Source organism: Bombus huntii, unplaced genomic scaffold (assembly GCF_024542735.1).
Source record: "Bombus huntii isolate Logan2020A unplaced genomic scaffold, iyBomHunt1.1 ctg00000061.1, whole genome shotgun sequence".
NCBI classification, from domain to species: Eukaryota; Metazoa; Arthropoda; class Insecta; order Hymenoptera; family Apidae; genus Bombus; species Bombus huntii.
In genome coordinates this window covers 1-62,833 of record NW_026099322.1, presented here as the reverse complement: position 1 = coordinate 62,833, position 62,833 = coordinate 1, and the positions used below count along the sequence as shown (strand labels likewise).

General features: G+C 37.2%; 1 protein-coding gene and 1 pseudogene across 1 annotated transcript; one reads left to right on the top strand and one right to left on the bottom strand.

The window, feature by feature from the left end:
* Window positions 1-20,768: 20,768 nt before the first annotated feature.
* LOC126875966 (carcinine transporter-like) lies at window positions 20,769-47,537 on the top strand (annotated as a pseudogene).
* A 2,781-nt stretch (window positions 47,538-50,318) lies between these two features.
* Window positions 50,319-60,835, bottom strand: LOC126875965 (carcinine transporter-like). Its single transcript, XM_050638871.1, has 11 exons — window positions 60,701-60,835; window positions 55,826-56,086; window positions 55,329-55,524; window positions 54,725-54,999; window positions 54,407-54,532; window positions 53,815-53,955; window positions 53,603-53,708; window positions 52,767-52,870; window positions 52,487-52,701; window positions 51,916-52,091; window positions 50,319-51,457 (listed from the first exon to the last, which is right to left on the bottom strand). The coding sequence occupies exons 1-11, from the start codon at window positions 60,754-60,756 to the stop codon at window positions 51,239-51,241; spliced, it is 1,875 nt and encodes a 624-aa protein (XP_050494828.1). The 5' UTR covers window positions 60,757-60,835; the 3' UTR covers window positions 50,319-51,238.
* Window positions 60,836-62,833: the final 1,998 nt, after the last annotated feature.

Below are 62,833 nucleotides of genomic sequence, written 5' to 3'. Positions count from 1 at the left end.
AAGGCGAAAGCTCAAGAGATCGTTTTAAGCGTCTTAAGAAAATTATAGCCCGTAAGCATGGAACGTTGAAAAAGTAAATTCGAAGAACAGAATATTATTTGGAGATTGTTTTATTGGGCATGCGCATAAAGGAGCGCAACCACCTCTCTATAAACGCTTTCTACATACGAAACGGTTGTGTGCTGAACAAACATCGGACCAATCTCGGTTCACTTCTTCCCTCGCGGCCTGCTTTCACGAATCTCCATCCCTGAAACCATCCTTTCATCCCTCGTGGTCGTGGGTTTTTCGACGCTTCTCTCGTGCGATTGAAAGTAAAGGGAGAGAAAAGAATTAGAGCGATGTTCATCGATCAGGGACGAAGGGTGAGAAAGCATACAACAGTGAAATAGCAAACAGAGAACTTTTTAGGCCTTTAGGCTTTTAATCATTTTTGATAACGTTAGAATCCCAAGGAGAAGTGTAACTGGAAGTCCGCTTTACTGCGGAAGGCAGAATTATGAAATGTAAATAAATAAATAAAGTAACTTTAGAATCTTCAATTTTTAATGATTTAAAAATCTCTGATTTTTAATAATTTTAGGATCTTTAAGAGAAGATTAATCTTAATAATTTTGGAATCTCTGGACAATTTTCATAATTTCATTGATCGATTAAAATGATTTTTGATTCCAAAAATTAAAGTTCCGCGTGAAATTTATTTTTATCAATATCCATAGTTTTTAACAACAAAACACGAGATTCAGTATAAAATAATTTTTTTACCATCGCGCCGGTGTGAAATTTTAAGCATGGACACTGTGTACCTGGAAAATAAGTCGAATACAGAACGTAAAAACGCGTAAAATAGGTTTGAAGTAGAAAAAATGAGGTTTGTAGAATTGTAAAGTGCTGTACCGAGCAGGATTTTTTATTCAAACGAAGTACTTTGTGGTCGAAAGTTTTACGGATTCTAAAGCGATGAGAGCAACAGGTCCCCTACTAAATGTTTCATATTTTTAACTAATTGTTAAGAATTTCAAACGGATGAGATAACCTCGTTAAAGACCGTAGAGAATTTTAAAGTTTGTCGTTTTGTATATAAAATCTGGTTATAGACGGTCTCTACTGATACCATCTTTCGGTTTAAATCTTCTTCTTTGCAAATCAATTAAAAATTCTTTCAAATAAAAACTATTTATACTTATGTAAATTATTATGAATTTATAAATATATTTAAATTTGTTGTGGCCAGACACGAAGGCCTAATGTAAAATAAACTGCCTTGCATAACTTACGTGTAATAACAGCTGGACAAATCTTTAATTCTGTGGTTGACGAGGAAAAAAACAAAAAATGTTTATCACGGAAAACGTATAAATATAAACTCGTTGATTCGATAAACGCAACAACGATGAGCCTTTGCGTCATTCTTATGCCAATACTATTGATCGAACTGAAAGAAGCTTTCAACACGTTGAATGCTAGCTTTACAGGGATTACCCGTGGCGCCATAATGAATTTTTTTATTATGCGATAAATGTAACGGTGAAATATTATAGGTCTATATTTCATGTATAAATAAATTTATTTTTATATGTTTTATACTGTATTAATTTCGTCACGCCGTTGTAGTAACGATGGTGATAATGAACAATCGACATTTGTTCAAATTTTTTGATTTTATTTTTACCAATCTTGGTACTCCGGTTACCGGTGACCTTCATGGCGGCACCGACAAGTTGAGTGTCGGTGACCGATGACCCCCGTGGCATGTGACATGCTAAAATGAACGCGGTTCCGATCAGTCCTTGAAAAACTGCGTGATTCTCGTTTACAATAACATCATGACAGAAAAGTAATTTCAGATATAAAATATCTCAAGTTTTACAGTTTAGGTGTTAGATGCTGTGAAAAATTGAAATAGAATAAAATTATCTAAAATATAATAACATAAGTCCAAACGAAACGTTTATGAGTCATTCGCGATTCGATGACGTTAACTAAGCATTACATGCTATTTCCAATGAAATTAAGACAAAGTACTGTATAATTAATTTTATCGTAAATTATGTATCCCATGAAACAATGGAACGAACTGTGAAACGCGAAAACTGGAAAATTTCAATCTTCTCCTTCCATCGTTTTTGAAAGCAGCAAAATCGTAATTCAGAATGGAAACATTGTAAACACGATATTATGTTCATAGAATTATCAATTCGAGTAGGTACATGATTTATTGTAACGTAAAACCGGACACTAACGATGATCGAGCATAATTCCCTTTCGCATAATTACTCGAGTTCTCTAATAAACGTTCACTAAATCAACCAAGGTTGCTCGTTCGATTGAAACGAAAAACCATTCGAATAAATAGTCTGAACGTTTAAAAAGCGGATCGAGAGGCAAGTTATATCAAGGTTTCCACGAAAAGAACCTACAAACGTCGCTAATAATCGCTGAGAACGAATCACCAACCAAAGCTAACGCGTTTGCCGATCGTGTTACGATAATGACGCGCTACGTCAAACCATTTCGATCTTAGATTTAAGCGAAGTTTTTTCTTCCTCATCTTACATTCATCTATCGGTATATTGATTCTGGATAATGGAAAAAGTCACGGAACTGCGACCAATAGAAACTTGTTAACACGTTGCGAGAATTCTTTTTGTTCTTTCCTCCTATTAGAAGTGGATCAGCGAGTATTGATCGATGAAATAAAGTAATAGATGCAGATGGAGTTTCACTGAAAGATCGTATAACACTGTCGTCTAGTTGATACTTCCATGGACCCAGTTTCGATGGATATACTTTGACGTAAAACGCGACTAATTACTTCCATCGAACCACGTTTACCGTATCGTGCAACTATTTCCCTGGAACTGTTCCATTTATCGCCGGTACTCGTTAAGGAAACACTTCCTGTCCTTGGCTAACCCGGTCGTAGAATGCCTCCTGAATGCTCCGTGATATTTTCAGAAATTCTAGGGAATTTGAGGTCACTTGTAATCGTTGTTCGTGACGTTACACGTCTAATACGTGATTCTTGTTTAGACACGGATTGATATAATGCAGCGATTTTCAATTTTTGTTCAACCTACCGCGCGTCTAAACTAATTATCCAGCAAAATTCTGCTAAAATTCTATTGAAATTCTGGTACGTTAAAAAATATATTATATTTGATTTAACATATGCCATATGCTGTATAGCTATCGTTATGTTTATTTTCTTGAACGCGTTCAATGTTTATATATTTTGCTTTAAAAGATAGATTGAGATGTACGAGGTAATGTTTATTCTTTGTAATGTGTTATTTTGTATTGGCACTGTTGGAGGAAAACACTCCACTCTTCCAGGAAAATTCTACCTCTGCTCTACTGTTTAGTTTTCCTGATTTTCGAACCTATTAAGCATTATCTATTACTAAATTAATTTGAAGGGCCTTCCAGACCAATAGCCTTTTCTGGAATATGCCTTGTGTAGATGGTGCAGCGAGATGTAAACAAACTGGATTTTTGGAATTATAAATACCATAGGCCCATGGCTTCGGGGCTCTATTGTAATGTCACGCTGTCAGCGTGCAGATCTGGATTAGCATACACTGAACTTATACCGTTATACTCGAATATATTTCTGTTACACATTAACAGAATACAGATAACCCCAACAGGTACAATTTTTCTCCAACGATGTTATTTAAATGGTTCATGTTGTTGACAATTTTTTAATCCGTGAAATTCCTGTTTTAACCATTTTAAAAGATTCAATTTATTTTACCTAGTTGGTCACCGATAACCACCGTGGCAACTAACGTGTTAACGGCGTGAAAAATTAAATTAAAGCAGAATCGTGAAAACACTGTAAATTCCCACCGATAAAAATTCAAAAATAAATGTACCAAACAAGTATCGGTCTTTTAAAATCAACGTCTAAAATACATGTACAAATCTCAAAAAGTAGTTTCCACGATTTTCTCCAGGAACTAATAGAAACAGCATCACTACTTCCCTTACAAAATCCAATCGATTCGAAACTCGTCAACTTTCAAAATCCACCTTAGATTCCCTTGGAAAACAAAAGCAAAAAAAAAAAAATCATTTGTTTGAAGCAATTCAGCAAGGTTAGCCTGCGAAGGGAAACTCAAGATAAAGTGTTTCTCCCTAGTGGGAAGGTAAATTGTGACGACGGGCCTCCGGCCGCGTTAACGATGACACGTTCACATTTCCGGCACGCAACGTTTGCCTCTCACCTGATTACAACACTTCATCGTTCATCTTTGTTGATGTCTCCAGAGAAATTTTTAATCGATTAATATTATTATTATTGTTGTTATTATTATTGTTGTTGTTATTATTATTATTGTTGTTATTATTATTATTGTTGTCGTTGTTGTTGTCGTTGTTGTCGTTGTTGTCGTTGTTGCCGTTGTTGCCGTTGTTGCCGTTGTTGCCGTTGTTGTCGTTGTTACTAGTATTGATATAATTTTGTAACGTCTCATGGAGAATCTTTTCGAGTGCCATGAAACATTACAGACGATGCACAGGACCCGAGCCTAAGATTTGTAGCCTTGATAACCGGCCTCATGAATTATTGATGAGACATTTGAATTCATTTGAATGGCACGGCACGAAATCGCGAAGAAATCTCCCAGTATCGACGAGAGGATATCATCGCCTGACCTATCGTCATCCTCGTGCGATTCGTGAACCTGCATCTCATTTTTCTCTGCTTCTTTATGCCAGTTAATGCCACTAAAACTGCCGCGTGATCGATTCTCTGCTAATTTTGGGGAAGAGTTTGCTTTTTCTTTGACTTTGGTCTTCGCTGAACTTGTTAGCGAATCTGTTTCGCTTTTAGTGGGCGTAAGAAATAATTTAAGTATGGAATTATTTGAATAATCCTTCAGTTGGGTATTATTTTAATAATTCTTCAGATAAGATTATTTTAATGATTTTTTCAAGGGTTGGAATAATTTCAATAGTTTCGCAAAAGACATTTTTCTATTTTAAGATCGTTGAACGTTATATAGAATATTTTATACGATCGCTGGCGATTCCTGAACTTGCACGCTATTTCCTTCTTCTTCTTTCTCTCGCGGATTACATCATTGGAACTTTCGTGAGATCGATTCTTCGCTATATGTTGACTCGTGTGTAACTTTTTCTTTATTCTTTCTAAACTTCGTTATTGAATCTTTTCCTGTCTTAATGAATATAAGAAGGAAGTTAAGTAATGTCAATAGAATTCTTGTACGAGAGATACCAATACATCCTGTTATTAGACTTTCATTATTTAGAAGAATGAAAAAAGAAAAAAATAATGTTAACTCAGAAAGAAGATATATCGATGTCTCAAGTCGTGTCATGTGCGATGATTCGAGAAATGAACAAATGTTATATAAATTACTTGAGCTAAGGAGGGCTGTATAATTCCAAAGATATTAAAAATCGTGATTTTCCTCAAACCGCCCTGCAATTATTATTTCACTTAAAAGCTAATTAAATTATACACGATAGTTATTACTAATACACGCGATCGCTCATGGTAATTATATCTTTTAAGTTACGACGAGATAAAAAATTGCTTCAACCTGATAGACTCTATTTAACCATTCGCAAGTTAATTAAAATATTTCCGCCAGGACTTGTTTACAATATCGATTGCAATAATTCCCCATGATCATGAAAAGGAAAAATCGCGTCTCTGTCTCTCCTCCTGTTCCACGTGCGCGATCGTTTTCTTCACGACGTACCTGGAAAAAATCGTCGATACTACAAATAACTGATTTTTTTCCTCTTTCGTGTAATATCAATCCATGAGCCAGCTGAGCGTATCCAACTCGATATTTCCAAGGATACCTGGCTGAAAACGCATAGCAGTAGGGAATAAATGGAATTACAGTTATCGAAAATCGTAGAAAACAAGCCCGAAGAGCTATCTGACGTCCATCGGTGGAACCCACCGAGGAACGGTCGACAAACTTCGGAAATGTGGTCAGTCGAAGCTTGCTTGGTCAACAATAAGGGACAGGGCATGTCCTGAAAATTGATCATGGACGAAGGGGAAATAATTAATGTACAATATATCCAGTCCATATACAATGTATTAAAATTACATACGTCATGATTAACGTCTAACTATTAAAAATGTGATGGCAATATGGGGAAATATTTTTCGTAATTGACAGAAAAGCTTTAACCATTTAATCATCGTTTATATAGATTTCATAAAAAATTCAAATGTTCTATAATTAAGTAAATAAATTGCGATTAATACACGTTTAACATGATATCAACGTACATTTCGATCGAATAAAAGCAAACTTAATTTTACTAGCTAAAAATGTGCTTAAGGTAAAGTTAGTCCTACTAAAAGTTAGTCACAGATTAAGATCATCGAATTTTATTGCATTCTAAATCACCTTATTTTGACGATTCGATATGCGTACGAAGAAACATGAATATAAACATACATACAAAGAGACATATGCTTATGTGCATGCATGTATGTACGTGTAAGTACCGTACATGTATGCACGTGTACCGTTCAACGGTACAGTCACCTGTTTTTATGCCGCAGATACAAGTAATTAACACCGTATGAGTTGTTATTCGCCTTCAAGACAGATTAATTACAATGCAACTTGTTCAGAACAATTTGAAGCAGTTATAGAATGTTGACATTTCGACTTTGACACATGCACGCTGCTGTACAAGGAATTGCTTCATACGCGAGGAATTGCACTGTCCTCCTCGCGCGCACGGCTTCTCCGAATCTCTTTCATCCACAATAAATTATTTCCTTTTACAAACAAACCATCCATTTTAAAATCGTATTTAGCGTCGATGAAATTTTAATTACTCGCCGTGAAAACGTCGCGATTGTTTTCGACACCCCTCTTTGCCGGGACAAGAAACGATACAATCAAGAATTCCTTCGTATACGGAAAAGAGGGTCATACGCGCACGCCATAGCTGTACATTTCTACGTCTTCCCTTTTTTACCGACGACTCACGTAATTGTTGCGTTCTAACGTTCTAAAATTGGACCAATCAACGATCCTTTAATTACTCGTCACGGAGACTTGGCAATTGTCTTCGACACGTGACTTTGCCAGGACAAAAATTATTCCATCAGAAATTCCAGATTCTACGGATAAGAAGGACACGCGTAAGAACGTCGTTTCCGTCATCCTGGTAACTAATTACTGATTCTACCTTGTTCGTTAATTGCACGATTTCTCGAGATTTTCGAGAAAAAAAGAAGAAGAAAGAAAGGAACAAGAAGTAAAGGAAAACGATTCATACGCATACTACATAAAACTGATCGAATCATTTGAAAAATCCAAGCTGGCTCGAGGGGATTTTTTATCGAGAACGCCGGTGTAGTATCAACGTAGCGTCGCAGTAACGCAACGTTCAGCCATGCGACAGAAAAATGTATCACCATGAACACGAGCTTCTTTGCGTTTATCGACGAGATTCGTCTGACTGGCATTGAAGATGATCGATGCAACTCAATTACGGACCGAAGATACCTTCGCTTATTATTACTACTCTTGCTTGTTATTACTTCTTACTTCGTAGCAAACGTTTCCTGAATTTGTTTCGCAATTATCAAGTTACCATCGCAGTACGGTGTGCGATGGACAAAAATAGAAATAGTCGCTGTTCGATTTTGATCTCATTACGCCGATATGATATCGTCAGCGCGTAAGTAAGTAATATTATAATTGTAAACAATAATCGTCCGCGGAAGCAATGGAGGATTGGTAAAAAGGGAGGATTAGTAAAATCGTTAGCACATCAAAGTCTAATCACTTGAAAATTAGCTCATTCACTGTACGTTCTTGTTTATTAGCTCTTGTTAAATAGCGTTTGTTACGACTTAAATATGAAGAATTTGAGCAAAGATACGTGCAATTTTAATTTCTAATTAGAAAATTTCTTCCCCCCTTCAAAGAGCAATTTGAAAAATATCGTTCAAACCACCTTACATTAATTTTGATCGTTCTGTGTCAAGAAGGTATCGTATCACAAAGTTACATGCTATATAACTTTCGTTACAAACTGCTACATTCGATGTTCATTATTTTTTTAGTTGGATCTTTAGTTAAAATTAAAGTTACACGAAAAGTCTGTTCTTCGCCGAATGTCAGCGCAATATCTGAAGGCACGGAAGGGAAGATAAATGATTTCTGCATGACGCTCACGATAAAGTGGTAGGATTTATTTACTTAAGCAACACTTCTCACACTGATGTGTGATGATAAACAAAAAAGCAAATATTCAAAATGTTTCGAGTCAGGGAGATACCAACAAAAATTTTATAAACAGGCTTTTACTCGTCAGATCTCCTGATATCAAGCTGCAGAGAAACTGCACGTTATATGCGTCTTTTATCTTCGTCGCGAGTGCTCGCCCAAATGCCGTACTGCGATGACATGGCGAATTTTTTTCTCGTTTAACATGTTCAAGTCGGGAGGATTTCTACGATTCCTGCTTTCCGCTCAGGAGAAAAAAAGAAAAAGGTGGAAACAATTTTCTCGCTTGATTTTTATTTCACAAATATTAATTCGTTATTGTTGAGAAGTATTGAAAAAAAGGTAAATAAATGATGTTGATACGTGCATCGATTTCGCACTGAAACGTGTTAATTTGTCAGTACATATATATTTACTGCTGAAGTTTATTTGTTTTTATATCTTCATAAATATAATTGAAAAACAATATCACAAATTATTTACAAATGTCAATGATCGCGTGGGAAAAACAGAACGTTCGTGATAAAATTGTCACCTGGTAGACCAAATGTATATTCTAGAATTATGGACATTTTTATGAATATGGAATATTTAGCAAAGCGCGAAGATAAATGTTTATCAATAGCAGATAACGCGAGAATAATCCGGGAATAATATGTTAAGAGAGAACACAATACAATTATTGTTCGAGTGGAGTATTTCATTTTATAGTTTCCAGAAGATTGATTTTCTCGGACAGGTGTTCGCGTTCGAATAAAAAATCCAGCAAATGGAGGTCGAAAATAGTATTTCTTACGCCATGGTGAAGGAATCGGTCAAATCAACTGATGGTATTATAATATATATCGTATCTACATTTCTAACGTGTTGCTAACGATGTTCTGGTGTTCTATCGTTCATATCTTTAATTCATGTTTATAACGCTATGAACACTGATCGTTTATATGATAATATCCTAGAAACTGAAACGGAATTATCTTTCTAAGAGACGTAGTTCCTTCCGTCGATTTTATTTATAAATTAGTAATACTGACTAATCAAGATTATGGGAAATATTGCGATTGATTTAAGAACAATATAAGAGAATTGTAGTTTGTATAACATAGGCCATGAAAAGCAACAGGAGATTATGAAACTTGTCTTTAAGGGAGGAATGTTTCACTTTGTTAAAATGCCATTCTTCAAAGTATGATTTTACTCGACGAATGAAAGAATAATGGTAAATTAGATAATATAGATTTAGAATAATTGAATAAAAGCTGTGTGGCATTTTATATTCTCCAAATAAACGAGAACAGAATTATAAAATAGAAAGGAATAAAAAGAATAGAGAGTCGGATCCAGGAAAAGTACTACAAATAAAATTAGGGTAGAGAAGTATCAAAATTAATGCAAGAGTGTATTAAAATTTTATCAAAGTAGGATATATTTTCCCCAAAGGGAAGCAACATACCTCCGAACCGATTTGATTAAGAAGCCACTAACCAAAGTTCCCTCAACGAAAAGGTGGTGAACATCAAAGGAAAAGTTGGCAAAAACATGATGGCAGTTTCCGGTAAAGCACAATCTCGCAAGATCATTTTTTCGTCACGCACTAGCCCTTTCGTCGAACCCATTAGACTCCCTGTGGCCATGGAGCTAAATGGAAGGTCGAATTATAGAAAAAAAGGTCTCGGTTCCTTGTCGGAAATCGAAGAAAAATATACTGTAACTCGATCGAAAAAAAAGGAATGTACTTGCTAGAAAATACAAGAGACATGTTTAAAAGAAAATTGCAATTTTCAAATATTTTCCTTTATAAACTGTTGGTACTTTTTTACAGGATTGAAACGATCGATAGGGAAACTGTGTCAATTTGGTGCATAATTTATAAACGATAAAACGGAAGTATCAAGGATATATCGATTCAAGAACTCTGTCTCTTCCTATTATTTCTCTGACGTAGAGAGATGTCCTTAATTAAAATATTCCAAGTCGAACGATTCTGCGCATTGCTTCGTAAATGGACAATATTTATCATTTTTAACGTGCACGCTGCAATGACTTGAAAAGGGAGTTCTGAGCTCTGTTTGCTCTTAACGGTGTATTAATATTCGATTGAAATGAGAATCTAGAAACAAAGGGAGAGAATATTTTTATCGCAATAAATGTAACGATAAACGAAAGGACACGCGTGCATGTGAGAGGAAAGAAAATGGATGAAAGCGTGCTTCAAAGAAACGATAAATCCCCTTGAAAACAAAGCCGATACGGATAAACTAAAAAGTTTTTTGAAAAATTCTATTAATGAAAAGGTCATAATGAATATATAAATATACATAAGTGGCAAGTGTATTCTCCAGTCAAATAATTATTAAAATTGTTAAAATTGTTAGAAATTGAAACAAAGTTCTTTAAAGCCATTATAATTACCAACTTACACGTAATTTATATTTAAAAAATTAAAACTTCCAATATAATTAACTTGTTTCGACCTTTTGCCTTACACGATTTTTTTCTTTTTTCTAAAAACATTCCACGGTCGGCGCATCAAACATAAAAAGAAGATTAAAAAGGAAACACCAAACAGATTTCACAAAGGACGTAACCTAACATACAAACACTCACCACCCTAAAGAAATAAATCAATCAAATTCGAAGATGGTATCCCACTGGTGGTAGCCATCCACATGCTATATTGCTATATCACTAAACTATAATATTTTACCAAATGTCCTACTGGACAAATTGTAAGATATAAATAAATAAATAATAGAAAAAAAACATTCCGATTGTTCCCTATTTAGATGATTGAACTATTTAACCATAAGCTATACACGCAATACTGTATAGTTACTAAACAATATAACTAAAGTGTAATTAAAGGAAGCATAGCTAGCAAAATGGCGTTAAATGAAAGTGGCCGTTAAAAAGCAAAAGATACAGAGCGCGATATAAGTAAAACAACCTAAGGTTTATTACACATCTCGAAATGGAAAAAGTCTGTTGAAAAAATTGTTTAATCAGCTAGTTAAGTAAGAGTTAAGTAAGGAAGTTACTTAAGAAAATGATATACCTGCCAAGTAGGACCGAAGCGAAATTGAAGGACGATTAGATAACATTTAACCGTGTCTTTTCGTCGAACTCGTTCAAGATCGTTTACGCCGGTGAACTTGAACTTAAATGTGTATTCGTAAAAAGCGAATGGAACCAGGCAGCCAGGATGGCCTTGCTTGCGGTAGTTTCATCCATTCATGGGAGTCACTTCTCTCGTCTTTATACAAAGAAACGATCGTACAAATTGCTTTTCGGCTCTTACCTTGATATACAGTTAACCGTCTCGCATCTAAACCTTCGAAATTGCACGTTTCTTCGCTCCATCCTGGAGAACACGACGTTGAAATAATTCTATGAAAATTTGTCAATATTTTTCGAGTCAAGGAAATCGCTAATATCTTGAAATTTAACAATTCAGAAAGACGAACAAAGAGAAGAAAATTATAAAGTTACTTCGAAAGAGGGAAAGTTACCATTTTTCTATTAATTTACAATTTCTCTCAAGTCACAGTTTTTAGCGTGAGCTCGCGAACCAAAGAGAAATTGTAAATTATCGATTTACGAAAGTCAAGATATTTTATATTTCCCAAATAAGCAAACTCGATATCGTAAAATACTACGAACAAGGAAGATTGAAAAGAATGGAAAGATGTCGTAGAACCGATCGAATAATACTACGTGTAAATGAAGAACGAATGACCAAAAAACAGGAGAAAATATAGAAGCGGCAGTAGAAATCAGATGGATACGAAACTCGAAGGAAGAAGGACACGCTGAGAGGCAAATATTACGCGCAGCTGTAAGAGCTGACACATATTATGCAAGCCAATCGGAATATCTGTTTCGTAGTGACGGTCATGTCTGTTTCAAAAGCGAACAATTCGATAACGACCAGCATAAACATTATCTCTAACATTAACGACAGATTACGAAACCGCAACATAGGAACTGAACGGTGTCCCTCGTATATTTCCTTCTTTTCTGGCCATTCTAAAGGCTGCTACAGCTTCCAGTTTACTAATATGGTATTCTTCTGCTTACGTCTATGCGTTTCTTTAAATATAGAAATCGAGCCTATCATCGTGTAGAGAAGGACATCAGGAAGTAGAACGAATGATCTATCGCGCTGATAATCACCGTCATCGTTACATTTTTGCTTGCTGTCTTTCTTTCTGATTTTTATTTTATTAGCAATCATGCGTAATACCACGATTTGCGTCACAAGAGAAGGGCGAATGACGCGATACAGAAATTTCTCAACCGATAAGCAAAGTAATTGCATTGTGCTTGATTTCCTGCAGATAATCCGAGATCTTGTTTGAAATTGGAACTCCAGACAATTTTAATACCGTTCTTTTATTCGTGCTTCGGGATAATATTAACGCTGTATCGTTTGATCTTCTCCGATGCATTCTACTTCTCATTGATCTTTTAATTCTTCTGATTTTACACGTCGTTCGTTTTTAATTTCTCCAACATTGTTCTCTCGTTAATCTTCAAGCATGAAATTACCCTTTTTTTAAATAGATGTCTGTATAGTCTCATCCTCTTCGTTGATGCTGCATCTATTAATTCTTCGTTAGTTGGTCATATTATTCGTATAACTATATAGTTAGTTATTCGCGTTTAACTTTCTCAACATTGTTCTTTCAGCCATGTTCATAGCCACTAATTTTTCTATTTTTAGGCGTTAACCGGTTGAAATTTTGTTTTTTTCAAATTACAGTCAATTCTATTTACGCGCTGTTTCAAATTACTCCAGAAATAACATTTCAGTTCTTATAGCTGACTTATCTAAAATTCCTTAATTGCCGAGAAATGTAACGGAAAAGGTCTTACGTATTTTCGTTGGGTTATTCCAAGGCGTAACAAAAAATTGGAATTTTAAGTAGAAAACATTATCCATACCATTTATCCGTTTATAGAAGAGTGTAAATGGCAGGTAATAACATTATTTTCCTCTAAAGTCAACTGGGAAAGAATGGTCGCTATTTAGGCTATAATTTATTAATAACATACTTTACGCTTACATACGTAAAGCAAATATCTTATTTTTCCTAGAAAGTTCAATTTTCCTTGTCATTAGCCAGAACTCTCTTGTAGTTTACACATGTTTATGTATGTAGTTTACACATGTGTGTTTATTTCTTTGCATGATGTCTGCATTAAGATTCTGATCTATGGAAACATCTATCCACGGAAGATTACCGAATGATGTCCATGTTTCGAAAATTTGTCGCAGATTTTTACACGTGAGTAATGTTTTATGAAATTAAATAATTTTAAATAATTTTTTTTAGTAAGCTTTATCTAGAATGTATTATTATCTACAAAAAAAAACAAATCAAGGAATTTGTCAGGATATCGTTTATATTAGGACTTTCTAATAATCTGCAACAAAAATTGGTCGGCGATATTATCGTGCGATATTACAGCGTGTCGCGTAACACGACGACGAAAAGAAGGATTTATGTTCAGAAATAACGGAAATGCGATAAAAAAAGAGATGAAGTATTTCGAAAATGTAAAGAGACTGCAATTTTTGTAGACATAAAAGATAGATAAATAACAGTGTTGCCTGAAGACATAAAGAAAATGGATAGATAATGGTGTTGCCAGAAAAATCGCTGAAAACTGAACATACCTAAAACTGACAATGAGTAAGTTCTGTGTGTTCAAGTTGAAACATCGAATTATTGAGAACACCTTTAATTTATACACGAACGAATGTTAATTTAATGTTGCTTTTTAAACCTAAAGTCAAGTCGATTCTGCTTTTCCAATAAAATAATGTCTCATATCACGCAATGAGAAAGCATAGCTTCATAGCTATCGGTAATTCGTGGTAATTGTAAAAAATTAATCTGAGAGTTCTAAATATTTAAATAATTTTATAATTGATATGTAAAATGATAGCTATTTCCTTTTAAAATTCTGATTCAACTAATAGTCAAAATTTCATTTTTCGTATTTACCGTGTTGATTATCGAACCCTCGACGCTATATGGTTGCTCTCATAAAACGTTAACACCTAAATTCGCTAACTCAGATGTCAAATAAAACGATTCGCTTTTATTAAACGCAAGTGCCTTAAAAATCTCAAGGTCCTCCGAATTGAACTCCACAATAGATCCAACCTTTCTACTCATTTCGACATTAATGGGCCTTGGTAAATAAAAATTCTGCCACAACTTGGGACGAAAGTTGGACTTTGAAACATTGGTTTGATAGTGGTGCAAGGTTTAGGAAGTTCCGCGTAACATCGATCATTGTAATTGACACTTATTGGACAAGAGAAAAATAGATATTTTCGTAAATAAACTAAACTCATAAAATGAGACACGCAAAGTAAAATCGAGTTCTCAAACACAAGGAATTCGTAAAAATATAAAACATTTTACAAAGTTATTATCTTTCTAAATGCTCGTGAAAATGGACAATTAACAACTTCTAATCTATAGATAAAATATAACGATGCTAATAGAGCAATAATTTTCAAAATGCAACGATATCAATAAAATACAAATTTCCAAAATACGACTATGCAAGGATAAACGATGTTTACTAGAGCCTAGAAATAGTAAAGAATATAAATTTGAAGAATTTGATTTAAGAATTACAAATAAAATCGCCTTTTCCATTATACGATTGTTTGATTTTCTACTCTTTAAAAACGAACGCCGAATGGTATTTAAACATACGGAATACAAACACGTGTTACAAGCATGTTGCATTCATCCGTGGGAATGTAGTAACGCTTTACGCACTTCCAGATATCTTGCTTCCTTTATTCATAAATTAATTCACGCGGCCGAAGGCCGCCGCGTTTCAGAAGAAATCGATTCAAAATTGCAAAACTTATGTGCACGTGCTATCTTTCGCTCTTTTTCCACAGACGCATGCTGCTGTAGCTTCATCGTAGTCCTTTATTGTGTAGCGCTTAAGCTGTTACCACACATTATTCTCTCATTAATCTCAATGATATTGCTATCCCAAATTTGTGTCTTGCAATTCAATCTCGTCTTCGTATTCGTCTTTGCTTTGATCGATATTGATATTTGAGAAATGATCTCCAACACGTTAGAGACGAAACTACAATAAAATATATCACACATAGAGAATTATAATTAATTTGAAATTTTAATCTAAATTATAAACGAATAGGCCTACACACAAAAACAGACTTACAAAAAAGTATTCGAATTTTTTTTACGAATATATTATCTGTACTATTGAAGATATTTTGAAATTTCATTAAATTATATCGCTAATGTTTGTGACGTATCTGGAAATGTATCTAAGAGCTGACAGAGAGAGAACAATATTAAATATTGAATATTGAATTATGAAAATTATTAATATTAGATTATACTGTTGATAGCGTTGATATAAGCTGTTTTTTTTTTCTTTCTTAAAAATCATCGAGTTTCGCTCTTGCATTTATAAAAATCTTCGAAGAAAGAGATCCCGAAATAGAAATTAATACACATGATGAAATAATTTGCAGGAATGGCAAATTGTGCAATCGTCTACACGAAATAGTAATTTCGTGTTTTGCAGGCATAATTGCTTTCCAAACAGCTATTAGACAATAAAACTTTATCTTCCGCAATCAACATCAAACATACATTTTAACGTCGGAAAATTCGCCTGAACTATATTTTATTTACTCGAAGATCATTAAACATTAATTGAATCTAATCTAATTTTAAATATTATCGCTTTTCCTCGAGGTGCTCCTCCTAGCTGGCAAGCAACATGTTCTCTTAATAACTTCTCTATCTAAAATCAATCTTTCATATCATGGATCGTTAATTTATGCATCATCGCGATGTCTAACCAGTTTCTGATTTCCACGAATATTACCTATGAAAATTATAGGGAAAAAGCAGGATAAATTACGTTTTATATTTTTTACGGAGCAGTTTTAAAATTGAATACTGTACAGTAAGACTGTAATAAGTCACAATTTTTGTTTTTTTTCTTTTTTTTTTTTCATTATACACGATAGAAATTATTTGATTTTGGAATTGAATATGTGTTCTTGCCATACTTTTGGATATTTTGAAAATATTAATACGCTTATATTATATAAAATCCATAAAACTAATCTTATCTTTCTAGCCGCGGTGTTCGATTTAATAACATCACACCAAAGTTGTTGTTTTATTTGATTTTAGGAATCTTTTCGTATATTATTGTAACTTCAAAAATATCAAAGTATTATTCATTTTAACAGATATGCACATTTTACTTCGACAAAATTTCCTCAGTTACACGTATCTTCGTATTTAACAGAATTCTTTCCACTTTTAACTGAAGCGTTTATTTTAAAAGTGATGTAAGTATATTTTTCGACAAAAATTGATAAAACGAGAGACTTACGTGTACTTTAACGTAAAACTTTTATTTATAAACGAATTATAATTTCACTCTTATATTTCGTTCGTTTGAATCAATCGAAACATCGTTAATAAATGGAATAGCATAATCGCGTAATCATAATAATTTTGAAAGCGGTATAAGTCTATTTCTTAATGATCTGTAGCTTGTCCAAATAGTCGAGGCAGCAATAATTAAAAAGAAATGATATCGAAATTAAACAGCAGTATTTTACGTGTTTCAATTCTTCAACGACAAGCTTTCGACTTAAACTTTATATTTATCGTGAATCATCAAATCTTCTTTTCGATTTTATTCAGAGGAGCTGATAAGGAAGTTTGCGATATGTGTGAAGCACCGTTTATAGCTGCGATTACGAATGCAAATGTTGTCGTCCTATGTGTGGACATACGACATGTAGACGAATCCCCGGGCATGTTGCGTTGTCATGTCGCAACGTTATCGGTGCTATCATGCACGCAAATTTTATAAGAACGATCAACGACGATGTATCTTTCCGTGATGCACCTTTTGGATTTTGTTAAATAACAAAACGCACTAGAGTTGCTGAAATAATTTATTCATCGTGCAGCATCAGAACAGAATATTTTTCTTCCGAGTTGGATTAAAATATTTACAAAATAATTATTTATTTACAAAATAATAAATATTTACAAAATTAAATAAAGAATGACTGTACTTCGATAAAAATTTGAAATCAATATCAAGCAATTACAGAAGATAATCTGTAGATATGCATAGTAATTATAAACAAACTGTACATAACGAGGAAATAATGAAACGAAAATTGGATACAAATCATAACGAGTATAACGAGTAATTGATATCAGAAATACCTATATATTCGCAACGTAGAATTGACGACCCTGAATAACAATATGCTAATAATCACCTTGTCGATCGAGTAATTAAAGGAACGTTATTGTCTTCTGTGAAAATCACAGTGCGTACTTTCATAACGTCTTTATAAAGTTAGGCAAAAGCTATTGTATGCATAAAAATGGATTTATTAAAAGTATTAATTATGCACTATCCTGCAACAGAAAAGAGAAACCTCCTTCCTAAAAAAAAAAAAAAAAGAAAAAGAAAAAAAAAGGCGAAAGAAAAAAGATACTATATGCCTTCTAACGTTAATTTATGATACAGACGAACAAAAATGACAAGATCAATCAGCGTGATATACCGATTGTTCCAATCTTCTATGCTCTACAAGATGACGTAATTTTGAAAAAATATCAGCAAAAATCGTTATCTGTTTATGGTAATAATAACATCTCGCGACACACGTTGAACAGACCTATCAAACGGAATGATACAGGTATATTACTTATAAGTAATCCCGATGATTTAGCGCTTTTATCGACAAATCTTAGAAACAACATATACTGCAGCAACCGAGACAATCTTCGAATTTGCAGAAGATCGTTGTAACCAACGAAAAAGAACGTTTTATGAACGTTGTTCAAACCGCTCGCAGGAAGATACCTCTGTTTTAGATTTCCTCTTAGATCAACGCAAGACGATGACTTATAATTCTTATAAATATCGATAAAACGTCTTTCTTCACGCGTCTATTACGAAATCTATCCTCCACTGCGATAAAATATAATTAATATTTATCAACGAATTTCGAGAATTAAAACGACGAATAATTCGAATAGCTTTTCGCGTTCACGAAATCTTTCACGTTCGATTTCTATTGGCGAATTTTCAAGGAGGAACCCTTTACTGGAATACGCGCGAAATTCAAACTTCGTTTTCAAACTGTTCCGTTGCGTAAGAAAGATCGTAAGAGCGATCTTGCATCTCGCGTATATAACATGTAATTCTCTTCTTTTTTTTCTTTTTCAAGGGTATCGGGTTTCTGAAGCAAATATCTTTGACGGTTAAGTCCCTGCGTCTCCGTGTTTCGCGAGTAGATTTCATTACTCAGCGAATTTTCCTGAAGCTATCAATGGGGCTATTTTGTTTCGGGAATCAGAAAAACTACCGTGTTCTTTCGTGACAATTGATTTAATTAACTGCGGCTCGAGGAAGATAAAAACGGAAAATATCGCGCTCATTTATTTTCGGTGTCGAAGGTCGCACGAATAGAAAATTTGTAATCCTCGATTGGCATAATCGACACTATCCGATCATAATTTTTTTATCTCTCGGGTAAACATAGAAGGTCAAAAAATTAGAACTCCGGCGATATCGAAGTTTGGAAATTTGGAACTTGGACGATTTGAAAATATTTCAAAATTAGGATATTTAGAACTTCGAGCGCATCGAAACTGGAATATTTGGAAATTCGGAAATTTAGAAGTTCGACAATTTGAAAATTTGAAAGTTATTATTAGAAAGTTAAAATTGAGTGTTAAAAAATTTGAAAATGTCGATGCGATTAACCTCGATATTTTTCTATATATCTGTTGATTTTTTCGTTCACAATGTAACAAACCGAAGAACCGTAGAATTTTAATTTGAAAAATATATCAAAAAACATTTACCATGTGAAGAAACATAGTGAAACAAAGTATGGTTCACTGAACGGTTGATTCGCTTTTACTCGAGTGCTATGCGAGAAAATGATGGATAAAAAAGAGAATTGCGTAAAACACAGAGAATTGTACAAGTCGAAGATAAGTAAATGATGTGATGTTGGAACAATAAAATTGCCGATTGAATGATCATTGCGAGTACCGTGTGAATTACGATGAAACCAACTTTATCATGATTCACACACGGTATACGATATACTTTTCAATTAATCCTATTAAATTTAATCACGCAAGACAAGCTGTTAATCAATTCACGTGTCAAGTATCATCGAGAACTAAAGTTTGTCTCTGTTTCTTTGTTTCTAAAGTCCTTTAAATTTAAATTCGTTAAGTCGTTAGTATATTTCCATATAGCTTTTACCCCATCAAATTCATTTTTTCTTAAATAGTAACATTGATTTTGTAAAATCTGTAAAACTAAAGCTACATATTACTCATTTTCCAACGTTTCTTTTCTACCATCGATTAATTAATGGTAAATCAATTTATATCAAATTTGTTAAATCAATTTCTATAACAATTAGTAATTAATATTAAAAGTCGAATAAATTAACGAGCCCCATTAGATAAATTCGTTCATTTCGTCGATAATGGAACGATTATTTCAAATTGTTTCATCGTTCGACTTTGAAACCACTCAAGGAACTATCAGTTACACGATATCTGACTAACGCTTCGACGGATGGATAATCAACGTTTGATTCACATGATCATTGTTTTTCCAGTTCACATATCATTAGCCGAATTCAATACCACGGTAAACCTGCGATACTAAAAATTACGTAATAATTTCTATTTTATAATCATTCTTTCCTACCTGAAAGAAATCGATCTTTCGTATATCATAAATCCCAATGTACGCAGCAAAGCAACTTAGAATTATACCTTTTTCTCTTTCTTGCTAAACAATTCATACTCAATTAATATTCCTGATCAATTAACCAGCCTAGCTGTCTGCTTATTATTGTATCTCTTCCAATCTGTACTATACTATACAAACAACACTGTAAATTACCATACGTAACATGGTGAAACACAGGAAATTCACAAATTCTCACTCCAAATACTCCGCAACTTCACCTCGTAATATCACTCAAATTTCCATGAGTCACCAACAGGCGAATTAAGTTAGTTAACCAAACACAGTTTGAGGAAACATATCAAACCATGCAACAACGTCGCAACGTTCTCGGAAGGTACACTCACCTGCGCGTCACCAGTTTATGTTTCTCGCTTTCCGGTCGCGTATACGTGTCGCGACAAAGCGACGAGAGAGAAAGAAGATTGCGGTGGTAGTGAGAAGAGCGAGAAGGGAAAAAAGCGTGCAAACGAGTCACGAGAAAACCCAACGGTCGCGGTGCAACAGGAGAAGCGGCTCTTTGGAATCGTAAAATCCCCGCAGTTCTCCAGTGACGTCTTCGACTTCGGCGTTGCTGTCGACAGGACGATCCACGGGGACCAAAGTCATCGTCCAATAGCCGCACACACGACGCTGGTGGGGCTCCGCTTTCGTTTGCACGCGCTATAAAGCCCCGCTAATTGTCCACGCGGCGAACAGTCGGTGCGTGCCCCCTTTTAAACGACGATGTAGCGCGGCGTCCGAAAAATCGAGGATCCGTGCACCCAAGATCATTGTGACGATCGAGATCGAGCACGTGTCCTGGACTTGGATCACAGGATCACGAGAGTCGTTGCGATCCGCGATTTCTTTCGTTATTTTTCCCATTTCCGTTTTATCCTGTTGAAACAGTGAAAAGACATCCGGAAGAAGAAGAAGAAGAAAAGAGTAAAGTTTGTTCGAAATCGACTTATCGAGTCGGACAAAAGTGAAGAAGCTAGATTTCATTTTATTTCTGTGACTTCTGCAGAGAGTTTCTCGTTTTAGAAACAAAACCACGACGAGATTTGTGATACGCCTAGTGAAGTTTCGCGTTGCTCTCGGACGATCGTGGAAAAGGTAAACGTTTGTTTGCACCGATCATTCGTATCGATGTGTCGCGTGAGACTTGAATTTTGGTACAGTGGTTCGTCGTGAAAGTATTTGAACGCTGGTCGTAAAAGGCTTTGGTGTATAATGTATGTTATCTGTTACACGGAACATTATGAAGTATATCGGGAAAAACTTGTTCGATATAACCGTACCTGTGTTATCTTAGCCGTGTCTCATTACGGTGATAATTAAACTTCAAAATGTTTCGCCTAACACACATATTATAATATCTACTATATCCATAAAGGACTTCTATAAGTATTTCAGCATTTAGCATAGATAACTTACGTATCTTTATTGTATGCGTTACATAAAATATTTAAAAATTTCTTTAGTATCGGAATGAGACATGACTATTGTAGGTCAGTCAAATTTTTAGTCAATCTGAAAACTCATATAGGAGCTACTGCGATATTCATTGATCGCGAACATAATACACATGATATATTTACAAAATGTTTGCACAAATATTCAGATATTTTCATGTGAGCTACTGTATATTTGCTATTTTGCGAAGAAGGAAGAAAATGAAGTTCTTTCATTGCTCCAATCGTGTTTTATCTCTCATTAACACTTGCGTCGATAACCTACTTAGATGACCAAATTTCCATCGTTGAAGATAACAACTAAAAGTTTGGTATTTGCTTCGATCAAGTTACATACATACCTTTTCTTCGTGATTACTCGGTCTCTTTACTTCTTCTCACTTTTACGACCAATTTAATTAAAATCCGAGCCAATGACTGCTATAACACTGCTATAATATAATAATATATGGCTCTTAAGATTGGAAGTTTCGTTAAATATCACGATATAATGGTGGTCCGTTAATTGATCGAGATTTTGACTTGTTAAATAAACAATTTTGTCCTTATTAGTTCTTTAAAATGTCTTCGTGATGTGACAGTCAGTGTATTTGTGTTGACCTTTAATATACTGATGTGCAGTGACTTTCACGTCTACATTTATTTAGTTCAGATATTTTACTAATTATTAGAAACATACTGCAGACAATGTAGTAGAGCCTCTCTTTTCTGAAATAATAGGAAGACGAAATTTCATTTATCCAAATACAGTTTAAGAGTAATCGACAGATTCTTTAAATATTTATGAATCCATAATCAGATAATTTTTTCAACGTAAATAACTACACAGAGTTACGTTCTTTATCGTACTTCGAATTATCGGAGTTCTTCTACGAGTGCCACGAGTGCTTCGGCATGAGAAGATATCTTTTTATTAGAGTTTTCGTCTGCTGTTTTCATTTATATAAAATCGCCATTATTATCGTCTACGTGAAACATTTCATTACATCAGAATACTTGCGGCTTTCTACCGTTGCCAACATTCGAGGAATCTACGTGCTTTGAAGAATTTTCAATTATGTTTTTCTTCCTTTAATGTCTGTGACTCTGGCTTCTCCAATATCGTGTATTTTTGCTAATTTTGTTGCGCTTACATCACTTTCCAGTTTTCTCGTTTACATCGTATTTTCCTGCGATAGTTAGACCGCTTCCTAGTTTCATACCAAATTCGTATAATCACAATTCAATGAATCAAATCAAGGAAAGAGTACATTGTGTATGAACACTGACGACATACGTATGTACATATTTGAAACGGAAAAGGGCATTCGTTACGAAGAAATATTGTGTTTGGATAATAGAACGTTCGGATATTAGGCTATTTGGATAATACCGTGATATACATTTGCTACATCCATTTCGGTGTACCAATTAGGAATAAAAACATTAAAAAAACAAGTTGAAATGATTTACACAAGAAATAGAAAAATTACCACGGTATCTTAGAATGTTTTAGTATATTACGTACATCATTTTGCTTTTTTTGTTTATTTTTTCAGTAAGTGAAACACAGCGTCTGTGCCAGAATAACTAAGAGTAAGTTAGACGTTTGTGAGAAACTGTGACTAACTCCGAGTACAACATACGACAGAATGGTAATAATAGTGAAACTTATATACTAGGTAAACATTTCTAGTAGGCACTATTATGACAAAAAAATAACAGTACAAAGTAACTTAGGAGTAACAGAATCATAAAGTTCTTTAAGGACCCTTTGTGAAGAAACGTCGATGATGGCATAAACATTGGTATGCTGAGAGTTGAAGGATAGACGTCTATAGAATTTTGATAGTATCTGTCAGATATCTGTATCTCGTTGAAGATCAACAGCATCAGAGATTTCCTAGAACTCTGGCTCATTTAACAGCTAATTATTTTAAAGAAGGTTAGACAGAAGAAATATGATAAATCCATTTATGTTGATTTTCTAATTATAGCGTTACTTTATGATTAAGTATAAGGTTGAAGAGGAATAAACTTACTAGATCAAAGTCCTTTAAAGCTTGCTTATTCTTTCGAAGATAACTAACAAATCCGCAAAACTTTGTAGAAAGCTGTTTAATCACAAAGTTAAATAGATCTTTGAAATAGAAAATTTGCCAGCTGTGTATTCAATCTTAACGCTAGAAACTAGCAAATCAGACAAAATCACTGACATCGGATTTGTTGTTTTTGGAATTTCTAAAAATATACAAGTGTTTTCGATAGCATCAGTGTTCACTTTTATTGGAACAGAAATGCGACTATATATACTTATCCATTATCGTGATATTTATCGAGACTATGTATAACATATTTAGATGGGTATCAAAAGGTCGGACGTTTTAATGATAAAATTATGTTTTTCTAAAGAACGTAAACTTAGAAAACTGCCTTCTTCTCCATGAACTTGGTATGTTTAAATGCCACGATCGACTAACAAAGTACTGTACTACAAAATACCAATCGATGCCGATCAGTGAGAGGTAAACTCACTATTCTAGAACAGGTGGTCAAACACTGCAATTAAGCAACAAGAATAGGACAACCGTGACTCATATAGTCTTTCAGAAGCCAAAATGATTAACTCTTTGTACACTAGTTCTTGCACATTATCTTGGCACACGGCGTTAGCGTTCAATTTTTCTAGAAGAGAAATTACTTCCATAAGCTCAATTTGTCGCAAAAAAGAACGCCGTAAACAATCATAAATTCCAAGATGAATAAGAAAAAAATAATTCCAATGTTGTCGCTGGACCATGGACTTTTATCATATAAAGCGATAATTAATCTAACTTACTCATTGTGTATTACAACAAATTTTTATTTCATTCGTTGCTTATTACGCAAAAGCTTATTCGCGTTAAATATGGTAGAACTCGATTAATTAATCGAACTTTTACCGATTTGAAGCACTCACTTGAACGTGAGCTCGTATCACGCGAACGAAAAATGATGAATAGCGAAGAAAATTGGTGAACTCTTGTTATATGAATTCCAATCGATCCATATAAATTGTCCGTCAGGAAAATCAGATAATTGGGATTGCAATCTTAAATAAAATTTCTGTTTCTATCGACTACAATAAGTGTTTTAATGTATCATATTAAGAAACAATTAACTCGATAACGCCATTATAAATAAATAAATAGAACGATAATTCCTCGAAAACGATGGTATTCCAATATTAATAACAGATTTCGTTCCTTTCTTTTCTTCGTTTTCCCTTACGACCAAGAAGAACACCAATCAATAGGAAGACTTACGGTTGGAAGTGAAACCAAACGATCGTTCCACTTTGTATTGTTACGAGTCTGTAAGTTTGACTTTGTAGTTTGTGCGAGTTCCGCGAGATCAAAACGCTATGCTGTATCTCGTGTGCATCGAATGAATTTCAATGGCTCGATCGCGATCACGATCGCCTTCCCTGATCGATTCGAAGGCGAGAAAACTGGCCCCGCAGGGAAAAATCACGTATGCAAACTATATGTATCCATGCTAGCCATGATCGCTCTTATTAATTAGTTCTGGGATGTAATAGTTGTTCAAGGTGCGCACTTTTGTGTAACCGGTTACCGAGAACGTTTGACACACGCTTGTCCTCGTTGTTAAACGTCCAGGCCGGAACGGAAGCGATCGGTCGATAACGATCGTCCTGAGATCGTTAAGTCACTCGAGTTATGACGATCGTTACGAGCCTCCATTTTCATTGGTGCGTCGGTGGACGAGTTATTGCTACTCTGCTATGCGTTTTCAATCGGAAAAGGTCGGTTTTGAAGCTGTGTTCAATATTCGCGCGTAGCTTTTGCTGGAGCATACGTTTCTCATTAATTTCACGGATCGATTACTTTGGGGAGGTTTCTTACATTTTTTAATCGTAAAATTATTGGTTGTAAGATTTTTTTGATATACCATATTCTAAGGGATCTCGCTTTTTTAATGTTGTAACAATTTTCTAGAAATTGCAATGTAATTCTTAATCGAATTTTTGAGCCAGAATTATTTAAAATCATTATATCTAGCAATGTACGAGAAATATCGCAATACTTGTTTCATATAAGTTATTATATATACACACAGACAAATTATTTACATGCACAAATATCGCTTGCATTTTTTTGTCAGAATAAGGACGGTACCTGATGGGAAAATTCGTATTAATTTAGGTGGTCCTGGCTTAACGTTAGGGATAAACACGTGTTCGTTTTATTGCACGCTTTACGCACAATCCGGAAATCAATGCTAACTTAGTCGATCGTTGTTCAAAGCGAACAATTTATCACAGCTGACTAGTTGCTACGTAGGAATGTGTTTATTCAGTATTTTTGTTAAGGAAAATGTATTTTTAGTGTTGTATACTTCATGTATATACAGATGCAGCTACGACTCGGATAATTACTGATTAATGATAGCAATCTGCTATAATTGACTAATACTTACTATAATACGTTTACCTATTTTGCATACAATTTCTTTTATCTTTTTTTTTTTTTTTTTACTATGAGCAAATGGTGTTGGATCGAACGCATTATGTATCTTTTTCAAATTTTCTTATTTTATATTTTATATTTTTATTTTATAGCTTCCTTGAAAATTCTATGAAAATTAGGATTTTTAATGATTCGAAGATTAGAAAATTCGAAGATCGTGAGATTAGAAGATTCGAAAATTCAGACTGAACAATTTGGAGATTTGCAACCTTGTGAATTAAAAGATCCAGAATTTGTTAGACTTATTAAAAAATGGTGTATTCAAAAATAGCATATTCTCTTTCGAAGACATTTTTCTCAATGTATCCTATTGGAAAGTACAAACTTCATATATCACTTGAATCTCGATTAGAATCTCAATTAAAGTAATCATCCACACAATCATTATCGCCAAAAATGCCATTCAATTTGTGGCAGAAAAATTCTTTTCTCGTGTCCATCGGCATACCGTTGTAACGTAAAGTGCGTTACAGTATACGCGAAATAATTTATGCAAATGTTACCAAGCCCCTAGAAAATAACAGTTATGTCACGGACTGGTCACTTCCGGTTCTCTCGTCATTAATACTCTTTTTTTTATCTAAGTTCGTGGTAATCGCAACGAACATTAATTACACAGAACCGTAATAAATAATCATCTACACTTATGAAACATCTATGTATGGACTGTTTTAAATGTTTTACATATGCGCTACATCGGTGATTAATCGAACGCGATCATCTCGTAGATTTCGTGAAAGATCAAATCTAACCGCAATTATCTTACAAAAAATGTCATTAAATTAATAATATTTTAAACGAACTTAATTCTACGAGAAATTTCATTGAACGCCAGTAAATTAACGATATTTAAATAATAAATAATATTTCATCAAATAAAGAAATAATTAATCAATTAAAACTTGCAGGGACGATTTTATAATCGATTTAATCATCGATCTATTTTCGAAATGATTTGCAAGATTGAGATCTGAATCGTGTAAATTGCACGGTGTAAATATCATATCGTGTTGTGCGATGGTTGAAAAAAAGCGAGTTTGTGCAAAAGGGGATTTCTCTTTGGGGTATAAAAGGTTTCTTAGAAGACGAAGGTGGTTGGGAAAGAGTTTAATTGGCGGCAAATTAAGGATTCAATTATCAAAGGGAGCAAAAGCTTTCGCGCGTATATTTTATATTGAAAATGATTGCTCTTGATTCAACGTTTATAACGTTGGCCTTCGTGAAGTAAAAGTAAAATGGCGTTCGCTAACGGTGTCGAATTTTTTCTTAACGATTCTAGTTGAATAATATCACGAATTTGTCGGGATTATTGTAACAATAATTTTACTTACTTGTTTTAATTATCCAGTAATTAACTGTAGTAATCGTTCACTGATAGAATCAAATTTTTATCGAAAATTTTATTTAAACAAGATTCAAAGATTCATACAAATTACTATGGCGCTACAATAATTTCGTTTACTTCTTTCATAAGCACACAATCTTTACGATAAATATCTTCCTTGATAATTTTATTTATGTAATACCTACTTGGATTTTTTAATAATTAACTATAATTGCTTTTTTATTGGTGCTTGCTTCTTAACTGAATAATCTTTAAAAAAAAAAGGCAACAATCGTGTGACATTCTGCACAGTGTCAAAATAAGCAGGAACTGGAGGTATGGTGCTCTATTATTTAAAATTTTTATTAATTGTCTTTAGAATTAATTATTATTTACACATTACGCACGATACATTTTGTGTATTTCATGATCATTTCTTCTAAACAAACTCTTCTATTCCAATGACAATTTACATCTGATTACATTACATTTTTATTTAACAATCCTCACGTCCCAAAAATATTATCTTCCTATTTGCAAAAAGGATCTAATAAGAAGCAAATTATTTAAAGGACACTCCAGTTAGAACGTACAAGTGACAGCAATAAGCCTTCGATAGTATCCTCCATTTTGCAATAACCTTGCAAAAATGTTCAAGGATCTTTCCTTTTCTCTTCCTCTCTAGCAAATTCAAATCACTTTTTCCAGTACACTCTGTATCACCTTGAATTAGCCTTTACCTAAGATTATATCGTGTCAAAAAGTAGCATGGCAATATATCTAGACAATACAAACATCTACTTCCTTTCATCTCGACTTTAGATTTCATCTTCTTCATCTTGATTTCAACAATGTGGTTCACCTCACCTTGAACCCGTTTAAGAAAATTTAGCGAAGAAGAGATTCCTCCGCTTAATAAGAGAAAGATCATAACACGTTGATAAACATGAGAAATTATCCGGCTAAATGTAACGAAGAGATAGACATAAGAGAACTTGCTACTAAAACAACAGTCGCTCACGTGAAAGTACTCGGGCACTTAAACAAACCTTTGGTGATTTTTATACGAGACACTTTGAGATTTCATTGACACTGAAGTGAGACACGATCGTCGTAATTACATTGAGAAAATTTGAAACAGATCTAAACGTGTATATAGAAATTTCATATATTTATTGGAAACATATATTATTGTTATTTTATATATAAAAATTACCAGAGTATTTGAGCAGTCAATTATTCGCTAAATTAATAAGAATAATAAGCCACGATGTACGTAGTAAAATCATCATCATGTGTTATATACATATTAATTTTTCATTTAACATATATATTTGCGAAATATATATACATTGTCTCATGTATATATATCTTCAATATACAATCTCAGATTGATTCCAAATTTTACTATTATAATCTCGATAATCGTATCTCGTTAGAGTGCTAACGAAATTATAGAACGTTTCGTGATATGAAAGTGTTCGAGTACTTCCGTGAGCCACTGTATATCATAAGATCGATCACCTTGATCGTTTATCGATCTGTATTCGTAAAACACATAAAAAGGTATGAACGCATTGCAACACGAATTTATTCGACGACCTAATAATACCCCATTCACCTTGAACTTAGTTTCCTCGTAACGTGTAATTCGAGTTAAGTAGGTGATCGAGGATCATTGATTCGCAGATATCGAGATAATGACAGTCATGACGGAGTCCGTAAAAGCCGAGGAGGGCGAACGTCCGAAGATCGAAACCTTCGACGACATACTACCGTACGTTGGCAAGGCCAGCCGCTACCAATGGTTCCTTTTCATCATGCTCCTTCACCTTCGTCTACGCGTTCCTCTACTTCACGCAGTTCTTCATCACGCTATTGCCAGCTGAACACTGGTGTACCGTTCCGGAACTCGAACGATGGAACCTCACAGACAAACAAAAGTAAGTGACACTTTATGTGCAATTTGTCTTATTTGAATTATTGAGTTATACGTAACGAACGATCCTACATAGTTTCTTTATGTTCGAATTTACCCTGTTACGCGATAGACATTTTCAGCTCCGGCAGATCGAAATGGTCAATAATCATGTTGATCGTATAACAAATCAATACATGTTTTCATTAAAGACGTTCCTTTCGATGTCTAGAATTAACCACCTTCTATAAGAGACAATTTATATGCATATGTACTGTTAGAATTTAATCTTGGAATTAGGATTAATATTCTGTGGAAGACACAATGTTTATGTTGAAATAATACAATGTGATATTTATTAAACAATTATTTCGAGAGTTATAAATGTGCGTTCTGGAATGTAGACAGTTGGCTAGTTATTCACAGACTGGCTTAGTGACCCATGGCCCTTGAAAAGGTTTAGAGCCCCACTCTCTATGCAGTAATGAGTGTGACCTGTGTGGGTGTCTGTGTGGCGTCACATGTGGCACAGAACCTTCTAGTAGCTTCTCGACGTGCCCGTCCAGAATGTTCCATTCATATCCTCACGCTTCTTCCGGCGTCTTTTTGAAAAAGCATGCACGTGCTAACTGCCGTGGTGCATCTCACGAACGCACGCTGGTGGGGATGGCGCTGGCAACGAATGGAAGAATCTGTACGATCAAACACTCTATCCGCATGCGACTGATATCGTTGTATTCCAGCACCCTTCCTCAACGATATTAGTCGCTTGATCATTGATTCTGCAAATTGCACTTCTGTAACAGAAAATTCAATTTAGTTGCACTTAAACCTTTCGCTCTTTAGGTGGAATCATGAGGTCCCAAGTCTTGTTATTCTTCAGAGAATCCATTTCCTCATCCATCGCCTTTATCCACAGTTCTGCATCTGGCCTTGATAGTGCCTCCTTTCGATCCTTTGGCTCTTCTAGGCTAACTGTCATGTTTAGTGCTCCCATGTACCTATCAGGAGGAATTCCTTTATTTAGTCTTTTTGATCGCCTTGGCTCTGAACCTTGAATATCTTCGGATTCATCTTTGGGTCCTTTTTCTTCAATAATTTCCTTATTGTTATCTCCTGTTTTATTTGCTGTACCTTCAGTAACGGTCTGTTCTTCAAAAATAATTTCTTCTGTCCCGGGTTCCTTATGAGTTTCAAGAAAGATCACATTACGGCTTATCTTTACTCTATCTGTAGCTGTATCGAGTAGTCTGTATGCCTTTGATTCTTCCGGATATCCGGCAAACCTTAATTTTTCTGCTTTCTCGTCTAATTTTCTTCGACACTCTTGAGGTATATGTGCATATGCCATAGTACCAAAAGGACGAAGATTTTTGACGTCAGGTAGTTTAGAATACCATAATTCATACGGCGTCTTACCTGTGTGTTTTGTGGGTAGGACATTTTGCAGGTAGTTGGCTGTGTGTATTGCCTCACCCCAGTACTTCTTGTCCATGTCGGCGTCAATAAGCATACATTTAGCCATTTCTATTAGAGAGCGATTCTTCCTTTCAGCGACTCCATTTTGCTGCGGTGAGTATCCTGCTGTATATTGAATCTTTATACCTTCATTATGCAAGTAATTCCTCAGGTTGTTGTTGACGTATTCCCTTCCTCGATCTGATCTTATTGCTTTAGGTACCTTATTTAATTGATTTTTCATTGATTGCACAAATTCTTTAATATATTTCGTGGTTTCATGTTTTGTTTCCATCAGATATATTTTTGTGAATCTACTGAAATCATCAATTATGGTTAAAGCATACCGTTTCTTACCTGGAGTTTCAGTCTGCATTGGGCCACAAACATCTGTATGTATGAGATCCAGAATGCTACTCGTCCTTGTCGTTGATTCTTTAGGGAAAGGTTTTTTCGTCATTTTCCCTTTTATACAGTACTCGCAAATTTCCCTTATTCCGCAGTCCTTTATCTTTATCCCGGTCGCAAGGCCGTTTTCTAATTGCTTTATCGCGTTTATATTTCTATGCCCGAAACGCTTGTGCCAGGTATGTTGACAGCTTTCGTTGTGTTGCTTTTCTTTCGTTGTACATGCGCTTTCGATGGTCGGCAGTAGGTATGAATTGCTTGAGGCTTTAGCGAATATTTCTACTACTCCATCTTTTACAATACGACAACCGTCATTCTCGAAGCTTACTTTATAGCCGTCACTCGTTAGTTTTTTCACCGAGAGTAGGTTTGAGCTTAGCTCAGGTATGTACAACACATTGTCAACATGCATGTTTGTTATCTTACCGTTACTTGGGTGCTTTATGATACCTGATCCTTTGCCCTTTATTTGGACTGCCTTGACTTCGTCTGCTAGTAGTACAAAACCCTTTTCATATGGATTGAAGCTGCTGAAAAAGTTTCTGTCTGCCGTCATGTGGCTCGTGGCCCCTGAGTCAATAATCCATACATGCGTACGTCTTGTATCTTTATCACTCATTCCGAGGCAAAGTTCTTAGGAAATTTTCTCAGATGCTCTATGTTCTGTACTCACGAAAGCTTGCTGTTCTTCATCGGATCTATATTCCATTACCTTATTTACTTTATCCTTCTTTGTTTTCCATGTGGCGTATTTACGGCAATCCTTCTTCATGTGCCCGGGTTTTTTACAAAAGAAACATTTCGTATTATTATTTCTACCATCACTTGCTTTCATTACCGTTTCATTTTGGTCTGTTGTCCATCCTGAACCTCTGCGCCGCTTATATTCGTCGATGAGCTTTCCTTTGATGAATTCCATAGTGAGATCTGATTCCGGTCTACTTTCCAGGCTGCTAATTAGGGGACTGTATGACTCTGGTAGACTACGTAGAATCATTGCTACCGATATCTCCTCATCCAAGGGTTTTCCTAATGCTGTTAGCCGATCGAACATGTTCAACATTTCTGTTAAGTGTTCTTCCAAATTTCCGCCTTCAGCTAAGTTCATTCGACATATATCCTTGAGCAGAAATACTTTATTCGATAATGATGCTTTCTGATGATAGTTCTTCAGGGCCTCCCATGCTTGCTTCGCCGATCTTGCGCCCCGAATGTGAATAAGCTGACTATCCTCGACAAGTAACCCTATTGTCGCACGAGCCTGATCGTCTTTATCTAGCCAATTTTGATCCATCTTGTCGGGCGCTGGAGTTGGATCTCTGATCACTGTCCAAACTTTATCTTTAATTAATAACAATTCGAGTTTATCTCTCCACGTCTCGTAATTGCTGCCGTTAAGTCTTTGAATCTCGAAACGTGCACTACCTGCCATTGTTATTTTGCTTTAGTCCGCACTTATACACTTATACACTTATATCTCACTGTAATACTTTATGTTAATTGTTTAATATTAACTTTAGTCACGAACTTATTTCAACACTAGTACATTGGGTCTGGGCCCATAACCTGTTAGAATTTAATCTTGGAATTAGGATTAATATTCTGTGGAAGACACAATGTTTATGTTGAAATAATACAATGTGATATTTATTAAACAATTATTTCGAGAGTTATAAATGTGCGTTCTGGAATGTAGACAGTTGGCTAGTTATTCACAGACTGGCTTAGTGACCCATGGCCCTTGAAAAGGTTTAGAGCCCCACTCTCTATGCAGTAATGAGTGTGACCTGTGTGGGTGTCTGTGTGGCGTCACATGTGGCACAGAACCTTCTAGTAGCTTCTCGACGTGCCCGTCCAGAATGTTCCATTCATATCCTCACGCTTCTTCCGGCGTCTTTTTGAAAAAGCATGCACGTGCTAACTGCCGTGGTGCATCTCACGAACGCACGCTGGTGGGGATGGCGCTGGCAACGAATGGAAGAATCTGTACGATCAAACACTCTATCCGCATGCGACTGATATCGTTGTATTCCAACATGTACATATCTGTTCAAGTCACGTGCACGTAGTTTAAACCAGGCTTCTCGAAAGCCTGTTTGTTTTCCATGCAGGTCGCAATAAATATTCTCGACGACAGAATCTTCCACTTGCACGGAGATTTCCATTTTCTCAGCTGTGATAAAGTATCGCATTGCGACAATTTGTTTCTTTAAAACCACAATATAATATCTGATAACTTGCACGAAACAACTGTGTTTATTGAATCAGGAAAACCCAGGTATTGCGTTGTATATGTAAATGCATATGTAAATATCGTGTCGTACGGGAGTGGGGGAGATACCTGTTACGACCGTTCGCGGAGAGACGCGGTCGCGAGGAAAACGCGTCAGCGAGAGGCGTAAATTCTCGCTACGATTCGGTGAATCGACGCCGCGAAGTAGTCGTTCCCCTGTTTCGGTTAGGATAACAGAGGTGTTTGAATGAATATGACACAGTAGTAAGTTATATTTCACCGTTTATTCCAACAACTTATAACGAAGGCAGTTACGCTGGTGCGTGTGTACGAGATGAGTGAGTGACTGATCTGCGGGTGTGGGTACCCGGTTAAAGGATGTTGACCGTTCGAAGGATGTAAAATCAGTACTGTCTTGGGAGACGATGATGTGTCGGAGGAACGCTAAGGATGGGTGTGTCTAACGCACGGGACCATCGGATTTGTTCGTGACGATTTGAGTTAGGAGAGTGAGGGAGTAGGCTTCGTCGTTAATTGCTTAGACGAAGGGTCTTAACCGTCCTCGACAGAAAGTGGTTAGTGGGAGGAAAGTTGCAGCGTACGTGAGAAAAACTAACTTTCCCTTGTTAAGCCGTGGTAGACAATAGTCTCTAGAAATTCCTCGGAAACAGATGTTTGTTTCGTTTGAAGGGCCTTTTCTAGGAAATCTATGAAATTTATGGAAGGTCCTTGAAACTATGGAGGATACGCTGCGAGTATCCGAAGACATCTGGTTGCCATATTGCCTGCGGTGTGTGGCCTCGGCTAGGTAGAATGTTACGCGACGTAACAATACCTGTAACCAGTTTGCGACGAGATAAAAATAGTTGGAAATCGCGATTCCATAGTTATACTATTATCAACGTCTTTTTCACGTGTTCTATTTCAAGAACGTAAGGAATTACCGGCGAAAGGATAGGATGTCTGGATGGCACGATTCCAACGAATCGTGTTACCATTCTTGACGACGCATGCGAGATCTGGTTTTCTACGATCCGTCATCGAGGAAAATCGTTCGTTACGCTTGTTTTCCATTGAATCACCCTGGCCAAGGCGAAACTATCGCTTTGTAGATCGACGATTTCTTAGCGTTCCGGAGGCTCGCCGGAAACCAGTTTGGTCGACGACCTCCGGCAGATTCTAGACGTTCACGTGTTCCGCGAACTTCTTTTTTTTTTTTGTACGTGGAGAAATCCTCATGGACACTCCGCTGCTGCAATAATCGCGTAACAGCAGAGTAGTGTCGGACTCCTACCGACTAAAACTCCACGATGACCATCTTATGCGCGTGACAGGGGTGCTCCAGGAACCTCTTATGAATTAACTTCAGTTGCATCCCCTTCTCGCGTTCTCTTGTTCGAGCCGGCTATTGAGTAGACGTTAGGGGGAGGTCGTTGTCCCTAGCGCTGTCACTTCTTCTGGTCGTAGTCCGTTGGGGTGGTGGCGGGGCGGCTCTGGGTCGTCTGACTGCCATCCTTCTCCATCGTCTTATCCTGCAGGGGTGAGAGTTTTTTTTCTCTCCCTTTCCGCTTGCTCCTTCGCGAGCATAACTCGCTCGCAGAAGAGGCGGACGGCCTCGTATTCCTGTGACGCTCTCAACATCGCTTCCACAATCACTGAGGGGGTCAACATTTCTCCTATGGCGTGCCGCAGGGTGTAGCGGGGCAGCTCCCACGCCGGACAGAGCTCCAGGGTGTGCTGCGCTGTGTCCCTGCCCTCTCCGCAGTGGTGACAGATGTCTGTCGTCTCTCGCCTTATTCTCTTCAGGAACTCGCCGAACACGCCGTGTCCGGTGAGTACCTGTGTCATCCTGAATGTGAGTGGGAAGCCGTGGCGGCTCCTCCATGCCTCCCAGTTTGGTAGGACCGCATCCGCGCCTCGGTGTTCGCTTCTCCCGTTGATCAGTTGGCATCGCCACAGGTTCCATGTGTCCTCCTCGGCGGTTCCTGTGTCGTTTGGAGCCGCCTGCTCGGTGGGGTCTTCTCCCGGGTGCCATTCTCTCCGGCGGGTGTATCTCTTTTTGAGCGCCAGCGCCCGCAGCTCCCACGGGGGGGACGCGGCTAGGGTGGACGCCGACGCGTGAGACACCGTCCGGTATCCCCTAATGATTCTGATGGCGATCACTCTGTGCAGCCTTCTCAGGAGCAGAATGCTGCGACGGCTTGCCATCAGGTCGTCCGCCCATACTGGAGCCCATACATCACTCGTGACCGAACGACGCCCTCGTAAAGTCGGCGCACCGCGTCTCCGGCCCCGCCGATGTTCGGTAGTAGGCCGCACAGGGCATTGGCAGCCGCTGACACCTTCGGGATCAGTGAGTCGAAGTGCGGCTCGAACGTCCACTGGCTGTCGATGGTGAGTCCCAGATACTTCATCTGTGATCCCACCCGGACGGTTTTACCTGCCATGTTTATGCATAGGCCGGGCGGTGGTGTCCCTCGCCTCTTCCTGTCAAAGAACCAGGTGGCCTCCGACTTCGCAGGGGAGACTCTCAGGCCCAGTTCGTTCACGGCACGGATCGCACAGGCCGTTGCGATTCCGCTAATGCCAGCCACGACCCTCGACCAGGATTAGGGTGTCGTCCGCATAGCATACTATGGCCGCGCCTGGGGGTAGCGGGCATCGTAGTACCTCGTCGTACGCAACGTTCCATAGTATGGGGCCCAGCACCGAGCCCTGCGGGACGCCACGCTCGACGGATCGCTTTTACTCTCCTTCCTTACTGGTGTAACACACCCACCTGTCGTCGAGGTAGGCTCGGATCAATCGGACGAGGTAGCTGGGAACCTCGAAGAGCTCCAGGGCCGTCACTATCCTGTCCCATGGCATGGTGTTGAACGCGTTGACGATGTCCAAGGAAACCGCCAGCGCCACGCCTTTCCGGGAGACCATGTCCTCCGCAATCGCTCGTACGCGTCTGACCGCGTCAATCGTCGAGCGCCCCTTCCGGAAGCCGTACTGGCTTTCGTGCAAACCTGGCACTTGGCCCGCTATGTGTCGTTCCAAGCGGGCGGCGACTACCCTCTCGAGTAGTTTGCCGACCTCGTCCAGTAGGCATATCGGCCGGTACGCTGACGGCGAGGTCGTCGGTCGGCCCTCTTTATGGAGCAGGACCAGCCTCGCCGTCCGCCACGCACGGGGGTAGACTCCCACCCTCAGGCATCTTGTGAAGAAGTGCCGGAGTCTGGGGGCCATGACCCCCATCACTTCCCCCCAGATCCGGCCAGGGATTCCGTCCGGGCCCGGTGCCACATTGCGGGCGGTCATTCTTCTGGTTGCCTCCCATATCTCCTCCTCCGTGACTTCCCAGTCGTCCCTCCATTCCAGCGGTCGTGTCGTTTCCCGTGGCCGTTCCGCCGCTCTGTTTTCTTGTGGGGGAAAGAGCGTTCCGGTGATCCGCGTCAGCAGCGCAGGCTCCATTTCCGCCGTTGTCAGGGGGCCCTTCGCGCGTAGTTTCTGTGTCACCGTCCTGTATGGCCTCCCCCATGGGTCCGACTCGACTGTTTCGACCAGTTCGGACCAGGCACGGTCCTTCGCTTTTTTAATTTCCCTTTGCAGCGAGCGCCGTAGCGCGCGGTACGTCCGGTAGCGCAAGGAGACTTCTTGTTCGTCGCGTCGTCGCCAGCGGCGGGCCCTTAGGTACTGTCTTCGGGCCCGGACACATCTCGTCCTCAGTTCCGCGATGTCGGGGTTCCACCAGTAAACTGCTCTGCTTCGCACCGTGCCCGGTGTGGCTCGTGGCATGGATGCGTCGCAGATTGCTGTCATGGCTTGGCGGAGGTTCTCGGCCTCCTCTTCCACGTCTGCTTCGGTCGTCGTTGTCGAGGCCTCCCAGCTCCAAGCTGTTGCTATAGCAGCCGCCTGGAGTAGATCTTCATTCCTCTCCTTTATTTTCCATCTAGGTGGTGGGCGCGCGTGTCTCCCCCTCGGCGGGCCGCGCCCGTCGTTTGTCGTCGGTATTCCAGGTCCAGGTGCGTCCACCTCCATGAATATGTAGAGGTGGTCTGACAGCGTCTCGACCCCTTCGGCCACTCTCCAGCCTGAGATCCGCCTGAATGCCTCGGGGGAGGCCCATGTTATGTCAACAATGGAGCTCCCTCTGCACGTCACGCAGGTACTGGTCGAGCCCCTGTTCACTAACAGAAGTCCAAGTCCCGCGGCCCAGTTTGATAACGTGCGGCCGCGCGCGTTGGTCCTGGCGTTCCCCCATTCCGTGGAGTGCGCGTTGAAGTCTCCCAGGACGAGCACTTGTCGGGGGAGTCGTCGCCTGACGCAGTCGCCAACTCCGTCTAGGAATTCTTCGAACGCTGCCCGTCCGCTGTTAGGTGACACGTACACCCCCACCACCATCATCCCTGCCCACTCGACCGCGGCGTACCCGTTGCCGCGTTCCAGCAGGGCTCCGTGGGCGAACGCCCCGGGCGTTGATGTCCAGGTGACGGCAACCATTCCGTCCGTGTCTCCGACCCACTCCGGGGCATCCAGTACTCTGTATGGTTCCGCCACCACCGCTAGGGCGACCGTGCTCTCCCGGATGGTTTGGTGGAGCAGGTCTTGTGCTCGCCTTGACCTTCCCAGGTTAGTCTGGAGGATGCGCATTCTCAGTTCTTTAGTGTTCTTTCCTTGTTTGTGGCTTCCTCCGTGCCTACCTCCTTGTTCGCGGGCTTAGGGTCGCTTTGCGACGGGGAGCCTTTCTCGCTGCCTCTTGCAGCCGTGGATCCGCAGGCGGCTCCTTTCGTTCCTTTCTTCGAGGGGGCACAGGCCGGTCCCCCCATCCTGTGCACCGACGGTGCTCCAAGCGCCTCGCAAAGCAGGCATTTCGGGCTCGCAGTAGTGCATGCTCTCGCCTGGTGCCCTGGTTCGCCGCATCTGAAGCACAGGTGCCCTTGTCCTCCTTGGCGGTGCAGGTCTTCCCCGTGTGTCCTATCCCAAGGCACCTGTAGCACTGTAACGGTCTCCGTTCGATGGCTTCGACCTTCGCCGTCGACCAGCCTATGGCGACCTTTCCAGCCTGGGCCAGTTTCCTCACTGCACTGGCAGGGCCTCGTATCCATACGGTGCCAAGTCCGTTCCGGGCGGGGCGGATTTCTCCCAGCCGGATGTCGTCCGGCTTGCAGCCGCTCTCCCTCACCAGGGTGTTCTGGATTTCCACCTTGGTGGCCGCTATGTCTATCAGGGACACCCTTGCCTCCGCGGCTCGGAAGGGGGTCGCCACGCGAACCTCGTTCGGGTCCAGAGCCCGCGTCAGCTGTGCTGCGAGCGCTGCGGCCTTCTCCCTTCCCTGGTCCTCAGGGACCTCTAAGATGACACCTCCGGTGATGGTCTTCCGCATCCTCATCGTGTTGATGCCGAGCTCGGTCAGGGAGACACTGTCCTTGGCCGCAGCCAGCACCTCCGCGTAGGATTGGCTCGATTTGTCCGTCAGGGTGATTGTTACCGCTGACGTTCTCGGTGCGCGCGGGAGGGCCCCCCTGCCTCCCCCTCTTCGTGCGTTCTCCAATCCACTCTCCGGAGTTTTCCTCTGGCTCTCCGCCCCTGTCTCGGGGATCAGCTTCGCCGGCTGCTTCTTTCCTGCCTCCTTCTTCTTTCCTCTTCTTTTCCTTCCGACGGTCTGCCATTCGGTGACAGCCGTTCGGCCTCCCTTGGGCGCTGAGGCGCTTGGGGCTCCAGGCTCCATCCCTCTCGTGTTCGCGGCAGGGGCGACCTCCTTTCCTTCTCCTTTTTCTGTTCCCTGCAGTTGTTCCTCCAGTCGGTGCAGCAAGGATCTCATCTCCTCTACTTGGTGCTCGACTGCAGCGAGACGCGCCCTGTAGCTGCTCTCATCCGCGGTGGGGCGCGAGGCCGGCTCTTTTCGGAGTGCCTCTACCGCCGCCTCCAGTGTTGCTATGCGTCCTTGCGCTATAGCGAGTGCGTCGGTGACAGGGTCCGTTCTCCTCACTAACTCTGTCACGCCCGCGGTGATGGTTCTCGCCGCCTCCTTCAGGGTTTTCCCCTGCGTGCCCTTGTGGCCGCGGGGTGGCTCGGCAGCCTTGGCCACCTCGGCGGCCCGGCGAATCAGTTCGGCTCCTATGTCCGCCGTTGTGGCTGTTCTCATTACGTGTTCCGCGAACTGATCGGCTAGGAAATTTTTTTTCGTTTCGCACAATTTCTCGAATCTCCCCGCGTACCGTTTATTTGTCTGGAAATAGACTCACCGATACGTGCAGCGATCGGTAATTAAATCCCAACACAATTCGAATGCCTCGGAGTGCAATAGATACGGGACGATCGTCCTTCCAGCTCTTGCCTTTGTTCCTATTTTTACGGTCATTGTCTCTTTTCCTCTTTTGTATTTTGTGCTTTTGTTTTCCTGTTACTTTATTCTTTCACTTTTCCCATTTTTGATTTTTTTTTTGAAACAGCAGATTTATAAATAATAAGTAGGCCGCGGATTTTTATGCGAATTTTACTTTTACAGAAAATTTTAAAATGCAAAAATGTAAACACTATTAAAGATAATGTGTTATTACTGTTACTGATATCGTCGTTATTCTTTATTAGAGAAATTATTATAGATTTTTATATTGTTATGTATATTACTTTTGTCACTTTTTTTATTTAAACAGGATTCGAATTAAGTTTCAAGGAATTGGACTAATTTAAGATTAGGATTAAAAACTATGCACTTTTGAGTAGAATTTTCATCTTATTTTTCCCATTTCTCTCCCTCTCTCTACCATTTGCTGTCATTTTTCCTTGGTTATTTAAAAAAAGATAAGAAAATCAAACGAAAATTAGTATTCTTAAAAATACTTCTTGCAAATTTCATCACCGTTAATGTAACGTATTCTTGTTTTATGTAGGATTGCACTATCGATCCCTCCAGCGTCGAGTGAGGAATTGCTGGCGGAAGGTGCGACTTCGTTTTCGCGATGTAACATGTACAATGTGAACTATACCGACATATTGGAGAGTGGCATCAGAGAGGCAGACCCATCCTGGCCAATAAAACCATGCCAATATGGATGGACCTTTAATCACACGATGATACCATACAAATCTATAGCTGTCGAGGTAAAATCACAAGAGAAAATTATATTCTTTATATAAAGTAACTTCAAACTTTCGACACCGATTAACAAATTTTTATTTAAATTAAAACTGTTGGAACCGTCGTTCTATAAATATTTACGGTCTTTCGTAAAGCTGCTGACGATAGCATATAATGCAGTCATTATAAAAGAAGTCCTTGTTGGTTGCACGAACTTAGACGTAGGTGTAATTACTTGTTATGCTGTTTGCATCTAAACAGAGCTCGTTTATAGCGGAACATAAAATTAACCTTGTCATCCTTAATTATTTGTACGTCTCGGCGTATTAAATCACGAACATGAATCCGTTTATATAATATCGCATAAATCGGAAAGTGAAAGTTACAACTGTACAATAGACAGATATTTCGAATTGAACGTATAAATACGCATTTGGTAACTTCTTACGACTCAAGAAATTTTTATCGAATATTTATTGTTATTATTATTATTTCTAATTTCTATTTCTGCTATTTTATTACTAAAAAGTCCTGCTTAAATCGGGAGATACTATCTTCTACTTAACAAATTTATATTCCTTCCACTATGACAAATTCTCTAATCATATCCAAGAATTATGCAAACAACCTCTACTATTTTATTACTAAAAATATTACCAAAAGACTACAATTAACTAACCTACGACTCAGGTTCTCAATTCTGATGATATTAAAAAACTACGGAATTTATTACTCGTCCTTTCGTCGTCTTCCTTATTCTCTTCACCTTCTATCGATTTTCCAACCACGCGGTGTTTTTTCATAACTAGCCGCAATCATAAAGCATCCCCCTTTTCTGTTTCAGCTGGAATGGGTATGCGACCACGCATTCCTCGGCTCAGCAGCACAATCGGCCTTCTTCGTCGGCAGCATTCTTGGAGGCTTAATATTCGGTTACATAGCCGACCATTGTGGCAGAATTCCGGCGTTGGTTGCGTGTAACGCGGTTGGTTTCATCGCGTCTGTCGGCAGTGCGTTTTGCAACAGCTTCTGGAGCTTCTGTCTGGCGAGATTAGTCGTCGGTACCTCGTTCGATAACTGCTTCAACGTGCTTTTCATTATCGGTGAGTCATCGAGAAAATTATAAGAGAGAAAAAGCTGTTGAGAATAGGAAAAGCTGTGGAGAATATAGTTTATGACCTAATAATGAGGTACCGGTATCGGTCCCGTTTTACGTAACGATTAACTATTTATGACGTGTTTGAATAAATGTTTATTGCCCTATGTCGGTTTGTTTTTTCTTAAGTCAAATTTTTATTCGAATTTTACGATATCAATTTTAAGATATTTAATGGTAAATGATTTTACTGAAACTTTATATTTTGGAATTATATCTCGTAATTTGAAATTTGTTGTGTAATTGTATATCTAGTTTGGTATTAAAATTACATGTGTCTAGGGATACTTTAAGATATTTTATTTTAAACGACAGGATACTTAATTCTGTATACTTTTCTGGTATGAAATTGTATCTTTCGAGTGACCTATTTCCCTATGGAGAATAATCTTCGGTTATACCACGATTACTGAGGCACTCTCCGTTCGATATTGAGATGAAAGCAGTGTTCCTTTTAAAATTCTTTTTAATTCAAAACGATCTTACATTGTCGATGTTAATGATTTATAAAATCTACAAATAAGTCTGAATATTTGAAATTAGATTGGTAAAAAACGAAGAAAGGACAAACCTAAAGGAAATAAGGAAACAATATTATTATATCAAATGAAGAAACGAAATTGACGAAACATTTGGGAAGATTTCTATAACGATGTAATACAATAACGATATCACGAATTATTCTTTCAGTGATCGAATATGTCGGTCCGAAATATCGAACTCTGGTAGCGAACATGTCGTTTGGACTTTATTTCGCGGCAGCCTCGAGTCTTCTGCCTTGGATCGCATATTGGATCTCAAATTGGAGGATTCTCAGCATGGTCACCGCGTGTCCTATGGTGGTTGCGTTTGTAGGACCATGGATTGTTCCTGAAAGTGCACGGTAGTTTAATTCCAATTTCTTTTTCATTATAAAAATATAATACAAAGAAATTTCGTAAGTAAATTAGTATACGATAGTATAGTAGACATTTAATCTTACCTCGTCCTTTGGATTATTTTTGTATCTTCGTATCATCGGAAAATTCTTTAAAAATAATCCTCAAAGAAATATAAGAAATTTCTTTTACGTTAAAGTTTCTCTTAAAACATCAAAAGTCCTTTGAGACCGGACCATAAAAATTCCAAAATTATAGCTGAATTAAATTGGGTAATATTTTATCCAACAATACATACTATCTTGGGATCGGTTATTACATCGATTCCTCTGTCTCGTAAATAAAACATCTCAAGGTCAACATCTTTCTCTCGATAAGCCATCACATTTTTAGCTGTGCAAAATAAATGATTGATGCGTAACTAGACAGCTCTATTCAAATTTGCACAAAAAGTTTGTCGATACAAAAGGTTGGTGAAAGTGATAATTTTGAAAATTTCTTACAGGCTTTTATAACGTTTGCGTATTTCATATACTTCCGTAGTTGGTACATAACCAGTGGCAGGGTGGACAAAGCGATCGAGATGCTGAAAAACTTCGCTAAAGTGAACGGTAAAGAGGTGAAGCAAGAAATATTCGACGAATTTGAGAAAAGTTGCAAGGCGATGAATGAGAAGGATCAATCGCATAATCAATACACTGTCCTACATCTCTTCAAGCTGCCACGACTTGGTCGTATCACTATCATGCTCATCATTTATTGGTAAGTTAACCTTTCCAACATCAATCGAACAAACTACACAGCTAGAACTTTTTACTTGTAAATTCTCAGCAATGATTACAATATTATTTTAGAAAAAACTAAGACACCAGAGAAATTTACAATCATATACGAAAAGATATACAGGGTGGTTGGTAACTGATGGTACAAGCGGAAAGGGGGTGATTCTACGCGAAAAAAGAAGTCGAAGATATAGAATAAAAATTTTTCGTTTGAGGTTTTGTTTTCGAGAAAATCGACTTTGAATTTTCGCTCGGAAAAATTAAAAAAAAATTCTATTCTATATGTCGGGCCTAGCCACGTGTGATGTTGCCTCGGAGGTGTCGATACAATAGGACATACGTTGTATTAATAATCAAACTTCAGGCAGAAACTGCCTAGCAACGGCGTTTGGAACCTTCTCGATGCTTCCAAACGGGTATAGAAAACAAATGCAATCGTACAGCGAGAAAAATTCCACGAGGCTGGCATTCGTGTGATTGCTTTGGAGAGTGATACATCGAGCATTTTCAACAATCGTATTTTGCGCCTAAGATTAGTTTACGTTTAGTGAAGAGTTATCCCGTTGACTGTGGATTCGTTTGAACCCAAAGACATTGTTAATAGTGTTCATTAAACTTATTATTCATACAATTTATTATTCACTAATTTTATCATTCGTTAAACTTATTATTCATTAGACTTATTATTTGTTAAGCTTTGTGATAGTCCTGTATATACGTGTAAATATAATCTCGGCTTTGTGAAACAATGGCTAATTCACGTGAAGAGTTGTTACAAAATTCTAACCATAACCCGACATATATTTTCGACTTCTTTTTTCGCGTACGACACCCGCTTTCCGCTTGTATCACCAGTTACCAACCACCCTGTAGATAGGAAAGGTATTCAATTTTATACTTCCTTTACGTTTCTTATATTTTCTTTGTTTTTAATACTATGATAATTCTGAATCTTCCTGCATTTCCTAAAATAAAATTAACTAAGAATATGTTCTTAACTCTCAGCCTCACGATATTCCAATTATATTATACCGTTAATTCAACCAAGTTACCAATCAGCCTCGACGCTACTTCCCTGTCTTTATAAAACCAGTATTAAAATAGACACAAATTACCATAAACTAGATACAAACTACTCGAATGAACATTAAGAGAGTATATGGGGCATTTTATGTGGGTCATTAAGAATCTGCTTAAGTATATAATTAGCATCGATAAACGTCAAACGCGAGGGAACGAGTATGCGAAGGATTAATAAACGATCTTGAAGTCCAGCGTGATTTATGTATGACTCGGCTGATTTTTTTCTAGGTTGCTGATGGTGTGGGTGTTCGACGGCCACGTTTGGAACATGAAACTTCTGGACCCCGACGTTTTCACGTCGTTCTCTTTAGCGTCCCTCACGGAACTTCCGGCCGCTGTTCTACTCGCCCTTTTCCTTGACAGATGGGGCAGACGATGGATGGGTTTCGCATCGGTGTTCCTCTGTGGCATTTTCTCCTTCGTTGCCATCGCTATCCCTTCTGGTAACATTTTTTCTTTTTTTTTTTTTATTTCTTGATAAATGACTTGTCAATCGATATTATTCAATAAAATAGCAGGAACGTGTGAATAGCAGTGAGAAAGCGGGGGTGAATTTTATAGAAAAAATCCGGTTTTATCGATCGACGGTCGTTTTAAAAAGCGCTTTTCTGAAGCTTCTCCAGTGAAAGCTTTGGGAGATTGAGAAATGAAAGCTCGTGCTTGATGCAAGAATAATGTTTTTGTTAGATAGTAAGGAGATAAGCGGTAGCGTTAGGGGATATCCGTGTTTTCAAGGACATTAAGGAGTGGAAAATAGACATTTTTTAATCCGTATTTAGAATAGAACGTTGTAGTTATAAAACAATTTACTATTTTTATTTCCTCATCTTGCAACAAAACTTTCCTTCGAATTCTCTTTTATCGTTTATAGACAACAGACTTGAACGACATAATAATATAGACCCGTATTATTTAAAATCGTATTATAGAGAATTTACAATTATACAATCCGGTCATTTTACTTAGTATTAATAATAATCGAATCTTATAAAATTTTTTTATACAAATATTCTTCTTCTCTTCTTTTCTTTTTCTTTTTCGCCTTTAAATCCTATTCCATTAACGATTGACATTTATTTCTCAACGTCACATACTCGACAGGAATGACATTTAATTTTTAATTGGACCATGCGCGCATCGGGTGTATGTATCGTGCGTGGAATGCGGCGATCGTGGCATTTACATATTTCTCAACTTATTCAAGGTTCGACAATGGTTGCCATGGCGATTATAGCGCGTCTTGGGGTGAATATCGCCGCGAATATTGGTTTCCAATATGCAGCGGAAATGCCGCCGACTGTGGTGAGAGCTCAGGGCGTGTCTTTGATCCATATCATCGGTTATATCGCCCACATTTTGGGACCTTACATTATTTATCTGATAAGTGAATCGAAATTTCTGTTAACGACATCGTATTTCTACGATCCGAAAATTACTCAACCTCTTTTTTAATTTACGACTAATATTATCTGTTATTGAAATACGTTTTTTTAAGTTGGTTTAATTTGTAGAAAAATTATGTTCCTTGTCGGCCATGGATTCTTCTTGCGATCTTACGAATCACGGAAACAAGATAGATTTTCGATATATTTTCCTCCGTTTCGTTTTTTTGCGAAGGAAATGTAACTTTTCTATTGTCTGTAATTATTTACAGGTTTGCGATACTACACTATAGCTTCGTTTCTAAATGAAACGAATGTTTACAAAATCTCGTTATACAGGTAACACCAATGATCCTTTGTATACTGACAACTTCTTCAAATTCTGTCTTCAACCAATATTCTTTATTAATATTTAAAAGAATATTAAGTATACAGAAAATACGAAGAGGAATATTTGCGAGGACACTCTCGATTATTGTGTAAGTTATTCTGTTTTGAATTATAAATTTACCTCAAAGTATACTATTATTTGTGTAATGTTATTACCGAAAATGAACTTATGGAAGTATTCATTTATTTCCCGAAAATCGAAGGGAAATTAAGGAATTAGCGGAAAGCGGAATTAATCGCTATTACTTCTAAAAGAGGTATAAAGAGAAGCGTATAAAAGGGAGAATATTTTTCATTTAATTTAGGCTGACATTGATCCATCTTTACCGCTGGTTGCCCTCGGTTTGCTGTCTTTTGGACACGCCTTCCTGACCCTTGGCTTGCCAGAAACGTTGAACCAGGAATTACCAGAAACCCTACAGGAGGGTAACGACTTCGGCAAGGAACAAAGTTTCTGGTGGGTTCCGTGTATATCCTCGTAAGTATAGATTCTATAATATTCTTCCTCCGCCTTATGTCAATATAAATTTACTAATAATCGTTTATTTCAATTTGACAGGAGCAAAATGCTGAAAAAATCTTATAGAAAGAAGAAAGGCCTTTCAAATCCAGCGTTTACTGGCAGTGTTCAAAAAATGGATTGTACTAGGTTATAGCGGTTAGATTTGGCGACGGCGCGAAACTTGCCAGTGGCGCGAAACTTGCCAGTGGCGCGAAACTTGCCAGTGGCGCGAAACTTGCCAGTGGCGCGAAATTTGCCAGTAGGGTGAAACTTACCAGTGGCATGAAACTTACCAGTGGCATGAAACTTGTCAGTGGCATGAAACTTGTCAGTGGCATGAAACTTGTCAGTGGCATGAAACTTGTCAGTGGCATGAAACTTGTCAGTGGCATGAAACTTGTCAGTGACATGAAACTTGTCAGTGACATGAAATTGCCAGTGGCGTGAAACTTGCCAAATTCTTTGTAAATATAGTTATTAAACGTATGCGTGTGATGTTAGATGTTAAGATATTACGAACGTATTGAGATTGGAGAGCTATTGAGAGAAACTAGGAGGAAGTATCGATTATTGCAGTGAAAGAGACAAGAATCGTCAAATTACACAAGGTATACGTTTAAGCAATTAATTGACGCTTCATCGACGAAGTAGCTTTGTTGCACACAAGATAAAGTGTATCTTTTTTTAATTGGAATGACTGTATAAAAATGTGAAGAAATTTAAAGAATCAAGAACGCGGCATTTAAAGTACGTTGCGTTCACATATTGCGATGTAATTATTTCGCGTACTATAACGTCGGTAAAGTGTTGGAAATGAGAAACGATTCAAGTATCTTATGTAAATGTACAATTAAATTCAGTATTGGATATACGTATTAAAGGAAACGATATATAAGGAAATAATATACCATAGTATTTATGCATCTTTCGCTTTAAAAATCGAAAAGAAAGATCTATATCTTTTTCTCCTTGCTCTTTTTTTTCTTTTCTCGTTGAAGGAATACTCTAGTTGAATTTATTTAACTGTGAAATACCGTGAATAACAAAGGATTGCCACGAGACTCGAAACACAAGAAGAGAGCTGTCTTCGCGCATTGTCAAGCTTTCAACTTGTCTTCTTTATTACGAATCGCCTTTGTATCAATATAGGTGATTCATAAATCGCCGACACTTGAAATGAGAGTTTCGATCGACTTTTAAACCGAAGTGTATTTTGCGTTCGCTCGATCAACGTGGCTTTTTTTCATCATCCATTTATGCATCAACACGTTGAATGCTTTGAAAACTCTGAGATCTCTGTTATTTAATTTAAATATATACATACATATATATATATATTATTCTAATGAAACATCAAAATTGAAATTCTTTTATGATATTTTCTTTTTTATGATCTTTCAGTATTAATACGAGAAATATCTCTATTTGATATATTTAGATATAATAAGAATATTACTTCTAATAAGTATCCTTGAATCCGTAATTACTGATCATTCATAAAATGGAATGCATTAAAACAATTAATTGCTAAGCGTTCATTAGCTACCATCATACCCAATTGAGATTAAAAAATGAAAGTTGTAGGATCTTTTTAAGCAGGAATTTTTTTTAATACAAAGGATATTAACATAATGTTCGACATTCTTCCGAAATTGTTCTGTTTAAATCCAATGGAAAAAGCAGTAAATAATTTATAGAATTATATACAAATTTTAGAAGAAAAATTGATAGATAATGAGTTAATTTTGAAAATGCTCAGTGTTACGACCGTTCGCGGAGAGACGCGGTCGCGAGGAAAACGCGTCAGCGAGAGGCGTAAATTCTCGCTACGATTCGGTGAATCGACGTCGCGAAGTAGTCGTTCCCCTGTTTCGGTTAAGATAACAGAGGTGGTTGAATGAATATGACAGAGTATAGTAAGTTATATTTCACCGTTTATTCCACAACTTATAACGAAGGCAGTTACACTGGTGCGTATGTACGAGATGAATGAGTGACTGATCTGCGGGTGTGTCTACCCGCTCGAAGGATGTTGACCGTTCGAAGGATGTAAAATCAGTACCGTCTTGGGAGACGATGATGTGTCGGAGGAAAGCTAAGGATGGGTGTGTCTAGCGCACGGGACCATCGGATTTGTTGGTGCCGATGTTATTTAGGAGAGTGAGGGAATAGGCTTCGTTTCTAATTGGTTAAACGAAGGGTCTCAACCGCCCTCGAGAGAAAGTGGTTAGTGGGAGGACAGTTGCGGCGTACGTGCGAAAAACCAACTTTCCTTAGTTAAGCCGTGGTAGACAATAGTCTCGAGAAATTCCTCGGAAACAGATGTTTGTTTGAAGGACTTTAGCAGGCAAGTGACTCGGGTTTATGACGGATGCTTAAGGCTATTGAGGGTACGCCGTACGGAAGAGCGGACATCTGGTGTCCGTCTGGCCCGCGGTGTGTGACCTGGGCCAGGCAGAGAGTCGCCCGGCGTAACACTCAGGTTTAAATGTTACTTGAAACAGATCGAAACTCCGTCACGTGTTCAATTAGAAATAGTAAAATTCTGATTCGCGAAGAGACGCGAATATTTCCAATCTCGTTCCTTTCGATCCTCCGACCTGTTCGTCTTAAGCGCACAATCTCCGTTATACCACCTTTAAACAATGATTCTAGCAACTAGAATCATTCGATCGTTAGAATCATTCGCGTACTTATGAGACTAGCCCCTGCTTTCAGTTACCGATTAAAAAGACATACTATTGTTCGTTGCAAATATCAGCTATCGTTCCTCAAAACCTGAGATTCTTTGAAATATTCCTACGCTAGAGATTCAACTGTACATAATTGTTCAAGGCTACAAGTTAGTTCGATCCTCGTGATGCAATGGATAATAATTCGATCGTCTGGAAAATAATTCTGGACGAAAGAATTCTCATTTAATCCTTGACGGTCGATGATTTTGTAAATCATGTACGATATCGTAATCAGGAATGAATTCTTTTATATTTCTAATCTTGAAATTACACAGGGCCAATACATATTAAGCTGAATCGCAAATAAATATTAAGGGAGTCTTAAGGAGTTATAATATCGACATTTCTTATCAATACGATAGTGATATAATAATGTGATATAGTACAGAGTGTTTCGTAACTGATGATTCTTCGTATTTGCGAGAAAATAAATTTTGAATATGTTTCGTGAATGTCGTGTGAACACGAGTTGACAAAGCTTCAGAATTTCATTCTCTCGAACGTCGTACGAAAATCTCTCGTTCTATATTTTCAACAGATCCTTTCACATAGTATTATTCTGTACCACTGGTTATTAACCATATTAACTAACCACTGGTTATCACAGTATCAATTACCAGACACCCTGTATAATACAGAATATTACTTCAAATATCCGTATAATGAAGCATTTCATTTTCTATAATTAATTATAATTAAGTTCGGCTGTTAAGGGTTAATACATTGTAACATAAGTGATCGTTATCTCCTAATTATAGGATGGAGTTAGATTAGACGTATAACGATGAACGAGGATCATCGAGCATTAATGTATTTAATTATAGAGATATTTAGCAGTTTATTTTTGTTCGGGGGATTCGTCGATGTGTGTGCAAATAAAAAGTAGAATTGTTTCTTATATTAAGGTTTATGGAAGTTTTATTCGGTGAATCAATCTTATGGACGTGAGTGTATACGCGAATATATACGTGAGTGATGATTATGAATACTATGAATAGGTTTCTTCAGATTGATTGCGTTGTTATTGGCACAACGACGAACACTGATCGTCATACGATGGCACGATTTGCTTACAATATTCTTTCCTTTCTTTTTTTCTTCTTCCTAAACCATAGAAACAGTCAATTAGAGTTATTTTTTTTTTAATGTACGTACAACTCGTTTTAGATAGATAAAAGTCCAGCAGTTGGTGCTGAAGAAATTATAACAATAATTTAAAAAGTCTTCAAGCTTGGATTTTATTAATATTGTACGTTATTTAAAATCGTACAAAAAATATAACGAATAGATAAATAATCGTTAAAAATACGTGGATAATCGTTCAAAAGATATAAAACTGTTTCTTTTCACAAAGAAAAATTATCTAAACGTACTATTTTTTTAAATAAGATTTTGTCCAATATATTCCAGTAAAAAATGTTAAAAACATTAAAGGAATCAAAAATTTAAATCTCCCTAATTTATTATTTACGTAATTAATAAATTACGTAATTATTAATTTACGTAACATTTTCGATATTATTCTACGTAATATCTTTGAATATCAAATTAGCACCAACCGCTGAACGATTCGAACGTGCGTAACGCAAGTGAAAATTAGCATTAAAATTATAAAAGCTCTTAAAAGATAATAATAAAAATTATATAGGAACACGATTTCTAAGCTCGCTCTTTTTAGAATTAAGGCTTACAAATTCTTAAACGTAAACGATAAAAATAAAAATTAATGTAGGAGAATAGAAAAATAATATGTTCCGATTTTTTCTCGTACAAAAATCGTCAGACTGATCCGCTTGTAATATTGTTACTTCTAAAAAAACACGAATCCTCCTTCGTGTTTTTTAATTGAATTATTATTAAAAATCAGATAATTATCGTTCACAGGAGTGATAGTGTTGATGTCCATTGAAGTGTGTCTTATGGTAGCAAGGCAACGACCAGAAATGTTGGTCCCTTCCGAATTCTTCGCCTTGCTTGATAGTCTGAGGAAGATTCTGGCCGACAGTTTCCGGCAAGAACAAAACCAGTGCAGCGCCAAAAAAGGACACCGTGCTGATAATGAGCATTGGAAATCCCTCCCAAATTGCAGCCTAATGAACAAATATTAATTTATATGAGCAAAGGTTAAATACCATGAAAATCTGGTCAAAGTATTTCTCATTTAAAAAGTTTCATTAGAAAGTTTCAACCAATATAGTTTCATATCTTAAGTTATTCCATCATTTTTTATTTTAAATTTCAATTTTTTGATTAAAGATCAGTTAAAGAAAAGCGTTGGTTGCAACTTCCAAAACGGGCTTTCTAGAAAGTGAGAAATATTTTGATCAGATTTTTATAATATTTAACTTCTTCAGGAAACAACTTGTTTTAAGGTAAGAAAAAAACTATTTTACATTATCATGAGAAAATTTACATGAGAGCTTTTTCATAATTTCTAATAGCGCTTATTGTATCTTTTGGAATAAATTAAAGAGAAGTTGAACGTGGATGTGCTTAGCGGTGTTTCAAAAATGTTGTAACAACAATAGTAGTATAAATATTTATTTACCGAGTCAGTGATATATGGCGCCAAAGAGTGTGCAACTATTCCGAAAATATGAATGAAAGATACGCCCTGCGATCTGACTGGCGTGGGCAGAAGTTCTGCTGCATACTGAAGACCAACATTAGCTGCCATGTTCAGACAGAATCGCGACAATATTGACATTACTAATTTCGCGAGCACTGGGGAATAAATTAAAAAATACAAAATTAATCCTGGATACACAATACTTGATTGTAAGTTTAATTAAAAATATAGTCCGATCGAAGCTTAATCAAAATTAAATTAAAATTTCACACAAACTTTAAACTTCTATAAATCTCCAAATTCTAGAAAACCAACATATAGAAAATTATTGCTTCTAAAATGTGCACACCTCTTTCAATTTCGCCACTAAATTAATTCCTAATAATTCCTAAATTCTAGTTCCATCAAAATAATTATTTTCCAAGATTAATACCTTCGAAGTTGCCAAAATTCTTTTACATTCATCATCAACTTAATTTCAGATTTTTCTCAATAATACGTCATTATAATCGTTTTAATTTTACTTTAATAAACAGATCGATATATTTACTGGAATGCAGCATAAGTTCAGCGATACTGAGTACACAGGTCATTGCCATCGTGAGAAATCCGCAGAGTCTACGACCCCATCGGTCGAGCAACAGGGCGAGTAATAACCCAGCTGGAAGTTCTGTGGCACAGGCGATCGAGAACGACACGAACACCGAGCTCTGGATAAGTTTTAATGAATACACGTGATCGTCGAACGAGATCAGGGTAAAACACCTACAAGATTGTATCGGTTATTTATGAAGGTTTTATCGCAACATGAACTCGTATCTTATACTTGCCAGAATGCAACTAGAAGAATAGTGTTTCTCGCCAACCGTGGCGTTTTGAACAGATCGAGCAGCGTCGCTGATTCTTGAATTTTGTCCGGTGCCTCCATGTTACTCTGCAAGAATTTATTTCGAGAATAATTAACGAAAGATATAATACGAGTCGTGCCTTTAGCCCTTACACAGTTCAAAATTCATAACACACTGAAAAGAAATTTTATTTTCATTGTATTCGTCATTAATAGATAGCACGAACAGTGGCACTTTGCATTCTGTTTTATGGAATTAGTCGGCATGGCTTTTGATATCGAGATTTATTAATATAATGGGTGGTTGGTTGATTAAATACTTTTCTGATCCGAAATACAGTCGGGAACAAAACTAAGTGGATTAGTGGAGAAAATGTAAAAATTCATTTCAATCATTTGCTGAACTATCTGCATATTATTAGAAGGAAATATAATAAATAAAACTCAAGTATATGAGGCTGATACTAATTTGATTATACTTTCTTCACATCTATTTCCATTAACTATAGCAGCTTATTTTTATCCCCGATTGTACTTGTAAATTGTAAATATTTTATAATTTCTATATAAATTCCCAGATTTACTTCAAATTTTGTACGAGATCGATATAATACCACAATGGAATCGCGACAGTCAAGTTTCATTTCATATTTCATTTTTCATCGCGTTTCATTTTTAAAACCTGTCTATGCATGTTAAAATACATTCGCGAGTCTGTGTGTTTTCGACGTGAATCAAATATATCTGTCAGCACAGATTCAAGTACTGTACCGTATGATTTCGCGTAAGCTTTCTAGAATTCTATTTGATCGAACTTACAACTAATATATCGTAAATACGCGAGTCTGGATTTCTACGATTGATCCTAGCTATTCTCCGTAGTTTCTCAACAACCTTGTCCATCATCCCGTTGGAAACGTACCAGCTTGAACAGAGCAAATACGAGTGATATGGATCGATAAGTAAATTTGCATAAATCTCAAAGCGCAAGTTGAGAATTCGAATAATCGAACGATTAGGAGTTTACTTACCGGGCGTTCTCGGGAAGAATCCACGGTGTGATAGCGACAGATAACAGCGGTATGGCAGTAACGTAAGTAAAATATCTCCGGTTTGCGATATAATAGGCTATCCATGGTAAAATTGTACTGGCCACTGCGATGTAGTTGTAGGATAATTGTAAGATTATAAATATAATTCCGATTTTAAATTAATCCGTTTACTCTGCAAACGTGAATTTTCCGAGTTTGAGCTGGTCCGTATAACAAAAAGCGCTACATAATACACGTGTTTTGCTTCTAACGTATTTAAACGAATTACGTGTTGAAAATTTTGTGATAATTTTCATTTCGAACGAATATACAGAGTGGTTGGTAACTGATGGTACAAGCGGAAAGGGGGTGATTCTACGCGAAAAAAGAAGTCGAAAATATAGAATAAACGTTTTTCGTTCGAGGCTTTGTTTTCGAGAAAATCGACTTTGAATTTTCGCTCGATACGCGTGCACTTTATCGCGTCTCGTTATAACGGATCTCACTGTAGATCGTTGTCTCGATGGAAGAATTAAAAAAAAAAATTTGTATTCTATATTTTCGACTTCTTTCCGCTTGTACCACCAATTACCAACCACCTTGTATAACTCGATTTAAGAATATCAAGATATAACTATCCTCGACGACATGAAAATCGATGAAACGATCTTTAACAATAACAAAATCAATATATTCATCTCTGGTGGTGGCAAAAGCTCTTGAATCAAGAACTCGAACCGTATAGTTCAATCGAGTACAGCAACGTCAAAATTATCTTCGAGGAACAATTCATCAAAAATTTCTCACGCAACATCATCTTTCACGTAATAGAAACATTGACTTCATACTAACGTTATCTCTCGCGTGACTGAAACATTGGCTTATCGGTCGAACCTCTCGCACTTTCTACTTCGTAGAAGGCTTACCGATAATCAGAGGAATGTTGATACAGTTATCGAACGCCAGTCCAGTGAGAAACCTACAGACGGCGAATGACCAAAAACTATTTGCGCTGGCAGTGAAAATGGAGGCAAAAAGGGCGATACCATTGCAGAACATTAAAGCTGGGATACGACCCTTGTGATCGGCGATCCAACCGACTAGGAAACCACCGATGATGGATCCGCAGAAGAAGATGGCCTGCGCCGTTGATACGAGGTATTCTCGGTCGCATACCCAATCTAGCTAATCACCAAGGTTAAGAGTTAGTCAGCGAAAAACCAGATTCATATTTTTCAGAATATAATTTTAATCCTGCTGCGGTCTTCGAATTTTTATATCTCGATTCTGCTCGCAGTTCGATGAATGAAAGAGTTCTTTATGCTCTGAAAAAAACGTTCGCGTAAAATCGGAACGAGGAATTATCCGTACTAACAATTATCGTCTTATACTTTCTTTAAACTTATGAAATTTACTATAACAAGGTTAGATTAGATCGGAAATGACCCAAAGAACGCAGCAGAAGTGTAAGAATTTCGAAGCATGCGATTCAGACAACGATGTGAATACTTCACCTCAGTTCCTATACTAGGATATGGAATCTGCGTAAAATTATACTCCCATTGAGTACATTTTATCGTTTTGTTTGTTTGGAAGCCCGATGAGCTCAGGCTCTTATCGCTCTTCAACAGCTCTGTGAAGTTTACGTCCTTCCGTTGACATTGTTCGTAATAAGGATAAACGTTCGTCACTGGAATCGCTATCTTAATCCTAAACATCCCATACGATAGATGATTGATCATTTTAATTATTAAAATAAGAACCAAAGTCCAGACAGAGTAATCCAAAAATATCTTGTATCTTATCGTGAAATTTTTCTACAATATTTTCTAATAATTTTCGAAATGTTCGAAAATTCGAGAAATTCCAGAAATCGCGATATCTCGCATATTTTTCACAATATTTTAAAGTCACTTTCTACGAACAATCAAAAATATCGTTCAAAGTTTAAAGGAGCTTTCGTTGCTACGTATATCTCCTTTTCTTTCTTTCCTTCATTATACATACTTACCTCTCTTCTTCGGTGAAATTCGAGTTTACTAATTCGTCTATCCTGCACCAGTGTTCCGTGGGAATAATCGTAATGAAAAATTGCGAGAAATACAGAAACGCGTACGTCGCGCCATAAGGTAGTAACGACAATAACAACAGCCATTGATATCTCCCGTAGTCACCGACATACGGCAGAACATCATCGAAACTTTCCAATCTTGGTCTCAATCGAGTCGCTTCAGTGGGCAATATAGAGTTACTCTTCTCGTCCTTCATTTCGCTGAAACAGAATCCATCCTTGATTTCCAGGCGTAGCAGTATAAAAGTCGTATAACAAAGTTTTCAGTCTTCTAGTCTTTGAAATAAATGTCATTCGGCAGTTCCTTTGATGTTTCACATTCTGTAATTCCAATTACAATGCTCCTTTCCTCTCCCACAAACAGGAAATTATTTTCTGACAGAACGCAGGAACAATCTTACCCGTCATTCACGTTTTCCCCTTCCATAGTTCGAGCAGCAAAGTCTCAATTATGATTTTAGATTTTGAAAGGCAACGGAGATGAAAGAGGAGACCCGATATGCTGATCGAAAGACGTTCGGAAATGAACTGAAAGAACGAGCGAAGTCCGGCAACTGTTCGCTTTGTTTTCGATTCGGTTAAACGTTAAATTAAGCGTAAGTGTTTGCTCGAGTGCCGGCCAATTACTGTGCCGGGAGTCAAGTGAATCGTGACACGCGACTCGTTCAAATTGAATTGCATACGAACCACGCTCGCGAGATCATCTTTAAAAAGGGCTGATTCGGTATACGCGGCGATGTCAACGTGATATCTACATATCTGAGGAAAGTTTCGACGAAAGAAATAGCCTCGAGTGCTGGTTAATGGTGTTCGAGTTATCGTTTGGATATCGATATTATAGATTTGCAAATGAGATAGAAGAACCGAAGGAAAGTTTGTCGACTCTGTCATATTTAATTAAATGCAGGAGAAAAATTGAATGGAATAATTTTCTGATTAATATTGTTTGTTTATTACTCGTAATCCTCTTACCCGGCGACTTAAGGGTGACTTCCGGTTACAGTGCTTAGCTAAACTAAGTTTTCGATCAATATATTGAACTCTATTGGAAAATAACCGAGAAAATTTTAAGCCATCGAAGGCTAAGAATAAATGAAATAATTGAAGGTTTTTCAAACCTGTTTTAACACTAATATCAGGGATATAAGAAGATGGTACTTCTGATGTATCAACGCAATTATTTGATTATTTACCATTCGTTAAAACAGACGGTCTTAGGGACTGAGGTGGTTAATTAGATATTGAAAAATTAAGAGAACGATTTCCAAGTTAAAAGTAAAATAATATATCGATCTTTCGCAAAATTTTTATATCAAATTGTTCATTTTCGTATCAGATAGAGCAAAAGGTTAAACTGATATGTTTACTTGAAAATGGATTCAGGGAAATTAATCATTTGCCAATTAAATTTAAGCGAATACGTGAAACAATATTATCATATGGAATAAACACGGAAACGAAATAGCTGACAGAAGAACCATCGATTTCGAGACATCGATTAGAATGACTAATGTCATTGTCAGGAGCGAGAAAGTGGTCGAGTGCTCGAAATAACTGACCTGTTTGGAAAATACGACAACGAGAAACGTTCGTGTCTACGAGCCATCGTGTCTACATAATAAATACTTGCGTGTGTACGTCTACACAAATGGCGGCATTTTTAAAATAAAAAATAGAGTATATTACCCTTGATCGTCCAAACGAAACAATTGCTTATAATTACAAGACATTTGATACAGTACTTTGAGAAATCAATATGCTACAATTTGTTGAAAACATTTAGCTTGCACATAAATCACATATGAGCCAAACTCACGCGACTGATAACGTTACATTGCACTGAAACTGAGGACTCGATCGATTCTCAAAATTCCAAATACAATCTTTTAAATTAATTTTCACTCGTTATCAAGAATCCAATCAAAATTTCTTTTTCCTAATTTATTAGTAACATTCTTAGGTAGAACTAATAATTATCGCTTCTCTTTCATAAACGATTATCAAAGCGAAAAATTAAATTCAGTCTATAGAAGAAAATGAATACAGAAGTTGAAACCCTTACCTGTCACCAAATGATTCTTCTATGTCTAATTAACGATAGTCTCACGACGTCAAAGTGAAACTCCAAACTGATCGTTTCTCGTTGCTCTTTGTTCAAAATATCGATCACGATTAATCAGGCACTACCAACCACATCCACTAATATCACTGTCAGATCGATTAACAGCAAGTTATGAAATTAGTAATTAAGGGCACCCTCGATCAAACCATTTTTCTCTCTCAACGTCACACTAAATCATGTCAAATGTATCTTTCCGTTCCAAATGTCGTCGACTAACTTCCAACGAACAAAATGTCTCAATACACTAAGTTCGATACCTTCGTGTTCTTTCTGGAGATAACCGAAGAATTTTTCCGTTATTGTAGCATTTTCGTTGCTGCTTCTTAATTTAAAAGTAAAGAAATAAAATTAGTTTGAAAAAGCAATTAAAGTAATTCACGTGGGTTTCTTTGAAGACGGCGGAAAATCGATGATAAAACGAAATAGAAATAGAAATAAAATAAAATAAAATCTGCGATTAAACGAATAATTAATACATGTTATTTTGAAAAGGAAATTGGCGATAAAATAGGCGAAAAACAGTTTCTATTAAAAAGGTTATACGAATAATCAACGCAGTTTGCTTCGAAGCAAAATTAGAATTGGCAATCGAGCGAATGATTGACGATTTATTTGGAAAAGTTAGCGGAATCAATGACTAAACAAGCGAGATTTCGTTAAACACACGATTTCCTTCGTAAAGAAAGAAAAAGTAGATTTGTTGATTACACGAATAATCGCTGCAGTTTATCTCAAAGAAGAAATAGCGCGGATGGTCAAACAGGCGAGAAACAAGGTTTCTCCGGCAAAAGAAAATAAAATAGCTGATCGAGTAAATAGTAAATACAATTTACCTTGAGAAAGAAGCAGACTCGAGCGATCAACACTGTTTCCCTCGAAGAAACGCTAAAATTAATGGTCAAACAATCAAAGTAAGTAATTTTTCTCGAGGATAAAGTAGGATCAGTAGTTAAATCAACAAGATTGGTACAGCTTCCCTTTAAGAGACACTATGATCAATATTTATACAGGCAGTCACGGAATCTCCCTTTCGACTGATCCAATCATTGAGTGAAACGATTGTATTCGATGAAATTTTCCTCGAAGATGAAGCAGAGTCGCAGATCCTTACGTAAACGACCGATCAAGTTTCCACGGCAATAAACCTAAATTCCCTGGCTAATTGAAAATATAAAGGAGACACGACCACATTTCCATTTAAAGAAATGCAATTGTTAGTTAAACAACGATAGGATTTTCTTATTCGAAAAGAGAGGAGAAAAATGTCCGATGTTCACGAAGTCTTGTACAAATATGAAGGGGAAACCGGCTCGCGTATCGCTGATATAGAAGCTTGCTTAGCGAAGACGAACACGATACTCGGTGACACGTGTTTGCCAATAAAAAAGGAGAGAATCGAAGAGAAACGGAACCAAAGGAAGAAACGTTGATTGACAGTGGAACCGGCGAAACTAGAAATAGTTTGGAAAACACGATTTTCCGATCGCGAACATCGAGGACCACGTGCTCGCGTTGCCATTGATCGAACTCCATTTAGGTTTGCGGCAAATCGTCGCAACAGCGACGTTGGTAGAACAGAGACACAGAGTTCTTCTGTCTCACAAAAAGCAAGGTGCATACATATGTATTTCCTTGTTTCTCCAAAGCATAGTGGCGCCACGCCGGAAACCGGTTGTCCGAAGCCAGCCAAAGTTTTCAATGGTGTTGAAATGAATTGTATTGTCGTCTTGTCGCGTACTAAAATTGCGATATATGGACGGTGTTAAAAATTGACGTTGAAACACAACTGATTTTTGCAATTTAAATAACGGATGTATTGAAACGAATTCAGTGGATTTTTCAGGTAAATTTGTCGTTTGTTTTGCCGGGTTTGATCTTGGATCGACTTTAGTATATTTTTCATATTTAATTGAAATGGGGAATTGCGTTATGTTATTTGTTGATACTCTGTAGGTTAGAAATGTTAGCATCGTTATTTTAGAATTAATATTTACAAAAGGCATAAATGTAATTGAATTCTAAAGAGGATTAATTAAGAATGCTCAAGCTTTTTGTGAGATTGGTTTTTTCTTGCAAGCTACCTCTATAAATTAGACCTCTCCTGAAGGGACACGTAGTTTCGTCAACCGGTTTCTTCTAACAAGATTCGTAGAATTAGCTTTTTGCGAAGGGACTGATTTATGAATATTGTTTCTTCTGAAAAGACTGCTTTGTTACCATAAAAAATCAAGGACAGGTTTTCGTAGTTTATATTCACCGAAATATTCACACACACAATAATTTCGAACAGTACGATTAACAAATTACTAGATATGTCTGTACAAATTTCACCTTACGCTCGAAGATACAAGCAAAGCGAAAATTAAATTTCCAAAATCAAATATCAAGAACAGTAAATAACTATATGCAGAATATTCTTCTAGCGAAAGACAGACAGTCTCTACTCACTATGTACATACGAAGAGAAAGATACACACTACATTCCAAACACATGTCCAAACACAGGAATGACCTCGTAACTTACATAACACCACAACTGAAGAAATTACACCATATAACATTGAATGTGACGGATGTAATATGGCACATCAATTATCGAACAAAAAGTTTCATAAAATTCAAATTAAAAGAAATATGGGATCGCGAAACACACAACGGGTGTGCATAAGTTATGTACGTAACTTCCAACTTACACACATGCAATAGGTTTAACCGTTACTGGCGTTGATAATAACAGAAGCACAGTCATGGATCCGTTACCATGTCTAGCGTTGTTTCAACGAGTTTCATTCCCACTTGATTTAGTGTCGCTCCTAACCGCTGGTTCGCGCAACAGAGAAGGATAAAATGAACCGCGACAGATATACAATTACATACTTACGTACTATATGGTTCAAAGTCTATAAATAATATTGTAGACGGTATAATTAGAGGCCTTCTGTACTATTTCCGCACGCAGTAACGTCCTAAACGTATACACGGAAAACTTTAAATCGTAGCACAATTGAAGCCAGAAGAAATTTTAAAGTGAGCTAAAAAATGAAAAACAAGCCGAAGATTCAAGAATAACAGAATTACACTGGAAACTCTATTTGGTGGGGGGAGGGAGGGGGGTGCGTTTGAAAATCGATCGCGTATTACGCGGTAGGTAGTAGTTGACTGATATGATTGGAGTAATAAATGTCATTACGGATTATTTGATATCACTGTAACTTTTTGAATAAAATTCAATGTCAAGATTTATTCATTATCGATACTTATCTTGTTTACAGTAGATTGCAGAATCGAGATATTCTGTTCGTAATTTTTTATGAAAATGTTCTTCGCTTTGATAAAGAATTTTTATTTTTAAAATGATATAAATGTGATATCTCGACGATATAAACGATGCTTTTCTTTATCTGTATATAAACTAAGCAACTTCTAGTTTTATAGATTTTTACACAAAGTTCGTCAAAATCATACGTAAGAAATATTTTCTTTAGATCTTGTACCGATTTACTGAATTACATATAGTAAATCATGCTAATATTTAATAACTAAATATAACTAGATATAAGTAATTATATTAAATAACAAACGGGATCACAATATTGTTTATGGGTACAGAGACCTTAGAAAAATTATGATCGTAGTCACGTAATTACATTGGTTCCTCAAGAATCCTGTCTACCTTGATAGATCATTAAGCAACGTGACTGGAATCGCATTGCGTCGTCGAAGGAAAATTTTTTATCTTTACTTTGTTGTATGAAAATGCTTTCACTGACTGTGTAGAGGTCGGACTGAGGGAAATCTGTGTTCGCTTCTGGTTTCCATAACAGTAGAACGATGGATCTTGAATAATAGATACATTTCTGTTATGTATTATAAACACGTAACTAAAGAGAATTCCATAATATTACCCAAAAACAGTTCATTCAATTTTAATTTCTGACTAGAAGAGACGAGAAATTTGCTAATGGAAAATTTTCATTTTTAAAATGCTTTACATTTATTAATACTCTTTTTTCGAAAACGATACTTATCGTACCATCTAATACTCAAAGATCAAAGCCTATCACAGTTTTCTGTTCCATCTTTCTTAAATGCTTAAAATATTAAACCTAAATTTAATATTTTTTATCATTTTATTAACACGAAATCTGTTATTAATTATTTACTGTAATATCGTGCAAATATTTCAGTCTTCATTTTGCCATACTAATACATAATGATCGTGATCTATCTTGATCATCTATCTTTTCCAAACTGATAATGTATTCCTTCATGGAATTTACCAGTTTCACTTCCTTATTGTTCATTTATCACCTAGTATCGGTAACAGATTATGTTATACGTGTTTCGTCGGCAAAACAAACAGAACTAAAGGATCTAAGAATCGCTCAGTAAGTAACAATGCGATTATGGCTGATTTCAGACAATCTGCGGCATTAAATTTTCTCACGTTGTCTCGTAACGATCGTGATTTTCCTTCTGATCCTTCAGATTAAACGTCCTTGAACATCGTTAACTAAATCATGAATTTATAACGAACCCCATTTTTCATTATTTTTTAACAAGATTCCAAAAGATATGAAAAGTAGACAAAACGGAGAGTTTATCTGAACATAATATTTATCGAATAAATCGAAATTTTATTACACGTATTTAAATATTTAAATAATCTATCATTCGAGTGTGTAATTTGTAATTATAAAATTTTATAATTCGTAAACTCGTAGAAGGCAATTAAAAACTCATGAATACACAAGTGTGTGTCACTTCATGTATGTACTTGTTGTATCGGGTATTTATGACATTCAAATAATAATATCTACATTTAG

Bases quoted from the DNA above. Each gene is read 5' to 3' on its own strand.
- LOC126875965 (XM_050638871.1), bottom strand. From the start codon at position 60,756: ATGACTGTGCTTCTGTTATTATCAACGCCAGTAACGGTTAAACCTATT. The intron at 55,525-55,825 runs GTAAGTATGTAT...TGGGATGTTTAG, and splicing joins AATTTCACCGAAGAAGAGAG to GATTAAGATAGCGATTCCAG. The intron at 53,709-53,814 runs GTAAGTAAACTC...GCTCTGTTCAAG, and splicing joins ATTCTTCCCGAGAACGCCCG to CTGGTACGTTTCCAACGGGA.